Below are 72,089 nucleotides of genomic sequence, written 5' to 3'. Positions count from 1 at the left end.
AACATGCTGAGGTTCCCTCAAATATACTTGTTAAATGACAAAAATCAGCAAAAGAATTTATGACTGCCACACAATTACAAATATGTACACATGAGGAAACACACATGCACAGAGAGACACACACACAAGATCCAATTCAGTCAACCAGTCTAAATATATTGAATTTGAATCTTACAATGGGATCATCCCATTAAAAGGCTTTCTCTCTCTCTCTCTCTCTCTCTGTCACACACACACACACACACACACACACACACACACACACACACACACACACACACACACACAGGGAGAGAGAAGTAAGTTTCTAGGTCAGCCTGGGAGCTGGTGAATTTGAATCCACCAATCAGAGAGGCTGTGCACTTTTCCCCACCAAAACAGGTGCATCTGTTTACACACGCAGCAGCACAGAGAGACACAGGATTTTTGCAGTCTATTTCTCATAGTGACGACTCCCCTCAAACAAATGACCATAATTTCCTAACCGTAGGGGCTAGAACGGTCATTCTTACACCGTTTTGTTCAGAAGAGATGGGGGAATCTTCAAGTGTTGACAATTTAATATTAAAATATGAATTTTTAGAGATATATGACATGGATGACTTGTTGACTTAGAAGCCACGAATTCCCCAATATGCAAATTTGAATGCCTGAGACCACATATGTGATTGGCTGGCTGGGAAGCCGTGCAGGCCCTGATTTGTGGATTTGAATTCCTCAGCCCTCAGATATGATTGGCTGGCTTAGAAGCCACGAAGGCCCCAATATGCAAATTTGAATGCCTCAGGACACTTATTTGATTGGCTGGGAAACTGTGCAGGCCCTGATTTGAAAATTTGAATGTCTCAGTCCTCACAGAGGATTGGCTGCCTGGGGACCTGGCAGAAATATATAGAAATACTATTATTAAGCATAAATACTACATTTAGTAGAAATACTATGTTTTAGCACAAATACTATAAAAAGAAGAAAAACTATAATTTAGCAGAAATACTATATTAAGCACAAATCCTATAAAAAGCAGAAATACTATAATTTAGAACAAATAGTATAAAAAGCAGAAATACTATAATTTAGCAGAAATACTATGTTAGGCACAAATCCTATAAAAAGCAGAAATACTATAATTTAGCAGAAATACTATGTTAGGCACAAATCCTATAAAAAGCAGAAATACTATAATTTAGCAGAAATACTATGTTAGGCACAAATCCTATAAAAAGCAGAAATACTATAATTTAGCAGAAATACTATGTTAGGCACAAATCCTATAAAAAGCAGAAATACTATAATTTAGCAGAAATACTATATTAGGCATAAATCCTATGAAAAGCAGAAATACTGTATTTAGCACAAGTACCGAAAAGTACCAGAAATACTATGATTTAGCAGAAATACTGCATTCAGCACAAGTACCGAAAAGTACCAGAAATACTATGATTTAGCAGAATAGTAATAACTTATTGAAACACAAATGCACATAGGGACACACAAACACAGGCTCTAATCCAGTCAACCAGTCTAACTATGTTCAATTTAAATCCTACAATGACATGCTGTCAAATAAGGGCAGGGTCCTCTCTCTCCCACTAAACACACACACACACACACACACACACACACACACACACACACACACACACACACACACACACACAGGGAGAGAGAAGTAAGTTTCTAGGTCAGCCTGGGAGCTGGTGAATTTGAATCCACCAATCAGAGAGGCTGTGCACTCTTCCCCACCAAAACAGGTGCATCTGTTTACACACGCAGCAGCACAGAGAGACACAGGATTTTTGCAGTCTATTTCTCATAGTGACGACTCCCCTCAAACAAATGACCATAATTTCCTAACCGTAGGGGCTAGAACGGTCATTCTTACACAGTTTTCTTCAGAAGAGATGGGGGAATCTTCAAGTGTTGACAATTTAATATTAAAATATGAATTTTTAGAGATATATGACATGGATGACTTGTTGACTTAGAAGCCACGAATTCCCCAATATGCAAATTTGAATGCCTGAGACCACATATGTGATTGGCTGGCTGGGAAGCCGTGCAGGCCCTGATTTGTGGATTTGAATTCCTCAGCCCTCAGATATGATTGGCTGGCTTAGAAGCCATGAAGGCCCCAATATGCAAATTTGAATGCCTCAGGACACTTATTTGATTGGCTGGGAAACTGTGCAGGCCCTGATTTGAAAATTTGAATGTCTCAGTCCTCACAGAGGATTGGCTGCCTGGGGACCTGGCAGAAATATATAGAAATACTATTATTAAGCATAAATACTACATTTAGTAGAAATACTATGTTTTAGCACAAATATTATAAAAAGAAGAAAAACTATAATTTAGCAGAAATACTATATTAAGCACAAATCCTATAAAAAGCAGAAATACTATAATTTAGAACAAATAGTATAAAAAGCAGAAATACTATAATTTAGCAGAAATACTATGTTAAGCACAAATCCTATAAAAAGCAGAAATACTATAATTTAGCAGAAATACTATGTTAGGCACAAATCCTATAAAAAGCAGAAATACTATAATTTAGCAGAAATACTGTATTTAGCACAAGTACCGAAAAGTACCAGAAATACTATGATTTAGCAGAATAGTAATAACTTATTGAAACACAAATGCACAGAGGGACACACAAACACAGGCTCTAATCCAGTCAACCAGTCTAACTATATTCAATTTAAATCCTACAATGACATGCTGCAAAATAAGGGCAGGGTCCTCTCTCTCCCACTAAACACACACACACACACACACACACACACACACACACACACACACACACACACACACACACACACACAGAGGGAGAGAGCTGCCAAATTTAAATCCACCAATCAGAGTGGCTGTTTACGTTTTCCCGCCAAAACAGGTGCATCTTTTTACACACGCAGCAGCACAGAGAGGCACAGGATTATTGCAGCCTATTTCTCATAGTGAGGACTCCCCTCAAACAAATGACCATAATTTCCTAACCGTAGGGGCTAGAGCGGTCATTCTTACACTGTTTTGTTCAGAAGAGATGGGGGAATCTTCCAGTGTTTACAGTTTATCATTAAAATGTGAATTTTTAGAGATATATGACATGGATGACTTGTTGACTTAGAAGCCACGAATTCCCCAATATGCAAATATGAATGCCTGAGACCACATATATGATTGGCTGGCTGGGAAGCCGTGCAGGCCCTGATTTGTGGATTTGAATTCCTCAGCCCTCAGATATGATTGGCTGGCTTAGAAGCCATGAAGGCCCCAATATGCAAATTTGAATGCCTCAGGACACATATATGATTGGCTGGGAAGCCGTGCAGGCCTTGATTTGAAAATTTGAATTTCTCAGTCCTCACAGAGGATTGGCTGCCTGGGGACCTGGCAGAAATATATAGAAATACTATGATTAAGCATAAATACTACATTTAGTAGAAATACTATGTTTTAGCACAAATACTATAAAAAGCAGAAATACTATAATTTAGCAGAAATACTATATTAAGCACAAATCCTATAAAAAGCAGAAATAGGATGATTAAGCATAAACACTACATTTAGTAGAAATACTATGTTTGAGCAAAAGTACTATAAAAAGCAGAAATACTATATTAGGCACAAATCCCATAAAAAGCAGAAATAGTATGATTAAGCATAAATACTACATTTAGTAGAAATACTATGTTTTAGCACAAATAGTATAAAAAGCAGAAATATTGTAATTTAGCAGAAATACTATATTAGGCACAAATCTTATAAAATAGCAGAAATAGTATTATTTAGCACAATAGTAATAAGTTAAACAGAAAAATTGGAAAAGCAAAATGGACAGCTGAAAAAATGCTGAACATGCTGAGGGTCCCTCAAATATACTTGTTAAATGAAAAAATCAGCAAAAAAATGCACAGGGAGAGAGAAGTAAGTTTCTAGGTCAGCCTGGGAGCTGCTGAATTTGAATCCACCAATCAGAGAGCCTGTGTACTTTTTCCCGCCAAAACATGTGCCTCTTTTTACACACGCAGCACAGAGAGGCACAGGATTATTGCAGCCTATTTCTCATAGTGAGGACTCCCCTCAAACAAATGACCATAATTTCCAAACCGTAGGGGCTAGAGCGGTCATTCTTACACCGTTTTGTTCAGAAGAGATGGGGGAATCTTCCAGTGTTTACAATTTATCATTAAAATATGAATTATTAAAGATATTTGACTTGTAATGCACCATAACTGAGTAGAGCGAAGCAAAAACTGCCTTGACTTGCCCTCAAACAACGCTTTCTAACTCGAAATCTATTTGGAGTATCGATATCATTCTTTCACCGTAAGAGACAGCAGGCTTTGGTGAACAATCATGGAAATTTTCAGGTCTCTGTGGAAATCCAACAAAAAGTTATGACGAGAGAAAAAAGTGGTTCATTTCCACAGTTTGAAATCTGAAGAAATCTGAGCGAAGGACGAATTTCCTACCCTCAAACAAGTCCAACTCATTTCAGAACGGTAATAGGTGAGAAAGAAATTCTTGAATTGTGAGCGTCAGGGGTGTCTGAAGATATTCGGGGACAAGCCTCATGTCTTAACTTTGCTTCGTTAAGGAGATATGACGATTCGAATATGCCTCTCATTACAGAAATCCAGCGGTGATTTTGAACAAGCTCTCCATTCACTTTATATGGAGAGTTTTCTGACCTTGTGTTAGTCTGAGGAGATTTGCAAAAATTCTATAAATCCCACAACAATGATGGTGACATTTTCTGAAAGCCAGCAAAAATACCTACGTTTTGATGTATAATTTGTGGAAGTTGAGTGAAAATTGAGCAAGTAGCAGGAAGTTGTTCGGACATGAAGTGAAAATTGCAAAACCTTCAGTGGCACACTGGAAGCCAAGAGCATAGCAACCATAACAACACATGTATTTTGTGAAAAATCACAATTTTGCAACTCAAAACTTTAAGAGGCATAAAAGTAAAACAGTAGAAGATTTGAAAAAGCTGAATCATACCTGAATAGCCCAATAATTTGTGAACATTTTAAAATTTGAATGGTTGTTCTAGGTGAAAATATGAGGAAGTAGTTAAGTTTCAAAAACAAGCAAATTTTAGCAGAATTGCTGAAGTTTCCCATTCATTTCAATGGGACAAATTAAAGGAAAAAAGCTTAATATTTTAAAAAGTATAATAGTTAAAAATACCAAAAGTCATAGCGCACATTAGCAGAAGAAGCAGAATAGTTTAAAATTTGAACGGTGAAAATCGGCTGAAAATTGTGGAAGTAGTTAAGTGCCAAAAAGTGTACGGAAGCAACTAGAACTAGAAAAATTTGCATTTCCTGCGAAAATGCAGTGTGGATGCTTAAAGCTGAAGCTGTATGCAAAAAGTAGCTGAAAAAGCTGAAAAGTTGCAGAAATTGTAAAAACTTTGCAGAAGCAAAAGAAGTTTGCTAAAATGGAATAACTTAGCAGAACTGCAATATCTTAGAGGAAACATAATACTTGGCAGAAATACAATAGCATAGCAGAATTTAGCAGAAATATTGTAACTTACCAGAAACATGATAACTTCTCAAAAATACAAGAATTTAGGAGAAATAGTATAAGATAACAGAAAGAATATATTTAGCCAACAATACTTAAATATTACAGAAACACTATGATTTAGAAAAATAGTACAACAGAGCAGAAATATTGTGATTTACCAGAGACACTGTGATGAACTATGAATATTGTAATTTTAAATTGAGACTATGTTTTAGCACAAATATTATAATTTGGCAGAAATACTATAATTTAGCAGAAATACTATATTAAGCACAAATACTATAAAAAGCAGAAATGGTATGATTAAGCACAAATACTACATTTAGTAGAAATACTTTGTTTTAGCACAAATCCCATAAAAAGCAGAAATACTGTACTATGATTTAGTAGAAAAACTATAATTAATCAGAAATACTAAATTTAGCAGAAATACTATATTAAGCACAAATACTATGAAAAGCAGAAATAGTATGATTAAGCATAAATACTACATTTAGCAGAAATGCTATATTAAGCACAAATACTATGAAAAGCAGAAATAGTATGATTAAGCATAAATACTACATTTAGCAGAAATGCTATATTAAGCACAAATACTATGAAAAGCAGAAATAGTATGATTAAGCATAAATACTACATTTAGCAGAAATAATATATTAAGCACAAATCTTATAAAATAGCAGAAATAGTATGATTTAGCACAATAGTAATAAGTTAAACAGAAAAATTGGAAAAGCAAAATGGACAGCTGAAAAAATGATGAACATGCTGAGGGTCCCTCAAATATACTTGTTAAATGACAAAAATCTGCAAAAAAATGTATTACAGCCACACAATCACAAATATGTACACATGAGGAAACACACATGCACAGAGAGACCCACACACAAGATCCAATTCAGTCAACCAGTCTAAATATATTGAATTTAAATCTTAGAATGGGATCATCCCATTAAAAGCCTTTCTCTCTCTCTCTCTCTCTCTCTGTCACACACACACACACACACACACACACACACACACACACACACACACACACACACACAGGGAGAGAGAAGTAAGTTTCTAGGTCAGCCTGGGAGCTGGTGAATTTGAATCCACCAATCAGAGAGGCTGTGTACTTTTCCCCACCAAAACAGGTGCATCTGTTTACACACGCAGCAGCACAGAGAGACACAGGATTTTTGCAGTCTATTTCTCATAGTGACGACTCCCCTCAAACAAATGACCGTAATTTCCTAACCGTAGGGGCTAGAACGGTCATTCTTACACCGTTTTGTTCAGAAGAGATGGGGGAATCTTCAAGTGTTGACAATTTAATATTAAAATATGAATTTTTAGAGATATATGACATGGATGACTTGTTGACTTAGAAGCCACGAATTCCCCAATATGCAAATTTGAATGCCTGAGACCACATATGTGATTGGCTGGCTGGGAAGCCGTGCAGGCCCTGATTTGTGGATTTGAATTCCTCAGCCCTCAGATATGATTGGCTGGCTTAGAAGCCACGAAGGCCCCAATATGCAAATTTGAATGCCTCAGGACACTTATTTGATTGGCTGGGAAACTGTGCAGGCCCTGATTTGAAAATTTGAATGTCTCAGTCCTCACAGAGGATTGGCTGCCTGGGGACCTGGCAGAAATATATAGAAATACTATTATTAAGCATAAATACTACATTTAGTAGAAATACTATGTTTTAGCACAAATATTATAAAAAGCAGAAAAACTATAATTTAGCAGAAATACTATAATTTAGAACAAATAGTATAAAAAGCAGAAATACTATAATTTAGAACAAATAGTATAAAAAGCAGAAATACTATAATTTAGCAGAAATACTATGTTAGGCACAAATCCTATAAAAAGCAGAAATACTATAATTTAGCAGAAATACTATGTTAGGCACAAATCCTATAAAAAGCAGAAATACTATAATTTAGCAGAAATACTATATTAGGCATAAATCCTATGAAAAGCAGAAATAGTATGATTTAGCAGAAATACTGTATTTAGCACAAGTACCGAAAAGTACCAGAAATACTATGATTTAGCAGAATAGTCATAACTTATTGAAACACAAATGCACAGAGGGACACACAAACACAGGCTCTAATCCAGTCAACCAGTCTAACTATGTTCAATTTAAATCCTACAATGACATGCTGTCAAATAAGGGCAGGGTCCTCTCTCTCCCACTAAACACACACACACACACACACACACACACACACACACACACACACACACACACACACACACACACACACACACACAGGGAGAGAGGACTAAGTTTCTAGGTCAGCCTGGGAGCTGCTGAATTTGAATCCACCAATCAGAGAGGCTGTTTACGTTTTCCCGCCAAAACAGGTGCATCTTTTTACACACGCAGCACAGAGACATAGACCTGCTTCTTTCAGTTTATTTCACATAGTGAGGATTCCCCTCAAACAAATGACCATAATTTCCTAACCATAGGGGCTAGAGCGGTCATTCTTACACCGTTTTGTTCAGAAGAGATGGGGGAATCTTCAAGTGTTGACAATTTATCATTAAAATATGAATTTTTAGAGATATATGACATGGATGACTTGTTGACTTAGAAGCCACGAATTCCCCAATATGCAAATTTGAATACCTGGAGCCCACATACATGATTGGCTGGCTGGGAAGCTGTGCAGGCCCTGATTTGTGGATTTGAATTCCTCAGCCCTCAGATATGATTGGCTGGCTTAGAAGCCATGAAGTCCCCAATATGCAAATTTGAATGCCTCAGGACACATATATGATTGGCTGGGAAGCCGTGCAGGCCCTGATTTGAAAATTTGAATTTCTCAGTCCTCACAGAGGATTGGCTGCCTGGGGACCTGGCAGAAATATATAGAAATACTATGATTAAGCATAAATACTACATTTAGTAGAAATACTATGTTTTAGCACAAATACTATAAAAAGCAGAAATACTATAATTTAGCAGAAATACTATATTAAGCACAAATCCTATAAAAAGCAGAAATAGGATGATTAAGCATAAACACTACATTTAGTAGAAATACTATGTTTGAGCAAAAATCCTATAAAAAGCAGAAATACTATATTAGGCACAAATCCCATAAAAAGCAGAAATAGTATGATTAAGCATAAATACTACATTTAGTAGAAATACTATGTTTTAGCACAACTAGTATAAAAAGCAGAAATATTGTAATTTAGCAGAAATACTATATTAGGCACAAATCTTATAAAATAGCAGAAATAGTATTATTTAGCACAATAGTAATAAGTTAAACAGAAAAATTGGAAAAGCAAAATGGACAGCTGAAAAAATGCTGAACATGCTGAGGGTCCCTCAAATATACTTGTTAAATGAAAAAATCAGCAAAGAAATGCACAGGGAGAGAGAAGTAAGTTTCTAGGTCAGCCTGGGAGCTGTTGAATTTGAATCCACCAATCAGAGAGCCTGTGTACTTTTTCCCGCCAAAACATGTGCCTCTTTTTACACACGCAGCACAGAGAGGCACAGGATTATTGCAGCCTATTTCTCATAGTGAGGACTCCCCTCAAACAAATGACCATAATTTCCAAACCGTAGGGGCTAGAGCGGTCATTCTTACACCGTTTTGTTCAGAAGAGATGGGGGAATCTTCCAGTGTTTACAATTTATCATTAAAATATGAATTATTAAAGATATTTGACTTGTAATGCACCATAACTGAGTAGAGCGAAGCAAAAACTGCCTTGACTTGCCCTCAAACAACGCTTTCTAACTCGAAATCTATTTGGAGTATCGATATCATTCTTTCACCGTAAGAGACAGCAGGCTTTGGTGAACAATCATGGAAATTTTCAGGTCTCTGTGGAAATCCAACAAAAAGTTATGACGAGAGAAAAAAGTGGTTCATTTCCACAGTTTGAAATCTGAAGAAATCTGAGCGAAGGACGAATTTCCTACCCTCAAACAAGTCCAACTCATTTCAGAACGGTAATAGGTGAGAAAGAAATTCTTGAATTGTGAGCGTCAGGGGTGTCTGAAGATATTCGGGGACAAGCCTCATGTCTTAACTTTGCTTCGTTAAGGAGATATGACGATTCGAATATGCCTCTCATTACAGAAATCCAGCGGTGATTTTGAACAAGCTCTCCATTCACTTTATATGGAGAGTTTTCTGACCTTGTGTTAGTCTGAGGAGATTTGCAAAAATTCTATAAATCCCACAACAATGATGGTGACATTTTCTGAAAGCCAGCAAAAATACCTACGTTTTGATGTATAATTTGTGGAAGTTGAGTGAAAATTGAGCAAGTAGCAGGAAGTTGTTCGGACATGAAGTGAAAATTGCAAAACCTTCAGTGGCACACTGGAAGCCAAGAGCATAGCAACCATAACAACACATGTATTTTGTGAAAAATCAAAAAAATGAAACTCAAAACTTTAAGAGGCATAAAAGTAAAACGGTATAAGATTTGAAAAAGCTGAATCATACCTGAATAGCCCAATAATTTGTGAACATTTTAAAATTTGAATGGTTGTTCTAGGTGAAAGTATGAGGAAGTAGTTAAGTTTCAAAAACAAGCAAATTTTAGCAGAATTGCTGAAGTTTCCCATTCATTTCAATGGGACAAATTAAAGGAAAAAAGTGGAATATTTTAAAAAGTATAATAGTTAAAAATAGCAAAAGTCATAGCCGGAAAGAGCAAAAATAGCTGAATAGTTTAAAATTTGAACGGTGAAAATCGGCTGAAAATTGTGGAAGTAGTTCTACGGCGAAAAGTGTACGGAAGTCCTAAGAATAATAATAATAAAGAATAAAGAGAAACAGGAACTCAATAGTGTGGATGCTTAAAGCATCCACACAATAATAATAATAAAGAACTAGAAAAATTTGCATTTCCTGCGAAAATGCAGTGTGGATGCTTAAAGCTGAGGCTGTCTGCAAAAACTAGCTGAAAAAGCTGAAAAGTTGCAGAAATTGTAAAAACTTTGCAGAAGCAAAAGAAGTTTGCTAAAATGGAATAACTTAGCAGAACTGCAATATCTTAGAGGAAACATAATACTTGGCAGAGATACAATAGCATAGCAGAATTTAGCAGAAATATTGTAACTTACCAGAAACATGATAACTTCTCAAAAATACAAGAATTTAGGAGAAATAGTATAAGATAACAGAAAGAATATATTTAGCCAAAAATACTTAAACATTACAGAAACACTATGATTTAGAAAAATAGTACAACAGAGCAGAAATATTGTGATTTACCAGAGACACTGTGATGAACTATGAATATTGTAATTTTAAATTAAGACTATGTTTTAGCACAAATATTATAATTTGGCAGAAATACTATAATTTAGCACAAATACTATAAAAAGCAGAAATACTATAATTTAGCAGAAATACTATATTAAGCACAAACCCTATAAAAAGCAGAAATACTGTACTATGATTTGGTAGAAAAAACTATAATTAATCAGAAATACTATATTTGGCAGAAATACGGTATTTGGCACAAATCTTATAAAATAGCAGAAATAGTATGATTTAGCACAATAGTAATAACTTAAACAGAAAAATTGGAAAAGCAAAAATGGACAGCTGAAAAAATGATGAACATGCTGAAGGTCCCTCAACTATACTTGTTAAATGAAAAAAATCAGCAAAAAAATCTATAACAGCCACACAATCACAAATATGTACACATAAGAAAACACACATGCACAGAGAGACACACACACAAGATCCAATTCAGTCAACCAGTCTAAATATATTGAATTTGAATCTGAGAATGAGATCATCCCATTAAAAGCCTTTCTCTCTCTCTCTCTCTCTCTCTCTCTCTGTCACACACACACACACACACACACACACACACACACACACACACACACACACAGGGAGAGAAAAGTGAGTTTCTAGGTCAGCCTGGGAGCTGCTGAATTTGAATCCACCAATCAGAGAGCCTGTGCACTCTTTCCCTCCAAAACAGGTGCATCCTTTTTACACACGCAGCACAGAGAGACACAGGATCATTGCAGTCTATTTCTCATAATGACGACTCCCCTCAAACAAATGACCATAATTTCCTAACCGTAGGAGCTAGAACGGTCATTCTTACACCGTTTTGTTCAGAAGAGATGGGGGAATCTTCAAGTGTTGACAATTTATCATTAAAATATGAATTTTTAGAGATATATGACACGGATGACTTGTTGACTTAGAAGCCACGAATTCCCCAATATGCAAATTTGAATACCTGGAGCCCACATACATGATTGGCTGGCTGGGAAGCTGTGCAGGCCCTGATTTGTGGATTTGAATTCCTCAGCCCTCAGATATGATTGGCTGGCTTAGAAGCCATGAAGTCCCCAATATGCAAATTTGAATGCCTCAGGACACATATATGATTGGCTGGGAAACCGTGCAGGACCTGATTTGAAAATTTGAATGTTTAAGTCCTCACAGAGGATTGGCTGCCTGGGGACCAGGCAGAAATATATAGAAATACTATGATTAAGCATAAATACTACATTTAGTAGAAATACTATGTTTTAGCACAAATCCTATAAAAAGCAGAAATACTATAATTTAGCAGAAATACTATATTAAGCACAAATCATATAAAAAGCAGAAATAGTATGATTAAGCATAAATACTACATTTAGTAGAAATACTATGTTTTAGCACAAATCCTATAAAAAGCAGAAATACTATAATTTAGCAGAAATACCATATTAAGCACAAATCATATAAAAAGCAGAAATACTATATTAAGCACAAATTCTATAAAAAGCAGAAATACTATATTAAGCACAAATCCTATTAAAAGCAGAAATACTATATTAAGCACAAATCTTATGAAATAGCAGAAACAGTATGATTTAGCACAATAGTAATAAGTTAAACAGAAAAATTGGAAAAGCTGAAAAAATGCTGAACATGCTGAGGGTCCCTCAAATATACTTGTTAAATGAAAAAAATCAGCATAAAAATGCACAGGGAGAGAGAAGTAAGTTTCTAGGTCAGCCTGGGAGCTGCTGAATTTGAATCCACCAATCAGAGAGCCTGTGTACTTTTTCCCGCCAAAACAGGTGCATCTTTTTACACACGCAGCAGAGAGAGGCACAGGATTATTGCAGCCTATTTCTCATAGTGAGGACTCCCCTCAAACAAATGACCATAATTTCCTAACCGTAGGGGCTAGAGCGGTCATTCTTACACCGTTTTGTTCAGAAGAGATGGGGGAATCTTCCAGTGTTAACAATTTATCATTAAAATGTGAATTTTTAGAGATATACGACATGGATGACTTGTTGACTTAGAAGCCACGAATTCCCCCAATATGCAAATTTGAATGCCTGAGGCCACATATATGATTGGCTGCCTGGGAAGCCGTGCAGGCCCTGATTTGTGGATTTGAATTCCTCAGCCCTCAGATATGATTGGCTGGCTTAGAAGCCATGAAGGCCCCAATATGCAAATTTGAATGCCTCAGGACACATATATGATTGGCTGGGAAACCGTGCAGGCCCTGATTTGAAAATTTGAATATCTAAGTCCTCACAGAGGATTGGCTGCCTGGGGACCTGGCAGAAATATATAGAAATACTATGATTAAGCATAAATACTACATTTAGTAGAAATACTATGTTTTAGCACAAATACTATAAAAAGCAGAAATACTATAATTTAGCAGAAATACTATATTAAGCACAAATCCTATAAAAAGCAGAAATACTATATTAAGCACAAATTCTATAAAAAGCAGAAATACTATATTAAGCACAAATCCTATAAAAAGCAGAAATACTATATTAAGCACAAATTCTATAAAAAGCAGAAATACTATATTAAGCACAAATCCTATTAAAAGCAGAAATACTATATTAAGCACAAATCTTATAAAATAGCAGAAACAGTATGATTTAGCACAATAGTAATAAGTTAAACAGAAAAATTGGAAAAGCAAAATGGACAGCTGAAAAAATGCTGAACATGCTGAGGGTCCCTCAAATATACTTGTTAAATGAAAAAAATCAGCAAAAAAATGCACAGGGAGAGAGAAGTAAGTTTCTAGGTCAGCCTGGGAGCTGCTGAATTTGAATCCACCAATCAGAGAGCCTGTGTACTTTTTCCCGCCAAAACATGTGCCTCTTTTTACACACGCAGCACAGAGAGGCACAGGATTATTGCAGCCTATTTCTCATAGTGAGGACTCCCCTCAAACAAATGACCATAATTTCCAAACCGTAGGGGCTAGAGCGGTCATTCTTACACCGTTTTGTTCAGAAGAGATGGGGGAATCTTCCAGTGTTTACAATTTATCATTAAAATATGAATTATTAAAGATATTTGACTTCTAATGCACCATAACTGAGTAGAGCGAAGCAAAAACTGCCTTGACTTGCCCTCAAACAACACTTTGTGACTTGAAATCTATTTGGAGTATCGATATCATTCTTTCACCGTAAGAGACAGCAGGCTTTGGTGAACAATCATGGAAATTTTCAGGTCTCTGTGGAAATCCAACAAAAAGTTATGACGAGAGAAAAAAGTGGTTCATTTCCACAGTTTGAAATCTGAAGAAATCTGAGCGAAGGACGAATTTCCTACCCTCAAACAAGTCCAACTCATTTCAGAACGGTAATAGGTGAGAAAGAAATTCTTGAATTGTGAGCGTCAGGGGTGTCTGAAGATATACCGGGACAAGCCTCATGTCTTAACTTTGCTTCGTTAAGGAGATATGACGATTCGAATATGCCTCTCATTACAGAAATCCAGCGGTGATTTTGAACAAGCTCTCCATTCACTTTATATGGAGAGTTTTCTGACATTGTGTTGGTCTGAGGAGATTTGCGAAAATTCTATAAATCCCACAACAATGATAGTGACATTTCCTGAAAGCCAGCAAAAATACCTACGTTTTGATGTATAATTTGTGGAAGTTGAGTGAAAATTGAGCAAGTAGCAAACAGTTGTTCGGACATGAAGAGAAGACTGCAAAACCTTCAGTGACACACTGGAAGCCAAGAGCATAGCAACCATAACAACGCATGTATTTTGTGAAAAATCACAATTTTGCAACTCAAAACTTTAAGAGGCATAAAAGTAAAACAGTAAAACATTTGAAAAAGCTGAATCATACCAGAATAGCCCAATAATTTGTGAACATTTTAAAATTTGAATGGTTGTTCTAGGTGAAAGTATGAGGAAGTAGTTAAGTTTCAAAAACAAGCAAAATTTAGCAGAATTGCAGAAGTTTCCCATTCATTTCAATGGGACAAATTAAAGGAAAAAAGCTTAATATTTTAAAAAGTATAATAGCAAAAAATACCAAAAGTCATAGCGCACATTAGCAGAAATAGCAGAATAGTTTAAAATTTGAACGGTGAAAATCGGCTGAAAATTGTGGAAGTAGTTAAGTGCCAAAAAGTGTACGGAAGCAACTAGAATAATAACTAGAAAAATTTGCATTTCCTGCGAAAATGCTGTGTGGATGCCTTAACGCTGAAGATGTCTGCAGAAAAAAGCTGAAAAAGTTGAAAAAAAAAGGTTGACCTGAGCAGGATTCAAACCTGGCCCTCCTGGTCTAAGGGCAGCTATTTAGCTCACTGAGCCAAAGTCATTCTCACAAAGAAGAGGTGGAGAGATTGACAATTGTGCTGAAATGAGCAGAAGCTGCTGAGAATTGTGCTGATAAGAGGTGGAAAGGCTGAAAATGTTTCAGAAGAGGTGAATAAGCAGAATTTGGGCAGAAAAGAGGTGAAAACTCTGAAAATTTTGCTGAAAAGAGTTCAATCAGCAGAATTTCTTCTGAAAAGAGTTCAATCAGAAGAATTTTGCTGAAAAGAGTTTTTTTCTGAAAACAGCAGAAAAAACTGAAAATCTTGCTGAAAAGAGTTGAATGAGCAGAATTTGTGCTGAAAAGAGGTTTTTGCTGAAAACAGCTGAAAAAGCTGGTATTTGTGCTGAAAAGTGGTGAAAAAAACGAAAATTGTGTTGAAAAGGGGTGAAAAAGCTTAAATTTGTGTTGAAAAGAGTTAACAAAGTTTAACTGTTGACTGAAAGAAATGTTGCCATAAGCGGGATTTGAACCCAGGCCTCCCAGTCTGAGAACGGACGCTTATCTCACTGAGCTAAAACACAACTCAGTCCAGCATGCAAAATCAGTGAGGCCATTGATAATGTGTTCCATTCATTTCAATGGTCAAAAGTCATAACAAACATCAGCAGAAATAGCAGAATATTTTAAAGTTTAAACATAGTATTTCTGCTAAAACTTAGTATTTAAACTAAATAATATTTTTTTTCCTGCCAAATCATAGCATTTGTGCTGGAACACAGAATATTCTGCCAAATCCTACAATTTGTGCTAAAACATTATTTATGATTTAGTAGAAACACTGGGACTTGGTAGAAATACTATGATTTACATGAAATACTTTGACTTAGCAGAAGTACTACAATCTAGGAAAAAAGTACTACAGCATAGCAGAAATTCTATCATTGAGCAGAATTACTAGGATTTAGAAGAAATACTAAGATTTGGCACAAACACTGATGTGGCTCAAGAACCTTTATTGTGCAGTTATACTATGATTTGGAAGAAATACTATGTTTTAGCACAAATACTATGATTTGGCTCAAATACTATGATTTGGAAGAAATACTATGTTTTAGCACAAATACTATGATTTGGCTCAAATACTATGATTTACCAGTAATACTATGTTTTGGAACAAATACTACACTTTGTCACAAATACTATAATTGAGTACAAGTACTATAAGTTTACAGAAATACTATGATTTAGCAGAAATGCAGTGTTTTTGCAGAAACACTGTAATTTCGCTTAAATAGTATGAAATAGCAGTAATACTATGATTTGGCAGAAATACTACTTTTTAGCACAAATACTATTGTACAGAATGGTGTACGTCAGTTTAATGCTGGGTGGTGCTGCAATAGTAACTATCCTCGGTCAGAAGGAGAGGCTGACATCCAGGGATTAGATTACCACAGGTGGAGTTTATTGCGGTCAGATGGATGGTACAGGGAGGTATGGCATACAGTAGGAGGATGTGGAGAGGTGATATGGTGTGGTTTCTATGATTAAGAACAGGGTATGCATTACAACATGCATACAGATTAAAGATTAAGAAAACTGGCAACAAATTCCTCCACTACAAATCAGTCTGATACCACTTTTTACAGGGTTCCCGTTTACTAAGGCACTACCCAAAAGGCGCCACAAGAGGGCAGTCCAACACAAGAGATGACCTATTTACACTGATGCACTTAGTAAACAGCCCCTACTTAGCCACTACATAATACAGTGATAATGCAGTATTCAAATTCAAACAAATACTATGATTTGGCAGAAATACTATGACTGAGTAGTAATACTATAACATAACAGATTTCCTAAAAAAACTATGAAATTGCAGTAATTCTATGACTTGGCAGAGATACTACGTTTTAGCACAAATACTATAACAACGCAGAAATACTATGACTTAGTAGTAATACTATAACATAACAGTTCAATGTTCTTGCACAAATACCACAATATGGCAGAAATACTATGTTTTAGCACAAATACTGTGATTTGGTATAAATACTATGATTTGGCACACATACTATATTCCGCAGATACACTATAACATAACAGATATTCTAAAACTTAGTAGTAATACTATAAAATAACAGAATTATTATTTGGGCACAAATACCACGATTTGGCAAAAATGCCATGATTCAGCACAAATATGATGACATGGCAAAAATACTATGATTGGGTACAAATACTATGATTTGGCACAAGTACTATGATTTAGTACAAATACTATGATTTGGCAGAAATACTCTGATTTAGCAGACGTACTATCTTTTGGTAGAAATTCCTGCTAAAAGGTAGTATTTCTGCGTTTTAGCAGAAATACTGTAATTTGGCATAAATACTATGATTTGGCATAAATACTATGCCTTAGTAGTAATACTATAACATAAGAGATATACTATGGTTTTGCAGACATACTATGTTTTTGCACAAATACCATGATTTGGCACAAATGCTGTGATTTAGCAGAAATACTATGATTGGGTTCAAATACTATGATTTGGCAATAATACTGCGTTTTAACAACAACTACTGAGATTTGATTGAAATACTATGATTTAGAAGAAATACTATGACTCCATACAAATACGATGCTTTGGCACAAATACTATGATTTGGCAGAAATACTATGACTTAGTAGTAATACTATAACATAACAGATTTCCTAAAAAAAACTATGAAATTGCAGTAATTCTATGACTTGGCAGAGATACTACGTTTTAGCACAAATACTATAACAACACAGAAATACTATGACTTAGTAGTAATACTATAACATAACAGAATTATTAATTGGGCACAAATACCACGATTTGGCAAAAATATTATGATTGGGTACAAATACTATGATTTGGCAATAATACTGCATTTTAACACAACTACTGAGATTTGATTGAAATACTATGATTTAGAAGAAATACTATTACTCCATACAAATACGATGCTTTGGGACAAATACTATGTTTTGGTTCCAATACTATGATGTGCAACAAATACTATGATTTGGCACAAGTACTATGATTTAGTACAAATACTATGATTTGGCAGAAATACTATGCCTTAGTAGTAATACTATAACATAAGAGATATACTATGGTTTTGCAGACATACTATGTTTTTGCACAAATACCATGATTTGGAACAAATGCTATGATTTAGCAGAAATACTAAGATTGGGTACAAATACTATGATTTGGCAATAATACTGCGTTTTAACAACAACTACTGAGATTTGATTGAAATACTATGACTCCATACAAATACGATGCTTTGGCACAAATACTATGATTTGGCACAAATACTATGACTTAATAGTAATACTATAACATAACAGATTTCCTAAAAAAAACTATGAAATTGCAGTAATTCTATGACTTGGCAGAGATACTACGTTTTAGCACAAATACTATAACAACGCAGAAATACTATGACTTAGTAGTAATACTATAACATAACAGTTCAATGTTCTTGCACAAATACCACAATATGGCAGAAATACTATGTTTTAGCACAGATACTGTAATTTGGTATAAATACTATGATTTGGCACACATACTATATTTCGCAGATACACTATAACATAACAGATATTCTACGACTTAGTAGTAATACTATAACATAACAGAATTATTAATTGGGCACAAATACCACGATTTGGCAAAAATACTATGATTGGGTACAAATACTATGATTTGGCAATAATACTGCATTTTAACAAAACTACTGAGATTTAATTGAAATACTATGATTTAGAAGGAATACTATGACTCCATACAAATACAATGCTTTGGAACAAATGCTATGATTTGGCACAAGTACTATCATTCAGTACAAATACTATGATTGGGCAGAAGTACTATGTTTCAGTACAAATACTATGATTTAGAAGAAATACTATGTTTTAACATAAATACTGTCTTTTGGCAGAAATTCCTGCTAAAAAGGACTATTTCTGCTTTTTAGCAGAAATACTGTAATTTGGCATAAATACTATAATTTGGGATAAATACTATGATTTGGCACATATAATATATTCAGCACATATATTATAAAATAACAGAAATATTATGATTTGGCCTCAAAACCATGATTTTGCACAAATACCATGATTCTGCAAAAATACTATGATTTAGCAAAAATACTATGATTTAGCAGAAGTACTGAGATGTAGCAGAAGTACTTTGTTTTAGCAGAAATACTATGATTGAGGAGTAATACTTAAACATAGGAGAAATATTGATACACAGACACACATACACAGACAGTAAAGGGAACAGGAGCTGTGGAGAGTCTGGGCTTGGTATATGTAGGTCAGTTAAATTAGCTGCACCTGCTGTAGTCAGCCCTTACACACACAGACACAGACACAGAGAGAGGTGTGAGTTTTCTTCAGTGTATTTCTGACTTTCAGGATTCCACTCGAACAAATGGCCATAATTTCCTAACCGTAGAGGCTAGAACGGTCATTCAGGCATCGTTTTATTCAGAAGAGATGGGGGAATCTTCAGGTCTTCATAATTCAGAGATAAAACATAAATTATTAAAGATATATGACTTGTAATACACTGTAACTGAGTAGAGGCGAAGCAAAAACTGCCTTGACTTGCGCTCAAACAACCTTTGGTAACTCTAAATCTATATGGAGCATCAAAATCATTCTTTCACCGTAAGAAACAGCAGGCTTTGGTGAACAGTTATGGAAATTTTCAGGGCTCTGTGGAAATCCATCAAAAAGATATGACGAGAGAAAAAAGTGCCTCATTTCCAGTGTTTGAAATCTGATGAAATCTGAGCGAGGGACAAATTTCCTACCCTCAAACAAGTCCAACTCATTTCAGAACGGTAATAGGTGAGAAAGAAATTCTTGAATTGTGAGCGTCAGGAGTGTCTGAACATATACGGGGACAAGCCTCATGTCTTAACTTTGCTTCGTTAAGGAGATATGACAATTTGAAAATGCCTCTCATTAGAGAAATCCAGCGGTGATTTTGAACAAACTCTCCATTGAGTTTATATGGAGAGTTTTCTGACTTTGTGTTACTCTGAGGAGATTTGCAAAATATCTATGAGTCCCACAACAATGATAAGGACATTTTCTGAAAGCCAGCAAAAATACCTACGTTTTGATGTATAATTTGTGGGGCTTGAGTGGAAATTGAGCGAGTAGCAAGAAGTTGTTTGGACATGAAGAGAAAATTCAAACAGTTTCACTGTCCCCTCTGAGTTAATTGCATAGCAACCATAGCAACGCATGTATTTTCTGAAAAATCAAAATTTTGCAACTGAAAACTCAAAGAGGGATAAGATTAAAACGGTAGAAGATCTGAAAAAGCTGAATCATACAGGAATAGCCAAATCATTTGAGAACATTTTAAAGTTTGAATGGAGTTTCTAGGTGAAAGTATGAGGCAGTAGTTAAGTTTCAAAGACAAGAAAGTTTTAGCAGAATTGTGGAAGTTTCCCATTCATTTCAATGGGACAAATTAAAGGAAAAAAGTGTAATATTTTAAAAAGTATAATAGTAATAAACACCAAAAGTCATAGCCGGCATTAGCAGAAAGAGCAGAACAGTTTAGAGTTTGAACGGTGAAAATAGCACAAAAATTGTGGAAGTAGATCCACGGCGAAAAGTGTACGGAAACACCCGGAATAATAAAGAATAAAGAGAAACAGGAACTCAATAGTGTGGATGCCCATTGAGGGCATCCACACAATAATAAAGAACTAGAAAGCGAAAATTTCTGAAGAAATTTTAAGTGTGCCTATGCCGCCGCTAATCAGTATAGTTTGCCATTCAAACGGCTACAGAGAGCAAAACTCACCGGAGCAGCCATTCTCCACCATGAACTATGGTAAAACCAAACACCGCTCGCGCCTCACAGATGACAGCTTACAGTTTTGTGTAAAGATGAGGTGACTTCGTACAGCCCCAATTTGTAGACGCTGTGCGCAGAGGTTCATAAGCAGACCCGACAATGTTTGCATGAACACACTTTGAAGCATTACGTTATGGACCACTTTTCACACATAGTTGCTGTACCCACACAGCCGGCTGTAGCTTTTCATCTCATAGCCCGACACATACACAAAAAAAAAAAAAAAAAAAAAAAAGCAGAGAGAGCACAGACTTTACACCTGAGAGGCGTGATTGCAGATGCCGCTGAGGTGGGTCCACCTCCCCTGCAGCGGCACTGCAGACCACCCCCTGCCACACACATCAAACACGTAAAATAAATATTTATGCACTTTTCATTCACTTTTTGTTTTTTGTTATTTTTACACAGTGTTCTGAATGATTAACAATGGTCTACAGCCAATCTTGTGTATTATTATACAAACTTTGGTTGTAAGATTCAGATAACTATTTAATAAAAGCTAAATATTTTATATGAGAGTAAGAAAGAAAAGTATATCTTTGTCTCATACTCTCATCAGACAATACATGAACCTCTCAATAAACAAAATATTTGCTCGGCTTAAATGACAAACCGCTATTTTACACAGTGGAACACTTATTTTTAAACAAAACCAATGCAGTTCGCCACTGACAGTGCTTACCTTTGCACATCACAGTAAACACTGAACCAAGATGGCGCCCACGCGAACGAGAAATCTGAACTACGGTGTCCTGCAGAGGACAAATGGTCAAAATTGCTAAAATTTACAACATATATGCAGCTCAACAGCGACACCTTGTGACTTATTCCAGTCACTACCTTACATATACATAACGTCTTACCTGACATTCAGTTCACCGGACACTCATACTGAATCACCAGCCCATATAAATGAAAAATAAGTCCAGCAGCCAACCAAGAGTCATCACGAAAGACTAGGGGTGACACGACAGCGTGAGCGGGCCTGGGTGTCAGCCAGCCCGACCTGGGTGGCAGCCAAGCCGCGCTAGCCAGCTAGCCGCCATGCGGCGGTGAAACGAGAGCGTGAGCCGGCCTGGGTATCAGTCAGCCCGGCCTAGGTGTCAGCCAAGCCGCGCTAGCAGTAACATCGTGAGAGATATGGGACTTCTTGATAAAATATGGGACTTCTTGATAAAACGAGCAGATATTTGAAGTTTACACCCCTACATTCTCGCCTGAAAATAGGGGAGGCTGTCATAAAGTTCAAAATCAGTAACTTAGCGCGCACAGCTGTATAGAAACTCCGTCGTGCTAGCTAGCACGCAGTACAGTTATTGTAACTGTCAGCACAACGAAAATAAACTACACCTAAACTCTGTTTATATCTGACCCAAATAGAGTGCAGTTAATAACGTCTTACCTGAAATTCAGTTCACCAGCCGCCTGCTTCTCCTGCATTGGGTTTCCCTTATCCACGATTGAGCTCCGCGTTAGCCACCACCGGTCGATCGGTGTTTCTTTCCCCGCATACGAGGGGAAGAGACATATACCGGTGGCTAACGCGGAGCTAGCTAGCCACCGGTATATGAACAACTCAGTTATTTTTTCCACATCGACCAGCATCATCGGCCCATATAAACGAAAAATAAGTCCAGCTAAGACAAAGACTGTTTGCGGAGCGATCGGGGGTGAAAGGAGTTAGAGACGCCTCACTGAAAGCCAAGCCTGGGTGCTTTTGAGCGAAGCGGCGCTAGCTAGCCGAGCTAGCTAGCCGGCTAGCCGGCCGGCCAAACTAGCTAGCCGGCTAGCAGCAACATCGTGAGAAATCTGTTGCTAATATGGGATGTTTTGACAAAACGAGCAGATATTTGACGTTTACACACCTACATTCTCACCTGAAAACCGGTCGATCGGCGGCCGCCTCACATGTTTCTTTCCCCACATATGAGGGGAAAGAGACACATACCGGTGGCTAGCTAGCTCCGCGTTAGCCACCACCAAACAACTCAGTTAGTTTTTCCTCATCGACCAGCATCATCGGCCCATATAAACGAAAAATAAGTCCAGTGTGAAACAGTCGCTTGGCGAGCGATCGGGTGGTTTAGCGAGTGTCAGCCTCTTAAGTTTAAGACAAGCCCGGCTGCTTTTTAAGCGACGCGGCGCTAGCTACCCAGCTAGCGTCAGTACACAGGAACTACTTCCGGTAGTTATACAAAATAAAAGCGTCCACAGGGACACAGCGGCCGCCTCGCATTACTCCCGACATACCACTAGAGTGAGCCAGCACACCACAAATGAAGTTTTCTTGTTCTCCATTCATTTCAATGGGAAAAAACTTGCATTAAAATATTCATATTTAAAAAACTATAGAAGTAATAAACACCAAAAGTCATAGCAACTCATTCCAGCTCCAGCCGCACACAATGATATATCATATGTGAACCTTGTCTCAAAACTGTGGGGCGAGTTAAGGTCCAAAATTTCAGGCGGAAAAAGAATAATAATAATAATAATAATAAATCCGAGCAATAGTAATAAGTGTGCCTTCGCATAGGCACACTTAATAAAGAGAAACAGGAACTCAATAGTGTGGATGCTTAAAGCATCCACACAATAAAGAGAAACAGGAACTCAATAGTGTGGATGCTTAAAGCATCCACACAATAATAAAGAATAAAGAGAAACAGGAACTCAATAGTGTGGATGCTTAAAGCATCCACACAACTAGAAAGATTTGCATTTCCTGCGAAAATGCAGTGTGGATGCTTTAAAGCTGAAGCTGTATGCAAAAACTAGCTGAAAAAGCTGAAAAGTTGCAGAAATTGTAAAAACTTTGCAGAAGCAAAGGAACTTTGCTAAAATGGAATAACTTAGCAGAACTGCAATATCTTAGAGGAAACATAATACTTGGCAGAAATACAATAGCATAGCAGAACTTAGCAGAAATATTGTAACTTACCAGAAACATGATAACTTCTCAAAAATACAAGAATTTAGGAGAAATAGTATAAGATAACAGAAAGAATATATTTAGCCAAAAATACTTAAGCATTACAGAAACACTATGATTTAGAAAAATAGTACAACAGAGCAGAAATACTGTGATTTACCAGAGACACTGTGATGAACTATGAATATTGTAATTTTAAATCAATACTATGTTTTAGCACAAATACTATAATTTGACAGAAATACTATATTTAGCACAAATCTTATAAAATAGCAGAAATAGTATGATTTAGCACAATAGTAATAACTTAAACAGAAAAATTGGAAAAGCAAAATGGACAGCTGAAGAAATGCTGAACATGCTGAGGGTCCCTCAAATATACTTGTTAAATGAAAAAAATTGGCAAAAAAAAATATAACAGCCACACAATCACAAATATGGACACATATGGAAACACACATGCACAGAGAGAGACACACACAAGATCCAATTCAGTCAACCAGTCTAAATATATTGAATTTGAATCTTACAATGAGATCATCCCATAAAAAGGCTTCCTCTCTCTCTCTCTCTCTCTCTCTCTCTCTCTCTCTCTCTCTCTCTCTCTCACTCACACACACACACACACACACACACACAAACACACACACAGAGAAGTAAGTTTCTAGCTCAGTCAAGCAGCCTTGGAGCTGCTGAATTTGAATCCACCAATCAGAGAGCCTGTGCACTTTTTCCCGCCAAAACAGGTGCATGCAGCACAGAGAGACCCAGGATTTTTGCAGTCTATTTCTCATAATGACGACTCCCCTCAAACAAATGACCATAATTTCCTAACCGTAGGGGCTAGAACGGTCATTCTTACACCGTTTTGTTCAGAAGAGATGGGGGAATCTTAAAGTGTTGACAATTTATCATTAAAATATGAAATATTAAAGATAATTGACTTCTAATGCACCATAACTGAGTAGAGCAAAGCAAAAACTGCCTTGACTTGCCCTCAAACAACGCTTTCTAACTCTAAATCTATTTGGAGTATCAATATCATTCTTTCACCGTAAGAGACAGCAGGCTTTTGTGAACAATCATGGAAATTTTCAGGTCTCTGTGGAAATCCATTAAAAAGATATGACGAGAGAAAAAAGTGGTTCATTTCCAGAGTTTGAAATCTGAAGAAATCTGAGCGAAGGACGAATTTCCTACCCTCAAACAAGTCTAACTCATTTCAGAACGGTAATAGGTGAGAAAATAATTCTTGAATTGTGAGCGTCAGGAGTATCTGAAGATATACTGGGACAAGCCTTATGTCTTAACTTTGCTTCGTTAAGGAGATATGACGATTCGAATATGCCTCTCATTACAGAAATCAAGCGGTGATTTTGAACAAGCTCTCCATTGACTTTCTATGGAGAGTTTTGCGACTTTGTGTTGGTCTGAGGAGATTTGCCAAAATTCTATAAATCCCACAACAATGATAGTGACATTTTCGGAAACCCAGCAAAAATACCTACGTTTTGATGTATAATTTGTGGAAGTTGAGTGAAGATTGAGCAAGTAGCAAGAAGTTGTTCGGACATGAAGAGAAGACTGCAAAACCTTCAGTGGCAGACTGGAAGCCAAGTGCATAGCAACCATAACAACGCATGTATTTTGTGAAAAATCACAATTTTGCAACTGAAAACTTTAAGAGGCATAAAGGTAAAACGGTAAAAGATTTGAAAAAGCTGAATCATACCTGAATAGCCCAATAATTTGAGAACATTTTAAAGTTTGAATGGTTGTTCTACGTGAAAATATGAGGAAGTAGTTAAGTTTCAGAAACAAGCAAATTTTAGCAGAATTGCAGAAGTTTCCCATTCATTTCAATGGGACAAATTAAGCTTAATATTTTAAAAAGTATAATAGTGAAAAATACCAAAAGACATAGCAGGAATTAGCAGAAATAGCAGAATATTTTAAAATTTGAACGGTGAAAATCGGCTGAAAATTGCAGAAGTAGTTAAGTGCCAAAAAGTGTACGGAAGTCCCAAGAGGAACTCAATAGTGTGGATGCTTAAAGCATCCACACAATAATAATAAAGAATAAAGAGAAACAGGAACTCAATAGTGTGGATGCTTAATGCATCCACACAATTAATGCTTAAATAGCTAGCAAGTAACCATGTAGATCGTAGAGCAGGGTCATGTCAGCAGTCCATTATAATTTGCCCCTACCAAGGTCTTCAAGGTCAACTTAATGATTTAGTGTTGGAAAATTGACAAAAAATATGCATAACTTAGAAACTGTGATACTTAAAAGTGTGGTTTCTATTGTCAACATATAGAAATTACCATATAAGGATTTAAAATATCACGTTACATTTTACCTTTGACCTATCTTTCTAGATCAATAGATTGATCAGAAGGTCAAAGGGATAATGCCTATATAGAGTTTTTTACTGCCATTTTTTAAATAGACAACATATAGGTGAATAGGAAATATATATATATATATATATATATATTGTCATTACTTTTTTATACACATTACAGTAACATGTCTTGATGCATGCCGTATCATCCAGGTAAGCAAATCCCAAAAAGTTGATTCTGTCCATCTGGATGTAACATTTTCAGTGGAAGAAACATTTCATGAATCATCCAAATGACTTCCTCAGTCTCAGCTGATTGCAGGTTTCCCCAACCTTAAAAACATTAATTATATTTAATAACATTAACCAGCTCTGGTTACTGTCTCCACAGCAGCTCACATCCCAAAGAAATAGTTTGAGCTAGCACAAGTCCACTGTTGTGACATTGGCTTCAGAGCTTGACCCATCTTATCATGTTACTCTACTTCTGACACTGTTGGGAGCTAACATTCATTCAGATTTTTTTTTAAAGAAAAAAAAAACTAAACAGACACAAAAAACATTATAGAGCTCTCATAGATAAGAGGCATGGAGGGCACGTGGGTTAATTTGAAAGACTATGGAGGGCATGACTAATCAAAGGAGTATTCGCTTACTGGTCATACTTGGTCTTTGGTCCTTACAATTTTTCTCACAGTGCTCATTTTTCTACCATCTTTACAGATTTCCCTTCCTCTACCAAAGGTTGGTTGCTGTTTTATGATAGCAAAGTTATTTGTGAGGATGAAGATTTATGCTTTAATATGCTTGTCCCATTTCTTTCTGCTCCCTGGGTTCCCATAAATCAGTACTTATATGGAGCCCAGCATTGCTTCTCATGGGACATGCAAGGGCTAAAAACAAGGGGGCATGAAAGATAAATCAAAGAATTCCTGAATATTATCACCATCCTATTATTTCCTGAACATTTAGTTCATAGTTCAGTGTGAAGTGTCTGTATAATATCAGTTCTTTTGTCCTCTTCTCTTAAAAAAAATTTAATGAAGAAGCAATTGTAAACGATTTATTGTCTACCTCTGATTTACTGGCGAAGCTGTCGGTGAAGTTTTTGCAGTAAGATTTGGTGAAATAAAATGAGCCCCATTAATGCCACCCAGACCATTATGACTGAGCTGTCTGAGCACTTCTGTCAGAGGTCTGTTCACCGAGGCCAGATGGCAGAAAGAGCGAAGGAGGAGAAAGAGACAGATGACAGAAAAGAGTGAGGTAAGAGAAGGACAAGATGAAAAACTGGGTGGTTTGGGCTTTCCCTAGCATTCCACATTAAGCTCTGAACCCAAACCACACATACAGGCACAAATACAGTATATCCACACATAAACACTGGAGTATTCACTCCAGACTCTGAACCCAACCAGTGGCTCTGATCCAACATTAACATGGTACCGTCCATAGCCACGTGTGGCACCATGGAGCAAGACTGGATTGTTCTGCCAATTTCTCTGTGGCAAAGCTGGTGTATGGAACCAAACGATGAAGCCAACAACATCCCATTGTCACTGCCAAACCCCTTCTTTCTTTTTCTGTGGTGGTAAGACTGGTCTCTTGTAGTGACAAGGGCAACCTGAGATACGTGGAGTGCCCCTCATTTGACTGTATTGTCTCATCTCGGGCCTTTTATTAAGAACTCAGCAGGCTTATTATTTTTATTATGAACTGCCTGTGTTTTTGTCCTCAGGATGCCAGGCTTCAGTGCACACAGCTGTTTCTCCTCAACTCCCATGTTTTCTTAACTTAAGAGGTGCTTTTGCAAAATGCCGTTCAGATATTTTTCTTCAGCATCCCCCCAGACTATGCCTATCTATTCACTAGTCTGGCTTCTCTTTTTTTCTCCCTTTCCCCTATCCAGGATTAAGCCAAGCTGAACTGCCATGTCTTGAGGCTGAAGTGACAGACTAGCCATATTATGTCGAGTACAACAAGCCAGATAATCATTAAAGCATGAAATAATAAATCCAAATTTGCCTGGTTTGTCTCAAGCAGGGCACTCCAGTGTGTTTGAACATTCAAGGTGACAATAAGAAAACAAAAATGATCTCAGGAATGTAAACCCTATGTAGACTTTGAAATTATAATAATAAAAAAGCACCACAGGAAAGAATTAGCGGTAATGAACAATATTCAAAATAGACATACTTCCTCTATATCCAGCTGATGAAATTCTACTGGGAAGATTTATGGGATATATTTTTATCTATCATTAATCACACCCCCACTTCTTTTAAGAGAGGGTCATAAACTGAATGTGGAGACATCAGGCTTCTAGCTAACAACATGGAAGTCTGATCAATAGCACAGATCAGGTTTCCCAGCTACATCGCAGAGAGAAAGTAAAGCAGCAGCTGTTTAGAGTTTCAATTTGGATATTAGGTGCCAAGCTTAGAAAGAGCAGAGAGGCATTCCTTAGTGCAGTTCAACATATGGACAGTTCGTCTGTGTAAAAGATGGCTCAAAGGACAGCTTTCTATTTTTGGTGTTTAGACTTAAATTGGACACAGGGACAAGTTCAACTTGGGTTGCAAACAGACTCTTCATTGCAGTTCATGTTTGGGGTTTTTTGTTTTTTTTAATTTATGGAACTTCTTTTGAAATATGTTCTCCAATGTCTTGGCAATCAGAAGGTAAAAGATAATCAATCAAGATAATCTTGTTTATCCTTTTCTTTCCAAAAGTCCTTTTAATATTCTCTAAAACATGATTGGGGTTACACACACTGAAACAGAACTTGTTAATGTACCAAAAGCTGTCATTCTTTCTACATACACCATTTGTTTTGGTTTTGCTTAAAGAATTTAAATAATTGATTATGCATTTCACCTGGTGATCACATGCTGGTGTCACTACTATAATGAAATCGTATTTGTTTGTCGCAGATACAAAGGCTAAAGACTAAACCAAAATAGTTCTATTCGATTGCCAGCTGTCACAAAATCAATAAAAACAATGTATGATACAATGTTTGTCTGTAAAATCTAAAGACTATGATGAAGAAAAAGACAAGCAAAAAAAAAATTCTCACAAATTTAACACATACAGAGGACCTCAAGCTGCGCCCAGAAGCAGAAAACATGATTCACGCTTTGAGACATGCAGAAACTCCTGCAGCCGTCAGTTTTTATGGATCCCCAAAGTCCTATTATCACAACCCTCTAGCATGAAACAAGCACATATTCGCCAATGCTTTGTAAGTGGGCCCAGCAAGTCATTGTTAATGTCAGCTGATTCACTGCGCTTACATTGCTCTAAAAACTGTTCAGACTTGACATAATCTCTATGCAATTTCACCAGAATCTCAGTCTAGAATGATGTAGCGATTAGTATTCACTGTGACCAGCGGTATATCAAAATAGTGAAAACAGAGGAGGAAACTCTGCTCTGGATAAGAGAAACAACAAAGGTTAACTTGAAGCAGCACGACTCAGTGACAGTTTTGATGCAAAGTGAGTTTGCTTATGTGTTTGAGATTTATTATAAAGTAAAGTTCAGCAGTCAGCTAACAAAAATGAAACGTATACCGCTTAATTTAGATTTAAAAAAACAACAAGTTACAAACCCTTTCCCAAAACTGTGAGTATTTGTCTTTTTATGGCAAGGATGTGTTGCTGTTAAACCTTACTACTGAGTCATGCTTTTCTTCTCCATCACCACAGTCTAATGGCAGTAAGACTAGACTTGGTAAAGCCAGAAAAGGGGGATGGTAGAATGGATGATCTGTCACCATGTTAAGAAAAACACTCAGCATCCATCAATTATACTCCCAGGACAGTTGACTTTCTTTCTGTCCTGGTGGTTTATCAATAAAGTGATTACCGTAATAGAGAGAAATCTGTCCTTTAAAAGCCTCATTAGTTGGGATATACCGTAATTAAACCAGCAGCGAATTCGTTAAGATGGTCAGATGTGTGAATTATTGATAAGTTAGTTGAGATTTTAGAGGATCTCTGGGGATGATTAATAATTGATACCTTCCATTTAGATTAGTACATGATCATGAAAACAGTCATTGTGTTAACATAAGAGAATTTGAACTGTTCATACATGTATCCATCATGCTGATTCCTTCATGTTCTTGGGCCTCAACTAGTCCAGCAGCAGCAATGAGAAGCAAAGTCCAGCAATCATGTGTGTAAATACTTGCCTGCCTTGGTGGCTGCTTGAAAATTTCCCTCAATTGTCTGCAGAGTTATTAAAATCAGGCCCTGTGTCCTTCTGTACCCAGTCTGAGTAATAACAGGGTAATGTCAAACAGTCTTGTTCTAATTAGGTGTGGTTGTGTGCAGCGTTCCAGTGCCTGTCGACTGCTCACAGACACGACCATAAACACGTTGGCCTCAGGAGTCATTGGATTCACAGCATAGACTATAGGGCATAGATGGATCCAATAAAGCGTTTTCTGTCAATGATCAATGAGAAAAAGAATAATAATCACATGGGAATGCTGTTAAAAAGTAAAAATAGCTGAAGGCAATGGAAAGGGGAGAGAAGCAGTAGGTTGCAGCAGTTTGACATCCACTGGGGAATGTTTGCTGATTTGTTTTGTGCGAGAATTTCCTAGAATAAAATTATTCAAACAATTTTACCAAAAAACAAAAAACCAAACAAAGCAAAATGAAAAAAAAAAAAACTATAGAAGAAAATTCCTCAATTTTCCTAACCTCATAGTGGATAGACATTCAAGAAAATACAAAGACTTTTTGCAACTGAAGCTAAATTATGGCTGGTGTCCTTGTACGCTGAATTATCTTACCAAGTAGTGCGGTTTTGTTTTTCATGTGGTTGCAAAATGACAAAATGACACAGTGGACTAGAGCTTTGAAGTGACATGATGACAAACTGCCGCTTTACCAGTGTTTGGTTCATAGCTATAAAACATTTGTTACATCCTCATATTTAAGTGTTTACAGAATGTATCGGGTTTTATAAAACAAAGACATCTCAGTTATGTCTATTGTCATCACAACCATGAGAGCAATTTATAAATTAATAGTCAAAAAGCAAATGTTTATTAGACCAAATGATTTAGGGGTTAAATTGTTTAATGTGAACCTGAAGATCACTCATCAAACAGACCATGAATAACATCTGCACAGACTTTGGACTGGAAAGGAGGTTGTTAATGTCATGTGGTCCACGTGAAGATACAAGATGGCAGATTAAATGCTGAGCAGTAGTTAAGACCAGCTGTAAAGTTAATTGTTAATAAATTGTCAAATTAATGGTTGAATTACATGTTCTATTCATATTTAATGTGTTTACGCAATTTAATTAAAAGAAGTTCACTGAATCACTAAATAATAAAAATAGATTGCAGGAGACAGGCATATACAAACAACACACACACATCCATGCTGCATATACATATACTATCATGATATTCAGAGTATACACAGATAAAAATATACAATTCATTTGAGTATAGCCATGAGCATATCTTTAAAAAGTTGCTTTTAAGTGATTAAAATATTTACAAAGCAAGTCTTCACTGTATCAGTTCAGCTGGTTTTGAAACATTGACCATATTAATTTTTGTTAGAATGTGTTTTATCCTGGAATTCCTCTCTTCTTTTACGTTTTCTGTATATGGATCTTTATAAAAGCTCTTTTTTTAAATCTTTCATAAACTAATCACACAGTTCTTTCCTATTATGCATGATGACTTATCCCTCTACAACCTGAAGTAACTGGATAGCAGTTGGTCCTTGTATGTTCTTTACTTATTTATTGGTCGCCGAGCAGGATTTTGTTTGCCTTACAGTGTGTTAACTTAGACTTCCTTGCTCTCTTTCCCTCGGCCTTCAGCTCGTTGTGGGCGGAGTTTTCACACACTTTGCAGTGACAAGACAATGTGCAACAAGGTGAGGTGAAAATCCACTGCCTGGAGCCACCAAGCAGAGACGAAAGGAAATGAAAACATCACTCCTTTTTTCACACCTTTACCTTTCCCCCAGCCGATCCCCACCTCTCTTCTCCTTCACTCCCTCTCCTTCTTTCTCTCTCATTCACCCCAGGCATTGAGTTGATAATCCAAAAAGGTCACCTGTGGCCTCCTTCTCTCACCCCTCCTTTCTATTTCTCTTCTACAAAGAGACGAGGGAAGAAAAAAAAAAACGAGCCTGAGGGAGTTTCAATCCTGAAGTAAAACAAGTATCTCTTCTTCTCATTGCAATTTTCTCCCACATAATTTCTTCGTTCAGTGAGAACCCTTCATTTATTCATGAGGGTGAAAAGGTCAAACAGGTATAAAATGCAAGTCACTTCAGGGTTGAAGAGCCTGTTTCATCAAGATTTGGTAAGAAAACAATAATACATGTATGTAGAAATGCATGACACATAACATTGTAAATATGTGTTGGGTTTTTTGTTGATTTGATTGTTTTGCTTGAATGTTTGTTTTTAGGAACACGGATTAGTGCAAAATGTTATTCAAAATGAAAAAAAAAGATTGATTTTGTCCTGTAAACCAAAAAGAAAACTAGTGCAGCTTTAAACACACCAATAAGCTCTTAAAATCTCTGTATCTATCCATTAGCTGTGTGTCTAGCTATCACTTTTCAAATTATTGATTTGCAGTGATCAATTATATGGCTTTGTGTACATTTTTGGTGGAAGGAATGAAAGGTCAAAGGCCGCGGGTAGGTCCCCCTTCCCACATTCATTTGTAATAAATCAATATTTACACTTTTCAAGCAGACGGGTAAACTGGTGGAGCAATTTGTACCATTTCCATGTTATATCAATAATCACTTTAAAGACAGTGTTACTCATGAGTATCCCACCGCTTTGGGACAAATGAAATCAAGAGGTTATAAAAGTAAACCTCAATTCTGTACAATATCTCTCGTTTTTATATAGTTTTCAAACAGATATACTGTTATACTTATTAAGTCAAAGGAAGGTGAAAGCAAATTAATTTCACAGAATTTTAGAGGTGGGCAAGAAAATGTATCAACCTCCACCTCAAGAATTCGCTATAGTTATATGGGTGTTTTTAAAACATAAGTGTGGTGGTTTATAGGTGCCTAAAACCTTTCTGCTTTCGCCATGCATAACCCATGCATAGTAATGCTGTTCTATATCCACAGTCCTAATAATTTTCAACATGTTTACTTGGTATTCTCATGGTTTGTCATGGTTTTTAATCATGTTCTCTTTTTGTTTGCACCTCACTGTTGTGAATTTTTAATATATTTTATTTTTCTTTAGTTCTTTCTTGGAGGACGTAATATGTCTCAAAATTTATTGTCCATGTGGAGAAATGTCTTTATTCCAGCGTTCACTCCTTAACTCTTTATTTTGCACTTTGCCCCAACATCATTATTCTTTATCCCTCATAACCCACTTTGTTTTTGCTGACAGTGATAAAACATTTTGCTCACTGAAGCCGAAATCACGCAGACATGCGCACACAGGTCATGTAATGAAGACTTCCTTCCCTTAGCCTTCCAGCCATGGGAATTCAGCCCAACACTGACGCAATGACATCATTCAGTCCAATGCAGGTCATGTATAATCACTTATTGAATTAACATAACCAAACAAACAAAAATGTTTGTTTTAGTTCTGTGGACAATTGATCATGAACTTCAAAAAGACCACTTACTTTTAGGAGCAACAAAAATAAATGGAAGACATAATTCATACTTTTTAACGTCGGATGGTTATTTCTATTATAAGTAAATACCGATTCTCTGTTCATGTGTTGTTTGTCATGAGAGCTGTATTATTGGCTGACTGTTAAGCAGGGAAATCCCCTCTGCTGATTGCTTTGTTCTGTTGTGTTGCCACAACAGCAGTGAATGGAAAGCAGTGGGTACTGTTTGAAACAGTGGCCAAAGCATTTTTAAAGCAAATACTATGCAATTGTATTTGGCAATATTTTATCTTCGCTTACGATTTAATAATGAGCAAGATGAGCTCAGATTACAAAGTCATCCTGTGTTATGCTCAGATGCCACAGGGTAAACGTATTTAGACGCAATTTTGAGAAGAATAGAAAAGGAAACTGAATATGTGTGAGATCAATCTTTCAGGATATTAACATGCAAGGACTTTGCAGGATGCACTGAAATTCCTGAATATTTACTCACATAACAATGTCAGTGAAGTTTGTTTGTTTTTTACCTTATCCTTCCTCTGGATAACTGGTGCCAGAGTACCACATGCTTCAGTCTAGCTCTGATATGTGTCTTGAAATGCCCAAAGAATTAAACAATTTATACAATGTTCCAATGGTCCCTGTAGGGACAGTGAGTGAAATGTCCCCACAACCATTCTTGATTCTTTATATTTGGCTATGTTATGTTCCTATCAGAATTAACAATAATTGCTTCAGTGCTGTCCATTCAAAACTTTATTTGGATTTGTTCTTAGATATAAGCTCATCTACAAGTTAAGTTCCTGACCTGCATCTATAAGTTACATTTGTCTCATCTCTGAGGCTAGATAGATGTGGAGGCTATCCCAGCTGCCACGGGGCTAACAGAGAGACATATAGCCATTCTCATTCACATTCACACTTGTGGGCAGTTTAGAAGCACCAATTAAGCTAACCCCACTAACTTCATGTCTTTGGATTGCAGTAGGAAGCTGAGGAAGCTAGAGAGACTCCAGGAAGAGATGGGGGGGGGGGGGGGGGGGGGACTTGTCTCTAACGCTGAAATGAAAGCCCCATGTCAGCAAACAGAACAGGAGCTTCAAACAAATCGGGATTTTGCTCAGTGAGTCCAACGTGGATGGTAAGCACATTTGTAATGTCTCCACAAAGGTCAAGTCAGAGTCATGGAGGTGAATACTTTCCTTGTATCACTGTTGTTGATACCAAACATGGCTGTATAGTAACCTTTTGACTTCAGTGATGTCTGTATAGTTGAGACATGGTTCTTCCTTTTTCCTGCTTCAGAAAATGATTACCTGAAAGAAATCCATTCAGCTGCGAATCCCTATCACTCAGGAATGTGAGTTCTTTGTCATCACCAACTACTCAAAAAATCTGAAAAAGAAACTGTACATAACTGTTGATAAGACAATGGGTTGTGTTGTTGCGAAACTATTTCTTTCCTCAAGTCACCTGAACAGAAGAGAAATGCAATATTCTTAACACACCTAGTCCCTATCAAAGGAAGGAGAAAAGGAGAAGGAAAAAAATCGGTCCTGGATCTTAAAGACTGGTGTTTTTCAGAGTTGTGGGAACTTGTGACTCTATGTGAGAACATATCCGTTCTCAAATCTGTGCGTGTGCACAGGAAATGGAGAGGTTGAAAACTTTTTTTTTTTTTTATGTTTGGGGTGCAGGTAGAGGTCTCAGAAGTGTAGTGTTGAGGAATTCCTTTAGGATATCATCCATCATAGGAGAGTTGGACACTGGCTGAGGTTTTTCTTTATTTGCATCCATAGGGGAATTATAAATCACCAGAAGTGAGAACAAGCGTCAATTGTGTGAGGTGTTATTTGAACACCAGCTGTGTTTTAGGGACATTTGTAGTTTGGGTTTCTTGAGTTTCTTGTTTTAAGGCAGTTGCACTCTTTTTATTTAGGTGTTTTCTGTTAGTAAAGGCTATTAAGACGGAAGTCATGCCTTGTCACGCCCTGTGTTGACTCACAGGCTATGTAATACATAAAGCAAAAACGTAAGCCATTTTCACACAGATTGACACAGCAGCAGTTGTGTTCATACACATGGGAAAACATAGAGCAATCAAGAATTGAATACCTGCCCTGAGGTTGTTGAATTTGACATATCCGCTGAAGACATTCCTTTAAGTTTAATGCTGTGTACTACAGTACTTGGGTTTGGTGAGAAAAGCTTTAGCAAACCAAGCAGTTTTCCCACGGTTCAGTTGTTAAACTAAAAGTTGGCAGAGGATGAGTCTTAGTGTACCTGCTGTGTAAATCAACAGAAAATGTTAATGCTCTGAGGACTGAATAACAGTTAGTGTAGAAAGACTGATTCGTCTTTCCTGCTTCTGCAGCTGAAGATCAACTGCCAACAATGCAGAAATATAATAATTATAATCATCATCATCATAACCATAATAATAATTTAATTATTTTTAAAATGGCTCATTTTAAATCTATTAAAGAATTGATTATCATGCCAAAACTTGCACAATTCAAACTCAAAATAGGTATAAATTTAAAATAAACAATATTTTTGAGATTCCGTTAAAAAGAAAATTGTGATTTCTTCTCTGACTCTGAGTTTTAACCCTTTATTTCTCCCTTTGCCTTCATTCAGGAGATGAAACAAAGGATCTACATCTACAAAATCTACAAATTTACAACACAATATGATGAATTTTTTATTTAGTTTTTCCTTTTTGTAACACAAAGGTCATAAAAAGGTCACTATGTGGTATTTGTACAAGCTGAGACACAATGACACAAATACCTTGCAGTATACTATAATACAGTCAAACATTGCAATGTGTCAAGTACTGACACATGATTTGTAATCTCCCAGGCAGGAAGGTCGTATTTATTGCAGGGTTGTTTAAATGGAATGCATTGTTCCCATACATGCTATTTACGTTACAGTCAACTCCCTGCAACTTAATTAAAAATATAAAGTGTTCTCTCTTATGACACCTTAATACTTCTATATTTCTTTATCTAAATAAAAATACAGAGGAAACTTTTCTGAGCTATTAAAAAAGCTGAACTCTAAAGCTGTATTGCTCGCTCAGTGTTGTTACAAGTGCATTTCTAATGTTATTTCTCATGCTGTATAAACATTAGTCATTTAGTACAGTGTATCAGACGAGTGGGCAGCCCCTTTAGGCATGGGGTTTCATCCCGCTGTGGAACCAACTATGTCTGAGGCTTATAGCTCGAAACATCTGTTGTAATTTCTGTCAAATTGAACTTTTATTACCTGGTCATTAAAGCCCCAGCAATGGCAAAACCAGATGGGTTCTTGCTGACCTACAACTGCTTCTTTTTTATGGTGTTGGTGAAAATTGAACCAAAGGAAGCCGTGCGCTTTATAAAATTAAGGCAATCATTCCCACATTCCTGAGACATAGGGGGCATTGAAGAGGGCGAAGAGGGGCTCAGAACAACAAGGCTGTGAGTACGCGCGTGTGTGTGTGTATATGTGTGTGTACGTTGGCGGGAGCTCGAATGCATATATGGTAATGATATAAAGTAAATAATTAAATGTAATCCAGATCACTTTACATAAAACTGTAAAGTAGATCACTGACCTCAGGAGAAAACCACACTCCTCCAGTGCTTTTTCTATTTTTTAGCCAATACATTTAGATGATTAAATATTAACATTTTATTTTTCTCTCCAGTCAAAACCCAACAACAACATTCCTTTGCCCTGCACATGCGTGTGTTCCCAAGGGCCTGTGGTTAGAGGCCAGGGTCAGTTAAATAATACGCACATCACATAGCTAGCCTGGGTGAAACTTGTCTCATTGGGAGGGAGGACTGCTCCATCACTGGTCCCAGTGGGGAGGAATGGAGGGATACTGGGTCTGTTCATTAGAGACAGAGAGAAGAGAAAAATGCTTCCAAAAAAGTAGCGAGGAGGTTTTCAGTATTTTTACTCAGTTTTTTCGACCTTGTTTTTGTGATTGATTGGTCTACATTTACTATATTTTTGATTAAATGTGTGATATTTTTCTCAAATAGATAAGTGGAAGAAAAAGGATGGATTCCAATCATTTAATGAATATTATAACTTAACTGAAGAAAGTTAGAAACTGAGCGTTTTGGTGAATATGACAGGGTTAAGAATCATGTGTATAATTTTACACTACTTCTGATTAAGAGAAATATGGACAATGTATCAAACAGCACTTCCTTCATTTCCTACTAAAAAACTAAAGCAAAAATCGAGGCAATATCTTTTCAAAGAATTCTCCCTGTAAGCTTTCTAGACATGGCCCATCAGAGCTGCGTGCGAAAACACAAATGACTGACTCAGTCGTTACCCTCCCCACCCCTACTGCAAAATCTGTGCTCACCAACTGAGCTCATGTGAGAAAAGAATGGCAATTGTCTGATAAATTCACAGGGAGAAGTGGACGTCATGTGTCCCACCTCCTGCATGCCCTACCCAGGTAGCACCCGTACCGAAACCAAACGCTGTGTTTCCTGCAGAGAAAGCACGTCTGAAGTGGACTATTTCCTGCTGTGTGCTACATGTGAGAAGGTACAAATGCGGACAACCTCCTAACTCTTCTGAGATTGCCCGCAGTTTTGTGCGAAAACACCCAAAGAAAACAACTAGCTGACAAAGACAGTAAGGTGCAGGGTGATTTTATGTAATGTATTCAAGAACACTTGACGACGATTTGAGCAGGAAGTGGTATATCATTGTGAAGTTGAACGTAATCCGATGGGGTAGATGTCAGTTTTCAGTCTAGAGTTGACGCTTTGGTGGCTGTATGTGGGGCATTTAAACACAGATGTAGCGGTTATAGGGCTTTTCTTCCTTTCACATGGCATTAAGCCCTGCAAAGTATAAGGTTACATTCATTTTTCCTAATGTTTATATTCTCCCTCTTTCCCTTTTCTGAGTTTTCTCAGTGTCCCTCAGCATGGGAATGATAACGCTTATGTGACATTTGCATGAATATTTCACACAACAAAATGTTTAACTTCACATGAGACTCTTCTTTGACAGGCTCACATTTCAACGCAGGTTTTTTATTATTATTATTATTGCTCAATGATACAGCTTGGACTTCCAGAAAATTCATAAGAAGCCTTCCACTAACTTTGTGGCAGGAATGCCGATGACACACTGTGACAGTAAGTGTATGTCAGCAGATCGAAAGACAGCTGGCTGAGGAATCACAGGAAGACAGAGACAATGGCAGCTTTTATTTCTTCACCACACACTGGAGTTGAAGAAAGCAGTTGGCCTGCCTGCCTCTTGCTTGAACAATTGGCAGACTAGGTCGTCATGTCTGCATCACAGTACTTTCCAGAGCTATTGTCATTTTGTACCTCTGCTTTGTAATATCACAATGTAGATCTAGGTATTTTTCCTTGACTCCATGGCACTGAAATGATACCATCATAAAGGATTACAAGGAGAACAGTGTCAGCTTCAAGGTGTTTCTAGGGGCCATTAACACAGCACTTAAAACATAGATGTTCACGAGTATTGAAATTTAAAGCGACAAATTAAAAAGTTGCTAATAGTTAAAGATTTCTGTTTTTCTTTGTACAGATGTGATGTTTAAAATGAATTCTGGTACACATCAACATTTCAGAAATGTTTAATATTTTTTTATTTAATTCTGACAATAATTTTACCTAAATGTGTCAAAGCATATGATTTATCATTTCACACAGAAAGTAGAATGCTTTTGAGATCTACAAAGCTCTTTTAAATGTGCATATCCAAAGTTTGTGAAACAAACACTGTGCAGTAGACTGACGCTTTAACATATGGAATGTTTAGCTAACACAAGTGACTTCCTCCTACTAAATACATTCTTGTGCGACTCTAACACACTTTGGGGATAACACGTGTCGGTCCCAGACACGGAAACAAGGGAATAGCCTCCCTGACTTTCTGTACTGCTACATCTCAAATCTTGTTAGTACTGAACATTGTCATAAAATATAAATATTTCAAAAAACAAGATTTAAGTAGTTACTGTGACATTTTCTATAGTCTTTTACTAGCAAAAACCAAGCATTTCCCTATAGACTCATTACTGTCATCACTCATCAGACAAGGCGGAGATACCAGTTTCTCCAGTGACAGAAGCCTCAGTAGGCCAGTATGCGCTGTGAGTGCTTCAAGTCTTGCAGTATGTTTTGCAAAGTTCATAAATCATCTTCACAGCCAATATGTTTTCCTTTATTATTGCTTTCACTATCACTCCTATTCTATAACTGCCAAGTGCAACAGGTTCAGACTCATGCTTTATTTAACGACCCAGAAAAAAACAGCCTGACTGAGGAAATAAAGTACAGATAATATTAAAACAGAAAAACGACACAGTGAGGATGAAAATCCCCTTTTAATTTTGGAAAATAATACATTGGTCTTCAGTTTTTGGTTTTTTTTTTGTTCTCCATTATTTTACATTGTGTCAGAAAAAATATTTTAAACCAGGCCAGTTTTTTTAATGAAACGTGTATATATGTGGCAAGCTGAATGACCTTTGAGGTTTACATATAAAACTGCACGTTTCTATGAATGTGTTTGGTTAAGCAAAAAGTCAGGATAAAAAACGTGTCTCTGTTACTTTTGAACCACTTCTTCTAAATGTCTTCTGCTTTCTTGCCATTCTCTCCCCTCTATTTTAACAAAAAGTATTACCCTAAAGGTTGTTCCATTCTTTTATTTGGAAAGGTCAGTGATGTCAGTATTAGCCCAGATGTAAAGTAGCACAAATCTCCCCCCAGGAGTCCTTACGTATCCATGTCTGCGGGTTTGGAGATGGTGTCAGTGAGCGCATCCTGTTGTCCATGCTCAGGAGAACCTGTTTCCTCCTGAGTCATGGCTCCCAGCTCCGACCCAGAAGTCCTCATGTTACAGAATATACACAGAGACAATGGCTCACAAGGTGGACACACATAACGTGGGCACAAACACAAATATTCTCATCATATTAAACAAAAGACAAGCTGAGGATGAAACAACTGCACTGTGCTTCCTCAGATTCACGGGAACTCACTGGAAGTGAGGGCTGCAATCAGACCGACAAGACATGTTAGATTCATTTCATTCAGCAGGTGTTGTTAGAACTGCACATCCACATGACCTGTTTGGATAACCTTGAATGATCTTTGACTTTTCAGATACATGACTAGACCCAATACAGTGTGAGCAGTCTAAATGGCTGCATGCAAATGTTAGGGTTATGACTTTTCTTTTTCTTTGATTGTTTATTTTTAAGTGAATGATTGTTTGAGGTTTAAAAAACGGATAGATTACACACATAATAAATGTGTGACAAATGAAGGAGTTATTTGAAAGACATTTTTATTTTCTTGTATCATGTATGATATAATTCATTAATGGAAAGTACAGCTGGCGAAGGTCTGTACTTTTCTTAGGCATTTAGAGGTTGGGGAGAATTTATTCTAATACTGGTATTCTCCGAGTAATGCACATTAAAATTTTGGATTTCAAGTTTCTTTAATGATGTTTTATGTACTTTATCCAGTGTGCACATATAATGAATAATAAAAAGACCCCCGCTTATAAAAGCTGAGTAATATCAAATTAAACCAAAGTAAAAAATCATTTCATCTCAGCTCTATGTTATCTTTAAAGTAAGCTACACACACACACACACACACACACACACACACACACACACACACACACACACACACACACACACACACACACACTAAAGATAACTACTGCTTGATAAGTTTGTCAATGCCCAGGAGTTATTTACCACAAGCTAAGGAAACTCTTCATATCTGGAGTGCAGACGTTGAGTCCTCAGCATCAGCGTGTCTCCCTCAGTAGTTTCAGCGTCGTTGTGTAAACACAGGCGGTGAAGAGCCTTTGACTAAACAAAGATTTAAAGATAGGCGAGAAGTGAGGCACTTCTGCTGAGGGCATAAACGAGGAGTGGCTGAGACATGGGGGGCGCGCACGCACACACACAAACACACGCGTTCAGGCTGTGTGCAGCGCGCACGCACTTCTTCGGTAGTAGTAGGAGGAGGAGGAGGAGGAGGAGGAACCAGGAATCTTCGCTCATTTACTTAACACCGCTTCCCCACCGCCGGGAAAGCAAACACGCTCCTGAAGCTGCAGAGTGCGAGAAGAGAGATCGATGCGAGTCAGTGTCTACAGAAAGCTGTCACCTAGAGACCCTCGATTTAAAGCGTCCGCTTTTTCTTCCTCCTCATCTCAGGAGCGTGTTGTCACTGATTTCCTGGGACACTTGGGGGAAAGACCTGCGGGCTCTCTCCTGGGCATGGAGAGGCTCTGATCGGTAATCGGATTTTTCCTGCATATGCCTTATTCTGAATTATGGTAAGTTTGATATACCTTGTTTACTGTCTTTTATTTATCTATTTATTTATTTATACAATAAGGCATCATATCATTACATATATCACTTCATGGATTTACTGATTTAAACCAAACAATCCGCAGAGTTTGATGCTCATCTGTTTCGCTGCGAATTTTTATGTATTTCCTGATACTTCCAAGTCTGACTGAGAGCTTTTGAGATAAATATTACAGAAAGCATAATTTGTCCCGTTAAGAGAGTTTTTCTTCCCCCCCCCCCCCCCCCCCCCCCTTTTTTTTTCAAACCGTATCAGTGAAAAGTGTATACTAAAGTAAATTTACGGCATAATATTTCAGCTACACTATTATATTTTTTTTTTCCTCGTTTGGCTATTTTAAAATTATAATAATTATTATTATGATTACACAATTAGGGTAATATAATGACGGTATTATTGGTATTGTTAAAATGTTTGTTTTTATATATTGTTTTATAATTTGATTTTTAAAAATAAGACAGCCCAAATGTAATGTATAATTATAGGAATCTTCAAAGCCGTGATACAAACAGTACTTGGCACCATTCCTATTTGTGTAGGGACAAATGTTTTCTAAAGCGGAAAAATTCCGCGCCATATACAAGTAAAACTGGTTAGTTTTGTTTTTGTTTGTTTGTTTGTTTGTTTCAGGGTATTTTAAAAATCCTATGGGCTGAGAATAGTACATTCTGATTAAGCATTTAACTATAATTCTTAAAAATAATTCCCAGCAGTAGAAAATCACCATCAGCAAAACGGTTATTTTGTGTCTTGTCAAGCCATTAAAAAAACTGGGGCAGAAGTGTGTGAGGTGCCTTCTCTTTAGATTGAGCTCCTTTTGTTTTTCTTGGTGGGCTTTGAGTCCGTGGACTAATTTTTGCTCGGGCCTATAAGTACAGAAGATTACACCCAAATCACTGCCACCCGTGTAGCAGCCACGCAATGACCCTCAATGAGTAAATTAGGGGAGCCTCCCCGTTAGCGTTTTTCAAAGACTGGTATTCATATTTGTCAAGGACTCCTTCATTGCTCCAGACTAGAAAACTCGCTCTACTGTTTTGCCAGTCATTCAAATTACTTTTAAACATTTCTATCGGTTACAGGGTTGGAAGAGTAATGAGTAATGGGGTCCTCTGGTTTTAGCATTTACATAGTAAATGTATTGACGTGAAAAAATTCTGACATTGCATTGTCTTGGATTTCTAGTAGACTTTTGCCATGATATATAGATAAAACATATATATATATTAATTAGGAAATATTTTTAAAAATGTACATTTAAACTTTAATAAGTTAAACAATTACATGTTTGTTTGCAGAGATCTTTTTTTAATATAAGTGGGACATGAAAATATGTTCCTTATATACCAGCACTCTGAATTTTATAAAGCCCTAGTTGGCATATCTCTCGCCTGCCACTTACTCTCAGTTGTCTCTGTTCCAAAGCGGGAGTCTTACTTTAGATAGTTGGTGTGTGAAATTCAGATCCCCAACCGTCCATACGTTCGAATCTCCTGCTACCTCTATTTCAATCTCCATAAATATCCAGGGGTCTGATGGAGGCGACAGGGATGCTGGCTCAAACCACATTCACAACGTTTGTGCTCGAGCATGTTTGATTTAACACTGTGGTGTGTCTCCTAATAACATTAGGCCCCATTTCTGGATTTCTTCTCTATAGCTGACCCGAGCCCCTCACAGTCTTTCTCCCTCTGCCTCTTTCTCTTCTCCCTGTTTCCTCAGACTTCATGGTTCTTATTACTAGCTCTAATAAATTGTGAATAAGCAGGAACCCAAAAAGTCCCGAGTTGTAGAGAATTCCCCATCCTGAACTGAAGGCACCCCCTCTTAAGAAAACACAAATTAATTCCAAACCCCTCTGTAGCCAAACGTTTCTGGAATGATAAATATTTTCATAGGAAGCTCTGCTCTTCCTGACTTTATCGGCACCGATTTTATGATATTTCTTCACAGCTGTGCAGCTCTTGATGTCTTATGGCTTCTGTTTGTCCCTTTCTCCTCAGCCTCTCTCTTCTCTCTCTCACTCTCACTGGGAGTCAAGCAGCTTTAATGACATGAATTTAAGGCTACAGCAGTGTTAGAACCAGACTTCTCTGTGTCATTGCAAAGCTTTCTAATTTGCTGCCCTAAAATGAGTGCGTTTGTATTTGGCGCAGAACCAAATATTTTTTTTAGCCGTTTAGTCAGCTTATTATCAAACTCTTAGACACACAACTTGACATCTTCTCGTTGTGCTTCATTAAGTGTGGCGTACAGACCAAATTTGTCCACATAGTGGCATGTTGTCTTTGTCTAAATTCTCTAATATTGCACTTGGTGTTTGTCAAGGTCACAAGTATTTCCTAGGCAGTAGTTTATCCTGTCTTTTTAACAGTCACAGGGACACAATAGTCAAGTGATACAGCCAGTTTAATCCTGACTTACAAACAAGCACACAAGGTCAAAGTCATAACGGCTGCATTTATGTGACCAGTGTACGTCAGTGTGATTGCTTGTTTTTGCTCTGTCTTTTTATTTTAAATATACTGGTTTTTTTGTTTTTTTAAATGTAGTTTATATTCTTTGCTCATAACCCGAGAAGCCTGCAACCAATCAGGTAAAATGTTAAGGAAATAAGGAAAAGTTTAAATGTCCCAAAACAACTCAACAGCAAGTTTTTTGTTGTTGTTTTTTTGGGGGGAGGGGGATTAATGTTTAGATTTTATATTAGATTTTTTTTACTAGACTTCTTTATTTATAGTCTCACAACATAAAAGCTGACAGTCGAACATCATTTAGATAATAATTTTAAATTATTAAAAACTGCACATTACTGTCAATGTGTTTGGTTTAGCAAAAAGTCAGGGCAGAAAACGTGTTTCTGTTACTTCTTGAACCACTCCAAAGTTATGAGGCCTCCTTCTTAATGCCTCCTGCTTTCCTGCCATTCTCTCCCCCATATTTAATTCCCTTAAGGCCCAGAAAGCTCCCGGCGAGTCCTTGTGGTGATGTGTGTGTAGGTCTGGGTATGTGTAATAAACTCTGGGCTGTCAGCAGACAACAGCTGTCTTTCTGGCTATCTCCTTATCTCATCTTGAATAGTGAAGCCACACACATTGCAACAAAACCTACTGTGACCATTTTTTTCTTGGGGCGGGGGGTTAATGTGTGAGCACTTTCCAAAAGAGAATTTAATATTTCTTGGTTTTCAGTAGAATATTTTTTTTTAGGTGTAGGAATTTCTTTTTTTTTCAGCATTACTTTTTCCTCATATAATATAATGTTTTGGGGGTTTGCTTGTTTTTTTTGTTTGTTTGGGGGGTTTTTTTACAATTTTTCCATCTGTTAGTCTAAGTCACCCATCCATCCACCTATTTTCTTCCACTTATTCAATTCAGGCTCGCAAGGGACTGGAGCCTATCCCAGCTGCCACAGTATGAGGTTGCCAGTCTGTCACTGAGTTTGAATTCATATTTGATAATGTCTTATTTTTTCTGGCATTCTTATCTCCATTTTTGTTTCTTGCTTTCTTCGTCTCTCTCAGACACACACTTGCACAGTAAATTTACCAGTAAAGAAGTAATTGGACCTCGGTCTGTCCGTAGCACCTTTGAGATTCAGCTACTGCTGAGTTCTGTCTGGCCAGCTGTTAGCGGCTAAGGCAGCCACTTGCCATCATGTGCTAAGGAGACGATCGAGGGTAAACCTAATGACTAATAAAGCAGCAAGTCTGAGAGTGTGTGTACTTTAGTGTGTGTCTATGAGTTCATTAGAGAAGGCAGGAGCACTCATGCAGTCAGGCGTGTGTCACTTTTAAATTCATGAGCGCATGCACAGCCGCCCTCCCATCACCAGACCAGATGTTTTTTTACCTGGGAGCCAGACCACCATCTGACTGGGGTCAGCCCAGTTCTCCAACCCACACCCACTCCTCTAGGCTGCTGGGAGGTCTGCCAGCTGTCCCCCTCTCTGACCCCTGTCCCGGGGCACTTGTTTTGGCGTAGGTGGTCCTTCTTGGGTTTGGCAATATTACAGGGGGAAATTTTAAGGGATATTATAAGTGTTGTCCCTTGAACACAGGGAGGGAATCGAGTTTGCAAAGAAACAAATGCAAGCTGAAATGAGCAGAAATGTAGAACGGAGGAAAGAGCGCGTGTTTGAGAAATCGGGATAAAGGTGGCAGTAGTGTCGAATAAAAAAGCTTTGATTACCAAGAGACGGAGTGGGCTGCTGACATTCAAGCAGTGCTGTTGTTGGAGTTAGTCAAGTGAAAAAGACAGAACACCAAGTCTTGAAGGTAAAGTTACAGAGTGTACACAGAGTTGACAACAGGTTCACTGCTGCCAGAGGTTAATTGAAGCCGCTTGCAGAATCACTTCTGTTTCCTTCAAAGGAGTTCCCTGTCTATATCAGTTTTAAATGAACATACTTGAATAGCGTCACCATTCAGTTGTATTCGTTTGTGTCTGTTTTGTTATCTCAAGAAAAAAAGGAGACAGAAAAAAGCTGAGCTAATCAATAGAGTCTTTATTTTAATCATTTGTGTTTGTAAGATGAGATAAAACTTTATGTCTTAAAGTGGTTACGGAAGTTAAGGTTTTTTTGTTGATATTGTAAATATTGTAGATAAGTTGGGGTAAGAAGGGAGGGATTGGGGAGTGACAGGACCATTTCTACTGCAACACGTGGAACTATCTTGCGCACGTGTCTTTGTTTTTTGTAGTGTTAGCAAATATCAAACTTTGTATGGAGTCAACAAAAACATTTCTGTATGGTTTTTCCAAGTGTTACAATTAAACCGTTGCTGATGGAGTGTTTTTTGTGAGTAGCCATTGCTTTAATCATGTAGTTATAGCAATAACAGTCAGCGGTAGCAAATCACATATAGAAAATGAGCATAAAAATGGGGTGCTAAAGTAATTTACTAATATTTTAATATCCATGTTTTCTTCCAATGAAACAATAACACTATGTTACAGCTTATCTCTTTTGAAAATTGGAAACTTGGACAAAAAAAACATATGTAAATGTAAATTATGAGACAAAGCAAGCAATTCAAAGATGTGCATATTTTAGAACATTTAGTGCACATGTTTACTTAGGAAAATAATCAGCGGACATAATTGATAAAGAAAATAAGTGCCAGACCAGGCTCAGTCCCTGGATGGAAAGTTGCAGATTTGCATGAAGTTTGCGCTCTGTTTACTGAAAGATTTTCCAGCATTACTGGACTTTTTGCAGGCTCTGAAAGGGCTTTTTATCATCATAATACCAAAAGAAAAAAAACATCATGAAAATGTCAGGAAAAACAACAGTGTTTTCCCACATGTGTACTAAATCATCTTGTGTTCATTTAGATTTGGAACTGTTGGCTTTGTTTTTACTTGTGGATGGATGTAGGGTTTTTTTTAAATTATTAAATATACAAAAAAAGTTCTGAACATAAATATCCATATATTTTCCTGTTTTCTGTAGTCTGTTGAACTCTGAGTTGTGTGCCGAAAATGTTTAAACGGGGCAGTGGTTGGCAGATGGCATCAAGTTCCTCCCCAAAACATTGACATAAATCCAAATAGTGGGACCTTGTTCAATGTCTTTTATCAGCAGCTGAGAGAGAGGTTTGTGTGCAACAGCGAAACAGCCCCCCAAATTCCCCCAGGCACTTATGTGGACTGTACAAATTGAGGGCTCCAGGTGGGGTTCCATATGGCATGACCAGAGACCACCAAATTACCTTTTCAAACTTATGATTGAAAACCAATAATAAAGGTCAGACCATCCGTGGGTCACCTCAGGCTGTAACCAGACTCTTACTATAAAGTCATATCAAGACTCAGAGAGCCAGACATATGCAAACATATTTACACTGTCAACACCAGGCAGACACTGGTTACCTAAATGTCTGACAAATGTAAATAAGATAGGGAACACACCCTGCATTGGAAATTGCCACCAGCTACAGCATCTGGTGAGGTCACCTAGTTAAAATACCAAACTTTACTAGTAGGTTTTTTTTTTTGCTTGTTTGTTTTTTGTTGATTTTTGTCCAGATGTGATAACATGTCATAGAAACCAGTTTCTTGAACATGACAACACCTTAATAACCGAACCTAGTTTATTATGTACAGGTATAAGTTGGCTTAGTGTGAGTCAAATCTGTGGCTTTACTTAATAAAAGGTAAATCTGCATAAACAGATGTTTTCCTTTTATTTTCCCAAATGACATTCCAACCTAAAGCACAATACACTCCACAAAGGCTAGAATTTGATACCCGTGAAATAAGCCGAGGTCTAGCAGAACTCTGAGACCCAGGTGAAGCTGGTGAGACAGACCTTGTGGCCTCGCAGCCCCCTGTAGCATTGCTGGGTTTGTTTTAGCTTCGGTTTCAGTTCTTGGCCTTCCACATCTCTGTTGAGCGCCGCTCATCTTCCCTCCGGTGTCCTGTAGTTCCCATGGCCTTGGCCGCCCTCATCCCAGGCCTCAACCTGAACCAGGAAGTGCCTTGGCTTTCATACAGTTTTTGTGTTTGCGTGTACATGCATGTGTGTGTCTGTGTGGGTGTATGTATACAGGACTGTTACAACTAAAGTCAAGAGGACTCTGAACAGACGTTGCTTTTTGTTTTACTCCCTGGAAAATACTAGGAAATGCAAAGCACAACAGAACTTCCCTTATTTTTCTTCTGCACTGCAGTATCAGTGTCATCATACTGAGCTTCACAGTCTGCCTGTGATAAGGGTCAGATTAGGCTGCAAGGACTTAAACAAAGGTTACTGATTACATCTAAACTGCAAAGCCTGATTTTTAGATTTCAAATTGAGATGAAAATAATTCAGATACAATTTTATGCTTTTAAGCTGTGGTTGTAACATATTTACTTGGAAAAAAAAAAGTTTGTAATAGAAGGAAAAGAAATAACCTGCATTCGCATGTATGTATGTTTAAGGTAAGGTCAATACTATAGACCTACAAATGGATCTAGTAAGTCCTTGTGGCTGAGAGTGCGCTATTTGTAAGTAATGCATTTTGCCTGTGATTTTGTGAAGCCACTAACGGTAAATCTTTAACTTCTGCCACTTCAGTCTTCTTTCTCGGTCATATCTCTGCTGCTCTGAAACCTAGTTTCTCTTATAATTCATCACTGTCATCTGTCTCTGTCAATGTGTTGTCAGTGAGGTTGGAGGTCAGGCAGTTAGCTACAGCTTTGCCAGATTGCAATGGCCTAAGGCAAAAAGAGAGAGGGGGAGACAAAAAGAGCATATAATATTAATAAAATGTTCAGGTTATTGCAAATGTAGTCATATATTTACAAAGGAACAAGATTGTGCGGAACAAAGACAGGCAACCATAGCATTTAGTCACGCTTTTCTTCACTGCTCTGACATCTACTTGGCTACTGGGACAATACGCACACATACATCAACATTTTAGCAGAGTTCATTCTTCAGAAATTGTTTTCAGCAACATTTGGGAACATGGCTGCAGGATTTTTTTCCTGTTTGTCCTGATGTCAGGCGATAAGACTTGGCAGGCAGTTTGTGTTTTACTTCTTTACAAAGAAGTAGGATGCACTGTAACTCTACTTCCACAGCAAACTTGTAAAGACATTTCTTAGTGCATCCTCTCAAAACTATTACCACAGAATCAGTATCATTGCACGCTCCAAAATCAAGATTTCCCTTCATTTTGATCTGATATGTGTAACACAGATAGCATTTTGACATTTTCCCAGCATTGTAGTAGGAGTTCTGTTGGGCAGACTGACCTCATTCAACTTCCTCCTTTGACTTATTTATATGTGCAGATTTTGTCTAACCATCAGCCCACTTTACAGAATCCTTTTTTCTTATTTTTATTGCTTTTGTCAATTAGGTAGGACCTATCAATTGTACATCTTCTAATCAACTCTCATATCACATTACTCTGATATATCCAATTATCTGTAAATTGACAGGAAAATCAAAAAGGCCATATCGATCTGGTTGTGGTTAATTGAGTGATTTCAGAATGATTTCACTATCCAATAAAGCAATATGTTATCGTATTTCTCATATTAATTTGCAGCATTCAATTCAGTTTTATTTATACAGCTCCAAATCACAACAACAATCGCCTCAAGGTGCTTTATATTGTGAGGTAGACCCTAAAAAAACCTTCAATTTACTCAAGAGAAGCAAGTAAATTAAAGAGCTACTGTAGCTCAAGGGAAAAATATCTTGCAAAATTTTTCCTCTCCTCATGTCATTATTTTGTCATGCCATCGTGTTTACTCACATCAGCTCTATTGTCCCACCATGTCAGCCAACAGACATGAGAAATTCTGTTTAACAGCTTTCTGTTGAAAACCCTATCCACCCCCACTGGTTTGTGAACTATTCCCTATGTAGCAACACACAATTTGCATGGCACAGGTGTCAGGCAGGAGAGTAAGTCTGAAAGGTTAAAGCAAGCTACTTTGCAAAAAAACCACAACCTTAGAAACAGTTGTACCTGGTTTCTGTAACTCCTCATTTGATTTTCAGATCCCTTATTTGACTGTCTGAAGTCACTGTGACAATGGCTTCACATCAATGCTACATTTAGCTTAATCTCTCTCCCTGAGTCTTTGTTTTCTTTAAACCTGTTCACCTTTTCAACTGTTTGCATGAATAAAATATTTTTTTCTGCTTGTTTTGCTTCAACAGGGCTTGAAGCATGTCAGTAACCTGCATGACTATGTCCTGATGGTATGTATTCACTATTGTTTCCACAGGATAGTTGACGACTGAAAGAAACCTGACAAACACTAGTGTGAGAGGATAAAGAGGTTTAAGCTCTCTCTCTACAGGAGCAGGTAAGAGAGCCAGACTACAAAGGCATGCAGTCTGCCTGAGAAATTACTGAGAGGTTTGTTACATAGTGAATAAACATCTTATGATAACTATTTATATGTTTATAACCATTTCTTTGAGTGACATTGTCTTTTTCTTGGTTGATCTCATGTTTTTTTTTTTCTAACTTTTTTCTAAATTGTGTCCACTCTTGCTTCATTTCACAGGGCTTCTTATTATCTAATCCAAGGACATTACACATCCTCAGGTATTCTTTTAATGACATTTGCCACTAAAATTAAAAGTGAACTAAGATTAGAACTTTTTGATAAAGCTTGTAGTTAGGACTGGATCAGGTGACTCTGAACTTTCCCATAGTTATGTTGCATAGGAGTATTTCTCCTTCTCTCCTCTTTTCATTCTACTTGTTTATTCACCACTTTGTAAATAATCATTAGTTATTATTAAACTCTCTTTGAGCCTGGTTCTGGCTGAAGTTTTGTCCTGATAGAATGGAGTTTTTCCTTCACACTGTTACCAAGTGCTTGCTCATGAAGGATCATCCGATTGTTGTGGTTTTCTCTTTCTATTTTTGTGATGTCTTTACCTTATTATATAAAGCGTGCGTATGATCAAATGAACTGTAGACATGGGTTTCAGACTCTTCAAAATACCAGTTCACACAGCTCCGGCTGTGAGCACAGAAGATCAAGCCATCTTATGTTTGCAAGAGGCAGCCAATCAAAAGAAAGCTTGTTTAAAGGGGCCTACACTAAAAGGAAATCGGAGCAAAAATAGCTTGTTTTAGCCCCGTGGATAAACTGAGGATCTGAACTGTTTAAGACAAATAAGGATTATTTTTGTCTATGGGTTAAGCTAAGCTATGCTGGTAAAGTACAAAAATTTAAATTTGCGATTCCGGAAATTGCTATAGCTCACCTTTCCTTTCATTTAACTTTTTTATTTTGATTTGTTTAAGTTTTTAAGCTTTTAATAACAGACGAAGCAAAGAGACCAAAACAAAAAAAACAATGCGTATCTTTCAATTTTATCAAAGATTCCTGGCATCCACCCATTCTTCCCCTTTCTAACATGACAAAAACAGAGAAGTCAAACTCTCTAACAAAAGCTTCCTCTTTCCAGGATCATTGTCATGGCAGCATATGGACAGACTCAGTACAGCCCTGCGCTCCAACCTGCAGGACCATACGCATCGTACACGCACCACACACAGGGCTACAGCATGCCATCTTACAGTAAGTACAAACAAACATGGTTTTATGAATATACAAGGCAATGACATTCTAAAACAGTGACTTGAGGTGGACACTAGGGGAACAAACATTTTGTAATGTACACAACAAACCAGGGCATTGTGCTACGAAGATAAATTGCCATTTTACTTACACCAATAAGCCACAGCATTAAAACAATATTTTGTGGGTCTTTCTCATTCAAGTCAAAACAGCTGCGATTAGTCAGGGCATATACACTAGCTCTCTGGCTGCGTCTTGTGATGTTTGGGGCTGAGTGGAACAGTTTGTTCTAGGCATCCCGCAGATTGGTTGATTTGACTAGGATTTGGAAGGATCAGGGGCCAAATGATTACTTTTGGGTCTTTGATTCGTCCGTAGAGCTGTTTCTGTGGAGTTTTTTGCAGGTCGTGAGGTGCATTGTTCTAGCCTGCTGCCTTTGAAGGGGTGAACATGTGTCGAAGTGGGTGGCATGTAGCAAACTAACATCCAGGAAGGCCAGAACCACAGGCTTACCAGCAGAACACTGCGTTATAACAAGCTGATCACGTCACTTGTCACTTGTTTTAGCATTATGGTTAATCTAGGCTCTGTTCAGGAAAATGGATTTCAAGAGATGGACCAATCTAGACACTCAAATGTCAAACCTTGATAGTCAACCTCATTGTGTTCTGTAGGTTTAATTATCTCAACTGATTACCATGAATTAGACCAAACCGTTTTCTGATTTCAACATCGAAACTCTAGTAATAGCGTGTTTGGTATAATTGATAATGAAAATAACTTCCAGCATTGTTGGTTAGTCTTGCCCTGAATGCAACATTAATTTTCTGTTTTTTAATGTTATTTTAGATATTAAAACTGAGGATGGCCTAAGTCACTCACCAGGACAGACAGGACTACTGGGCTACTCCAACTTCAGCAGTACTCCATCAAGTCAAAGTCTCTACAGCTACTCTCATACACATGGTTAGTCTGAAACACTGTATGTACTGAAACTAAGGACACGCTACCGCACACAACAAAGCACAGACCTTTTATAAGGCATCTCTGATATTGCGTTACTGGATGGAGCATCCATACTCGCCGTCATCCCTAGCTCCTCTCCTCTCTCTGCCACACCTGTTCTCCATTAGCTGCGGTCTGGACTCCTGGCGTCAAAAGTCTCCCCACCCCTCCTCTTTTTCATGGGGTCAGGCCCCTTTTCTCCACTCAGACCAACAACACAGCATGCAAACGCTTGTGTCAGTTTCTCTGGAGAGGGAGTCAAAAAAAACATGTAGATGATAGGAAGAGAAAATGAGAGGATAGAGGAAAAATATGAATTGTAGAGATAACAAAAACTAGGCAGAGGGTCTTGTTGGCAGTCAAATGATTTGACTAAGATGTAGAACTCGTGAGTCTGTTCAGCGCTATGCCCGTGCAGGTCTGTGTGTGTTTGTGATTGAGTGTGTGTGTCTGTGCTGTACACATTCCTCAGTCGTCCGGCGCCCAAAGCATGACTTGCTCAGTGCGACTTTATGGCTTTGAAACCAGCGTGAAATTGACCTTGTGTGTGAGAGGGGAGAGGTTAAGGGGCATTTTACGGAGGGTTGAATGGGTTTAATATTGCAGACAGAGCATGAGCTTTTTCCACTGAATGAAAGAGACAAGGAGAAGATGAAACAATTTCGGGCAATAAACCGATGAGTGGACGTGCTTTTAAAATGCTGTTATTTTGCATTGAATATTTTTCAGAATAACAACCCAGTACTTTCTGAATCTTACTGCCTTTCTTCTTCTTGTGTCTATAAGGTTGGATACCAAATGACTACTCACTAGCAAGGATAATTACCTTGTGTTATTCTCACTTCAACAAAATCAGACACCACACAGACTTTGTACAAGGTTAAAAGCCATCTAATGTTGGGAACTTGCATTGTCACAAGCATTTCTAAGTTCATGGCTGCAGTTAAAATGAGCACTAAACTGTCATGTTGTGAATAAGCAGAGTTCATTGTTTGTGAATAACTATAGTTTACTCTATTGCCAAAATAGTCATGGTGATAGATCCTTTTCCTTTCAGTTAGTTAACGGACTAACTCAGCGGTCCCCAACCCCCGGGCCTCGGACCGGTACCGGTCCGTGAGTCGTTTGGTATCGGGCCGCGAGAGTTGAGGCTCAGGTGTGAAATGTATGGTTTTCAGGGTTTTTATCGGTTTTCAGCGTTATTTTGTTATTGTTTTTATCGTTAACTCGGTTTTCCTGGGTCTTTTCACGTGTGTTATGAATAAATCTTCTTTTTTTTCGGTACCGGTACTAGTTTTATTTTGTTGTATTTATCCGCGACACCTTAAAGGCCGGTCCGTGAAAATATTGTCGGGCATAAACCGGTCCGTGGCGCAAAAAAGGTTGGGGACCGCTGGACTAACTGACTGATGACTGAGTAGTTGTTTCCACAGCTTTTTAATTTACCCTAATCTTCCTCTTCGAAGAAGAATCGCTAGTCTTTTACACGGTTAAGTTTGTGCTCTGCTTAAAATCCAATGTTATCCAATATGAATGTCATGCTTTATCTTTCTCCACTCACCCACTGACTCCAGATCAATTGCTTGTCAGCTCTTTACAGACAAGTTAAATCTTTTTTTCCATATAACTTTCTTTTAGGAGAATATTCAGATGTGAGGCATTACACAGGAATGTAAATATTCTTGTAAACACACTTTTGATGAAGCCTCTCAGAAACTGCAAAGCCTTTAGTGACTGTGCTTTGTTAGATCACCCTTGAACCAACAAACAGTTTTTAACATAGTGTACTTAAAGCTTGAAGGACACTGTTTCCAAACAAAATACAGTTGTTTGAATATTTGTATGCATAAATCATTAACTGAAAACTTCAAACGGTAATAAACTGCCACAACAACCAAATGTTTGTAGGATTTCAGAATGTTTCCATGCCATCCATTATACTGCACACAATACGCAAGCTACACACACACACACACACACACACACACACACACACACACACACACACACACACACACACACACACACACACACACACACACACACACACACACACACACACACACACACCACAAAGAGCCTTCAGAAAAACTTACTGTACACTGTGTGTACAACTCAAACCAAATGGGGGCTATGGGAGCTTTTTGTGTTTACTCCAGAGACGTCCTATATTTTTCCTTTAGTCACTCTAAAGGCTGTTGTGTTATTTGAGACCATTTCATTGTGATTCTTCCACTGAGTCATTATTCTACTGTTTGTCATGCACTGTGTCATGGTGAAGAAGGAGCAATGATCTTATGAAACAATGAAGGGTAAACATAAGGTAATTACATATAGGAAGCTAGGAAGCGAGCAGTGTCTGTTAATTAACTTCCAAACTATCCCATGGAATTACTTATTGCTTAAAACCACCCATTCAATAAACAGTACAGGTGGAAATAAAACAAATAGTAGGCATGTCATTTGATCTGTTTTTCATATGAATGCAGATGGCAATAGACACAATCATCTATAACAAGCTGCATAACAAGAAACGGCTTTTAGTTTCTCTAAAACGGGAACATTAAAAGGTCGAACTGCTTTTAAAAATGTTCTTTCTTTTACTTTACAGTTACTACAACTGTCCTGTAACTCAGCTGGTTTAGCAAAGACTGCAAAATTTGTCAACTGTCATCTTCTTCGGTTCATAACATGCATAACTGTCTGTTTGTAAATTCTGAAAATGTAACTGTTTTACATGAAGTTGTTAGGAAATAGTATCCCCATTTTAAGGAACCACACACAACATACTTTTTTTTTCACAGTTAGTAGAAGTTCATTTGATCCTCTTTGGCTAATAGCCAGCATTATTGCATTTTTTTATTTATTTATTTTTTTTGGGGGGGGGGGTTAATTTAATTTGCTTTTTTTTAAAGCTACATCAAGATAATGGTTAAACTAAAGGGATGGAATGAAAATTAGAAATATATCCAGTTCTGTGGGTGAAGGTGATAGAATTACAGGAGAAGTAGTTAATCAGACAAACAAACAGTATGCACATACCTGACAGGAAGATGCGAGGTGAGACGGCATTAATGTGGGGCAAAATCGCTCGGAGGGAGACATTCTTGCCTTGGCTTGATTAGATTCGAAGATTCCCAGAGCAGCAGGAGCAGCAGACTTTCCCACCTGTATTGTCATGTCCATAATAAATCACACTCTAACCTTCTACAGCACTTAGCTGTCAAAGAGGAGTCAAAGTTTACTGCTCAGTACTTCCTCTACTCAGATCACAAATCAGATTGGATCTTGCGAAATTATATATGAAGCGGATTCAACAATACTAGATGGAGCAAAGTCAAATATCCCTCCAGTTTGAAATTGTATCTTTTTTTTTTTTTTTAATCCTTTATGAGTGATTTATACCTTAAAGCTAACCCTTGTCTGTGCATCATTCCTTAGGTAGTGGAATCTCCTCTGGAATTTTTCAAGGCACCCATGCAATATCAAGTTCAACCCCTTTCAACCCTGCACAACAAGTGAGTATCTAAGTTCTTACTAGCAACACGTGAACAAAATGTTTCTTTGTATATAGTTATTTGCAGAAATAAAAGGGGAACTCTAAAAGTCCTGTAATCGGTTATCAACTGATGTTTGACGTCACTGACTAATATTCTTGTCTGTGTTGGCAGGAGTTTTCAGCGTATTCAAGCTACAGTCAGAGTCAATACTCGCCGTATTATAACTCACATCACTACAACAGCCCCTACCTAACCAGTAGCAACATTAGCCCTGCTGCGATCACTGCTCCATTAGCCTATCAGCACCCAGAACACCCAATTATGTTGCCCAATCACAGCCCAGAGTCACATACAGGTAAAAACTGTATTTTGTTTTATTTCTAAGCTTTTTTTAAGAATATATGAGTCATTTAATCACTTTAATTATACTATGTGTCATTTTTTTAAATCATTGTGACATTAAGAAAAAGAATACAAAAACTGAAATCTTTAAAATTTTACTTGCCTGATGATTCTGAAAACCATGTAGTTTCCCCTTTGAACATACAAATTGTTGTTTGTGACCAGTTTAAAAAAAAAAAAAAAAAAAAAGTAAGAAAAAAATATTTCTGTCTTTTAGGAGAGTACCACCCACCACCCAGCCCCCCCACACCAGGTAAAGAGGAGGGGGTCCCAACACGAAGGGGTTCAGATGGCAAGTTAAGAGGAAGAAAAAGAGCCAGTGACCCCGCTCCACCTTTGGACTCTGATATTGAGGTAAACCCATGGTCACACATTGTTGGAAATTATCAGCATTTCTCTCCAATATTTATCTTTCTCTCTCACACACACTCACAAACTGTCATGTGGTTAACATTACATATCTGTTATTTCACTGCAGCGAGTGTTTATCTGGGATCTGGATGAAACCATCATTATTTTCCATTCGCTCCTCACGGGAACTTTCTCGACACGATTTGGCAAGGTATGGCGATATGACCATTCTTGTTGTCATTTACCGTAAGGAGTATGTACTGAAGCTATATTCACACCCAATTCCAGCGATAAGGCTGGTGGACACATGATCCTAACAACAAACGCGTAACCCTGTTTTCTCTCAGCAATCAAGTGCTTATTTAACTTAGTGGTCAACAGTTTGGCTGCCTGAGACAAGTGACCTTTGGGTCTCATCCCTGAGCATTTTCACACGCTGGCTGTTTTTCCTTTCTGCCCTCCTGTTTCTTTTCATAATGCAGCAGGGCTGTTTAGCTACCCCGACAACCTGCCGCGTGATTGACAGCCAGCGGGACCTTTACATAACAGACAGGCAGCTGACGAGGGGCGGACAGTGGTGCATTTCTTGTTTTTGGCCGGGGATCTGTGTTTTGAATTCTCACGGTCCCCCTGTGGGTTGACACAAGGCTGATGGGAGTTTGAGAGCAGCGTTTCTGATGGGCCAGGGATCTGTTGTTTCTTTTTCTTTCTCTTCTGCCACGGTGAGGGGGTGAAGAGAGAAAGAGCAGAAGGGCCAAGAAAAGAGAAGGAGCAAGTTAGACTGTGTGGATGTGTTGAAATGTGACTCATGTGCCAGAAATTCCTGATTCCTCCCACCACCCAAACACCCCACTGTTGGATCTAGGGAAACTCGGGACAGATTCTGACATCAAAACTAAGACAAGCAGTAAAGGAACTGAATGAATGACAGTGGAAAAACAAATGAATAGACTAATATTGAGATGGCTCAGAAGCTAGAAATATTTTGTTGTTGTTGTTCCTACTATGGGAGAAATAATATAATCATTTCTGGAGTTAATTAACTCTGTTTGCATCCTGCTTCTCACCATAAGCCTCTTCCAACTGGATCAATGTAATTTGCTCTTATTATTAACAAATGCTTGGGCATTTATAAAGTAAAGGTAAGTCTGGGCCCACTCTGAGGAAGACTAATGGGTCTGTTGAAAGAAACCTGTTTTCACTAGCTTGGTGAGCCAGAGGTGAATAGATGTCCACATGAGGAGCTGACCCTTACTCCCAAAACCTTGCTTCCATTATCTCATTTATCATGCAGCACCTCACTCTATTCTCCAGAGTGTGAATTCTCTTCCCAAACCCTGTCTTTTATATCACAAACAAAAGTCCCCTGCAAAGGTGCAAATTTGGGAACCAATTTTTCTTGCATGTTCTTTCCTTTTCTACCAGTTTTCATCTTCATTCCTCTGCTTTGGGGTTAAAAGAAAGAGGCTTTTATTAGATTTTCTGTGTAGTAGTAACCACAGTCTTCAGAGAAGGGTGATTACAGACAATTATTTCAATTATTGGACAAACAAACCTTTCTCAAGCCTTTAACTCCACCCACTTCACCCTTTCTATTCACCTCTTCCTTAGTCCTCGCCCACTGCATTTTCTCCCAGTCACCTGTGTCCTCCCCGTCGCTCCTATTGAACTTATTTTGGCCTTTGTCCTTAATCACCTTTTTTTTAAGCCCTTTTGTGGAGGGAGGTATTTTGTAATTGCTGTGATTTACCCTACTTGTGTCATCAAGTCCATTTTACCAACCTGAGTGAGAACACAGCCCTGCTTGTCATTTCAAATGAACTAATTAAATGATCACCTTTGGCTGACTTTTCCTGGCTTTGCGTGTCTTGCTGCCAAAGAGGAGTTATCAAAACAATGCACCACTCATATGTACACACCTTTTCTTTTTTTCTTTTTTAAAAAAAAAAAAGTTGAACAACATGGATGATTTGTCAGCCAGACTGCTGGCACATTATGATTTATATTTTCTGAATGTGGTAATTCAGAAAATGCTTATTAAAAACTGAATTGAAGTTATTGTAATGCAAAACCTGGTTTTTACTTTGCTTTCTATATGATTGAAAATAACAGAAAATAAAAGGTTTGAGGGAAAAGGTGAAAGACTGACTACATTTCAGCTATTATATCCATTGCATTTAAGGTGCCAGTAGTTAAACGAGTCTACATGTATATGACTGAAAATAAGGGTTTTAATAGTTGCTGACTTCGATTAGTTTGCATTTCTGACCAAAAGCAGCAGCAGAGAACAGTTGGGGAAGCTTGTTGACTGAATTTATGAACGCCAAAACAAATAGCTCAGAATGAAGATGGCAGAGATAACGATAAGCAATAAAGTTTGATTGACAGATAAATATTCACGCCTACCTTCTTCTGGAACCTGTTTATGTCAATCCTTTTACTTAGAGCAGAACAAAGCTTCTATTATGTGTGCATTGACATAATGAAAAGAGCAGTAATGTTAAATAGCTTTAAATGAACAATTTATTCTCTAAATACCAAAGCTTCTAGTCTGAACATAAGCCCAGAATTTTATTTCTATGAACATGCTAACAAAGAGCATAGCCTTTGTTCACATTCACATTCTATTCATGGTGCCAAATCTGTTTATAGTTTTAGTTAAGGATGCCAAAAAGAAAAAATTCTGTTACTGTCCACACTAACTTTTAACAGTTTTCTTCTCTCCATCTTGTGCGAGAATGGCATATACAACATGTGTCAATTTTTCCTGCCTCTGTGTGTATCAGGACTCTTCAAAGGCAGTGTCTCTGGGTTTGTGGATGGAGGAAATGATCTTCAACTTGGCTGACTCAAGGCTTTTCTTCAATGACCTGGAGGTGAGGTTTGAAATTTGTGTGATGAACCGTAACTGTTGAAAAAAGAAACACAATGAAAATTCCAAGACTCAGTGTTGATTAATTAGCGGTGTGCTTTGCTGCACAAAGAAAATTGTGCCAGTGTACTATTTTCATATTTGGCTTACAGTGCACTGGATCTCAATATATTCTAATAATTGTGTGACTTTTTCCAGTAAGCTGGAAAACTGTAGCACTGAAAATTATCCAGCAATGTAAGCTGGCATACAGTTAACCAGAAAACCTTGCCTGCAAGAGCTTAGCGAGCGGTTTGACATTTTGCTGCTTTTTCTTCTTACATAAAGCACGGTGGCACTCATTGAAGAAATCCCTTCACACAATATCTATCTCGTATTTATTCTTTCTGCTGCATTTACAGCATTACCCAAACAATTTACTTTCATGGGGAATTGACAGGACATCAAAAAAAAACTCCCAAAGTTAATACACAACGTCTTAAAATGATGACTCCTTAAAAAAAGAAATAAAAGCCTCTGTTGGTCATTAAAATGCATTTTAGTACCTGCTAGTGACTGAACAACGCATGTGTTTTTCATCCTAAATTCCTTAACCTTGTTCTGACAAAGATGAAAACCTGAAGAGCTGCATAGAAAAAGAGAACAAGTACACTTTGTGCTATAATTATAGGTCTGTGTCTGAGTATCCAAGGGGGAAATTAGTCAAATGGGAGGAGGAACAGTCAAGAAGAGGGAAAGGAGCCAACAAAGCCATTTGCAAACCCAGTTTTTATCCCTCCTTTTGTTGTCAGGACTCAGTAAAGCTCTAAAGCAGTGCCCCATATCAGGCTGACAAAGCCTGTTAAGTCTTAAGGTGCAATTATCTTGTCCTTATCATGTCTGTGGCAACACCAGTGGCTACAACTGCTGCTGTCATGACTCACGTATTGTAAATAGTCGGTGTTACTGTCTGACTAATCAAGTCCATCATTGCCAGTTGAAATTTTAATGGTTTAAAAAAAAAAAAAGATTTCAGTGTGTTCTAGTTTTCTTTATCTCAATTTAACGATACAACTATTGCAGTCTAATCAAAATCAGACTAACTCAGACTTTTGCTTTTTGAGACTTTTAGCATATGTGCAATTTTTTGTATTTTATTCTGCACTTACATTGACATTTTAGGACTTGCAGAGCTGACAGATGAAGGATCCAGTTTGCTTTTGTCCGTATTAAATAATCAAATTTTTGAAATTAAATTATACAAAGGTAATCCGCATTGTACAGTCAGCAGTTACATTTCAGCATGGGTGGATGTCACCTGAGTGGGAGTGGGTTGCAGCCCCTGGGAATATAGTTATGCAGCAATGTAAGGGAGATGAGGTAGCGTCTCCGTCTGGGAAAGGTGATAGGAGAGCCGGTCTGTACTGGGCCGTTGCGTTACAGTTTGGAGTCATACTAGGACTCCATTTTTAAGCATGTGCGTGCTTAAAAACAGAGTATATCACTGAGTGTGCAGAAACCAGAGTGCAAGTTTTTGCTTGATACCTTTGCATGGTGTGTTTTCACTTAGTCTGTGATGACTGACTTGTCCTACTTTTTTTTTTTTTTTTTTTTTTTTTTTTTTAATTTAACATATCAAATCATAATAGCTGTTTTCAAATTTCTTGTTTTACTGCATATTGCTGAAGGTGTTTTGGCTGCAGACACTTGGTTAAGCTACAGTGTGGTTTTGTTCCCTGCAGTCTGGTTGGCTGCATTAACGTCCAACAGAGACAAATATGCAAACCATTGTGCTTGTCGGACAATGAGTGATTCTTAAGAGAATTTCTTTTTTTTTTTAACCAGTGGTTAAATTGTTAGGTGTATTTAAAAAAAAAGTGCAGATTTACTTTACTTCACTATGTGGTTGCGCTAGAATTGCACCACTATGTTGACGACTTTTTTTCCGTGGCGCCTTACTGGCCCATTTCCTGACACCTTATTTCCTCCTTCCTTGTATTTTATTTTAACCCTTTTTTTTTCATATCCATTGTGCTATCATTTCTATAGAGCAGAGACCTGCCTGTAAATGGCTTTACTCTGAAAAGGATCTCGTCATATATCTGCTCTCCTTTTCATTTCCCAGGAATGTGACCAAGTCCATATTGATGACGTGGCATCAGATGACAATGGACAGGACCTGAGGTAAAGTTTCTGCTGTGTTACTGTACTCAAAGCTTAGCTGGGAAACTGACAGTTCTGCTATGGCTTGTGAACCAGACTTGCCCTCTGGGTTTTAGTGGGCAGGAAGAGAAAAGCATGAAGATGAGATGGGGGCTGTGTGCATCTGTGTGTGCTCATGCATGCAAGCATGTGCATGTCTTTTATTTTCCCTACTTCCACAGTCATATAATATGTCAGAGGATTATCCAGTGCTTTCATTTCTCATCAAACTATCTCTTTCATTCCCTCTGTCTCCCTCAGTGCTGGCGTTTTATTGCATAAACTTGTTGAAACACTTTAAGATGCTTTTAGGAATGATTTGAGCGAACCAGTCTGTATTAAAGTACATTTTTGACATATTTATTTTATTGAACTTGGACCTTTTCATTTGAGTATGTTTTTATATTTATTCTAGTCACACTACATGTATATAATATTTTTAGTGACAAATGCTCATTCAATTTTACAGGATTTCTTGGCCCGGACAGTTTCATTTGCACTGGCACATTTCCCTACATTTGATGAAAAGCTCGAGCAATGCTTTCTTTTTCAATGGTTGAATTGCTTTAATAAATTCCTGCAACCCTAAAATATATTAGTGAATATAGCCACTGATTCTTGGAGTACCAATGTCAACAATGATGAACTATTACAATAAGATCTTCAGAAGAATTCAGCTCACGCCTTTATGATTTATATCCTGGCTGTTTTCTTTATTGTGACTCTGCAGCACTTATAACTTTGGGTCGGATGGCTTCCAGAGCCCAGCAGGAGCAGGATCTCTGTGCCTGGGGTCAGGGGTCCACGGAGGGGTGGACTGGATGAGGAAACTAGCTTTCCGATACCGCAGAGTCAAGGAGATCTACAACACATACAAAAATAATGTCGGGGGTAAGTTCTAGTCTCATTTTATACAACATTGCTGTCTATGTGTGACGTGAAAGTTTAGAAATTCTTCCTTCCTTCTTTTATGTGGGGTTTTCGTGCACTTATTAAACACCTAACACTTACAGGAAGTTAGATGATGAGATTATTCTACACAAATGCAAATATTTATCAACTGTAGGACTTTCACCAGTGCCCTTAAAGGCAAAAGAGAAACTAACTGTAAGTGTTACACCTAGTCAGGCTTCAGTGGGTAAAGAGTTAAAGAACTAAATCTTAACATCTAAGAATCAAAAGATGATTGATTTGAAGTCATAAAGTAGGACCTTTTCATTTGAGTTCATTCAAATTCAAATTTTATTTGTCACACACACAACCATACACAGTATGACATGGGGGTGAAATGCTTGTAGCTGTACAATGCCCGACTATTAAATGACAGAAAAAAAGTTTTACAATATTTACAATTTACAGGTTACTACAAAATTTACAAATTAACTTAGGAATTTACAGTAAAGAACGTGCAAATAGCAGAAGAGATTATAAAGATTATGAATATTATTATATTATTATAAATCCTATAATTTATAATTATAGGATTATAGGAAATGTGTGGTGGTGCGTGTGATGATGTGATGTGTTTCATTAGGTTCCTATTTTCTTTCTAGGCATAAACATGCAGTTTGGATATGAAGAAGAGTAAAATACTTGTTTCCAAGATTATCTGTCAAGCTTTTGTTCTTCTTGATGGTCAGGTTTACTGGGCAGCCCCAAGAGAGAAGAGTGGTTACAGTTAAGGAGAGAGATGGAAGTCCTCACTGACCTGTGGCTGACTCAAGCACTCAAAGCTCTGGCTCTCATCAACTCAAGGTCAGTTTATGCTTCCATAGTTTTATTACCACTTAGAGGTGAATTAAATGTTAGCTTTGTTTAATTTGACATTTTCATTTTTTTTCTCAGTTTGTGACAAAATATATTTGTTTGTCATATTTACTGACTTTAGTGCCTGTCTTGCCCTCTTTCAGGCCTAATTGCGTGAATGTGTTGGTGACCACTACTCAGCTCATTCCAGCCCTGTCCAAGGTGTTACTCTATGGTTTAGGTTCAGCCTTCCCCATAGAGAACATATACAGTGCCACCAAGACAGGTGAGAAAACTTCAAGGGAAAGTAGGCAAGGAGATAATATCACAGTTAAGCAAGTGAAAAGGCTGTAATAATAATTTAAACTGTGATTTTTCTCCTTTTCAAAGGCAAAGAAAGTTGTTTTGAGCGTGTCTCTCAGAGGTTTGGTCGGAGAGCAGTCTATGTGGTGATAGGAGATGGAGCTGAAGAGGAGACTGTAGCCAAGAAGGTAAAACTGTCTGGTTTTATTATTACTTTAACGGCTGAAAAATGGGCCACAGCAAATCAGTTAACCTTACACTATGCTTGATTTCTGCAGCTTCTGTGGTATGGGTTTGTTTTTTCATGAAATTGCTGTTTTGAGATTTTCCTAGATTTTTTTTTCTAATGCTTTTCTATAATGTTATCCAGATGTATCTGTGTACTATAGCACCCCTCCAAATGGGACAATACTTCACATATGCTCTTCTTCTGCAGAAACACTGAAAACTTCTGAAAAGATACTATCTTAAGTTTCAATGTTATACTCTATACACGCGTTTGATATGACATTATTTTTGTTTTATCAGAAGAACATGCCATTCTGGAGAGTGTCCTGTAGGGCTGATCTCGAGGCTTTGAGCCACGCACTGGAGCTGGACTACCTCTAGAGGGCGCCATCCATCACATTCTGCTCTTATGCTTGTGTTATGAGAAACTCTGGAGCTTCTGAGTGCACCTTGCAGGTGAAGATTCCCCTGGAGACTGATTAAAAGTCTGTACTGCTATATTGAGCAAGCACTCTGACAGACAATTTTATACCCAAGCCAATGGATTTTGTGGGGATTCTGAAGCAAGGCTGCAGTGTCTGTGATACATAAATATGAAAAAAAGGGCTGGAAACAAAATAAAAGGCCAAAGTGAAATAAGGGACCAAAGCCTCATCGCTAACTCCAGGGAATTATGGTTAATACCGATAATATTAATCATATAAAACAACAAACTTACTTTTTTTTTTTTTTAATTCATCTTGAGTTTATAAATTGTTCCGTTTTCAGGATATTTACATCCTGTTTAGCGATCACAGTGAGTAAAGTTCAGATTGTTGATGACTTTTTCTGCTGTGTCTTTATATTTCTTTTGAGACTTAACACGTTTTTTTACTGGCCATTAATGTTGTAAAGACAAAATTAGAAGCAAGAATTCTGATATTGTGATTTTTAGTAATAAATGTTAAATACCATTCTCTTAAAGGTAGGGGCTATTAAATAGTCTGCATTTCAGCTTTACAGTCTGAGCTATTTACTGGTTCAGTTTTACAATACAGTACGGTAATAGTTTGGGAGCTCTGCATAAAACAATAATCACAGTTAAAGACCAAAAATCTGCTCAAAAAGTTTTGATGAGTTGGCTTGAAGATGCTGTATTATAGGCTGGTGCTTGAATGAATCTTTACCTTTAATTATGGGTTGTATATTGTTTTCTTTACTGTCATTAAGTTCCTAATAACCTGTTTGTAATATAGTTGGACTGGTATGATTGTGCATGTGCCGATTACACTGCCTGTCAGCTTAGCAATGATCTGTATATAATGCTTTGTTGCCAACTTGTTGTGACAGACAGTTGAAGTAGATGAATAAAGATAAATTAATTACACTGAGGGCAAAGGTGAGTTCAGTTTCATCTCATTTTGCACTGTTGCTCAATCTATAGACGCATTCTAATCAATCTACATGACATAAACCTAAAAAGGAATTTTAAAGTTTTCCATGCACAAAATCACTCGAGGGACTTTTCTTTCTTTATGGGGAAAGATCACCATCTTCAGGCCAAGAAAAGTAGTAACATAAAGACACTGATAGACTCATACACTGTGTGGCTTTTAGAAGAAATGAGACAGAATTGAACATTTTAGGATTTTATTTCTCAAATAAAGGTAAAAGTACAACAATAAATTAAAAAATATATATCTTTGGGTATCAATGTTAATTTTTATGGCACATATACACATAAATAAAAACAATAAATAGCTAAATAAATAATATTTACATTCATCATTTACAGCATAGGAAACATGGCTGCAGGTGCTAAACACTGTTGACAGAGACCATCTTAAAGCCTCTGATGGTGACATTCATATTTGTGAGCCACAGGCTCGCTTGCAGCATCTTTTCTCCCACCATGTTGGGCATGAACGGGATTGGCTGATCCGCTCTTCCTCCTGGAGGCAGTGGGGGAATCCTGCAGGAAAATGTAGAAAGCTTATTTTAAAAAAATGTTTGCAAAACGTAGAAATTTATTCCAGTAACTTAGAGTGGCTGACTACAATAAACGTCCTGTCACTTTGCATCACGCCTCTAATTATTGCCCATGAGACAAAAAAAATCATTCTTACCTGAACTGAACTTTGCCTTGGAGCAGCCCAGCCCCAGCTACAGTCAGTACTCCACTGACTGGGTGAGAATATGGGTTGATGAAGGTCACTAGGGCAGTCTGTTCGCTGTGTTGCTTGATGGACTTTTCATCTGCAACCTGAAGGACAAACACATTAGTAAACCCAGAACATTTCCTCAAGTTCTCCATTATATAACTTTAAGCTAATAAATATGACATAACATCTGCTGTCTGCAACTCATACTTGTAACTATATGATTACATTTTTATTCAAAAAGGAGAAATATTATAGAAATTTTCAAAACCACCGATGCATTTTTTTCACAGCTGGTGCATCATCAAATCAGATATGAAAATCCTGAATGCCCTTTAAATACTTTCTTATAATATTACATAGCAACCTGTACTTGGTATCAAAGCATTGGAATTTGTGCTCAAAGACATAAAGTTTAATTAATTAATTTGTTTAAAGAAGTTTAAGTTGATGGATGCAATAAGTCTGTATGTGAGAAACTTTAAGGAGGAAATATTGAGAATTTTTGTAAAGTACCTGTATGATGAGCTGTGGACTGGTGATGTTGAACTCCTCTGAGCTCAGGACTCTCTCCTGACTGGCAGTATCCTCCACAACAACTGCAAGGTTGATCAGGTTATCCCCCACCACGTCTTCATACTGTGCTAGGGGGATCTTCTGCCTCACTACCTTGACTGGATAGAGGAAGTGACACAGAAATTAGGTTGTGTTAAATAAATAGTCAAATCCAAATAGATTAAGATCTGAAAACAACAACAGTCCTTCAAAGGTGAATATTTTAGTTGTAGATGAGAAAAGTAAATGTACCTTCCATAGGTGCAAGTTGTAAGACACCGTGGTTTTCCCAGAAGGTGTCCGAGGGGCTGTGGTTGTATTCTTTTGCCTGGGCATTGAGGTGAATCTTCAACATCTTGGCTACATTCTGCTTGTTCATGATTTTCACGCTGAAGCTGACAGGCTCCCCAACAATGGGGGATTTGTCCAGGGTCAGGAAGACTAGCACTCCCTGGGATGAACCTGCTGAATAAACATGAAAAAGTCCTCATGAAGAGATATGTTTATAAAGAAATCGGTATAAACTCTGATGAATACATTCAAAACTACAAATTACCTCTTCTTAGTGTTGAGTCACCTGAACTTGAAGAGCTTCTTGATGAAAGTGTTGAAGTTGGGCCTGTGTTATAAAGACAGAAAGACAAATGTGAGTATGTGAGAGTGCTATTATTTCACTTTATCACTTTAGTTCAATATATCACTTCATTAAATTGCATAATGTGCAAATCAATGAGCAGAATTCTAGTTTTATGGTCATACTTTTGATGTATTTGTAATCTCCTGTGATCTTTTGCAATCTGGGGAACCCAACAGCCTTAGTGCAGATGAGGGAGCCAACTCTCTCAGTGTCTTTGCTGAACCCGAGCACCTGACCCTGGCCCAAGATGATTGTATGGATATCAGCATTCACACTGGCGTAGACAAATGGGACATCATAGAACAGGTCCACACGCTTGTTCTTTATTGCTTTGACTGGTGCGGGGCCACAGCAGTACACTCCTGTGATGATGGCAGAAACAAGACCGTTTTGAAGAAGTTCACAAAGAATTAAAGAGTGGAAGAAAAAGTTTAAGAACTTTTTTTAGCACACACCTCCACTTCTCTGCTGAGGAGTCGGGTCAAGAACTTGCCAGCCATCCATTCCAGATTCAAGATCCCGACGAGTCATCCAGCACTCCACCCAGACATGGAAGTTCCTGTTAAAGTCCAACAAAAGATAAAGTTAAGCATTAAAATGTCATTAAAGTCTTTAAAGTAGTTAAATAATACAGTTTATAAGCAAAATATAAAACTGACCAGATGCTGTCTTTGGTGCGGTTTAACTTCTGCCCTGTTGCGCTGTAGTATTCCTCAATCACCAGGTTGCCATCAGTGTCATGGGCAGAGTTGAAGTTTGTGATCACACGGCAAGGAATGCCAAGAACTCTCATAACTGAAGCACAATTGATTTAAAAAAAACACTGTTAAAATATTTGAACACTGTCATGGAAAAAATGACTCGGTGTTTAAAAAAAAAGGAATGAAAACACTTTATTATGATAGCATCATTTAGAACAACTGATTATCAAAGACCAGAATTACATGATCTAAGTTACTTGCTTTTATAAGGTTTTAAAAGATGAAGATATAAGCACCTGTGCACATGACAGCTGCAAAAACCCAGCACTGTCCATACTTGACTGGGCTGTTACCAGACTGGTTCCACTTTCTCAAAATGTCCCCACTCCCAGTCCACATGGAGGGACTGACACCTTGTTTGAAGTCGCCTGTCCAGTTCCCCTTCAGCACCCCACGGTCATCCTCACTGTTGATCTAAACACAAAGCACAACTTAAGTATAGTTTTTACTGTTTGCACAGCACGTGCCAAAGATGCCAAAACAGGTTTGGGCATCCCATAATTTTCCATGTTGCCTTGGCAGTTTTACAGTAATAATTACAGTGTTGCTGCATGTGACATTTAGTGTTCAGAACATTGAAGGCTGTGTCTCTTCATCGTGTCAATGTGCAGAACATAGTGTCCCAGGTTAAGCCCAAGCTTGTTTAACAAGTAGAAATGATGCTCATGTAATAGATTGTAAACAAGATCCAAAAACTAATGTGATTCATACAATTTGTAAAGCTAGTTAATGTTGAATTTGTGTTGCTAGACAGAATCTGTTGACACTCACCATGGCAGACACAACCCGGCTGAGGTACACGGGGTTGTTTCGGTTCAGGTAGTCCATCTTTCTGTTCTTTTTGTGCTGAGGGCTGACTTGGAGCAAATTCAAGCATGCCTCCAGAACACCAGACTCATACTTTACAAGCAGAAAAAAGAAAAGAGAAAATTTGAGTACATCCTGTTAAGCAGGTGGTTTGAAGTCAGATTTAAGGTCAAGATTTTACTATGTGCACACATACTTTAAGATGTTTTATCTCATTGATCCTCCAAAATTTGCACATTTATTCATTTTCAACTATTGTTTTGAAGAATTATTAAAGTGAACTGAAAGTGAACACTGGGAATCTTTCAAAACAGTGTTACAGAGAATACGATCTTTATGCACTTTGATAAAGCATAATACACTCATACATAATACCTCATTTAAAAGGCACATCTTCTGGTAATACTTTTTTTTTTTGAGTTGCTTAGTGTTCAGTTTGCGACTTTCTTACCTGATCAAAAGACCACGGTCTTTCAACAATGTTTGTCCCTGATCCCATAAACAGCAACCCAAAGTCACTCTGGATATATTCTTCTCTCTGATCCTCAAATGGGATGTATACTGTATCCTCTGCAAGAAATACATCCTGCATTTAGAACCACACAGTGTACTAACATTTTCAAGTCATGCTCAATTCAACATTTTCAAAGAGATTTACAGATCATCCAGTCCACGGACCTATATAGTACTGTAGCAGATACTTAAAAATAAGTAATTAATAATTTATTATGTATTCTACAATAATGTAATTTTCAATATGGTTTGTGTGTTAGGCCACACAAACCATATATGTATTCTGATACATATATGGTTGCTGCAACAAGCTACCAAAATAAATCTGATTCTCCAGCACTGATACTTTGCTTCACTTACCAGAACACCAGGGGTTGCAGAGCAGGATGAAATTGCCATATGCAGAGCTTTTCTTGCCATCCTGAGTAAGCACACACAGCTGAAATCTGTAGGAGCCGACTGAGGCAGAGGCAGGAGAGTAGATGTAGATAGAAGGTTTCAGAGGGTTCCACTCCTCAGGGTCAATATAGGCATTCCAGCTGGACTTGGAAGAGCTCTTGGAGAAGGTTACAGGCATTACTGCGTACAGGTTACCTGATGGGAAAATTGAGGAATGTTAGAAACACAAGCAAAAGCCTTAAATTGTGGGTTAGACCACTTGTATACAAAAGCATCCATGCAATATACTCAGGAAAGTACCTAGCATGATTTTCACCCTCAGAGTATTGATCTTAGGGTTGAAGGGTCGCCCTTCCAGCTGAACGCTGACTTTAAATGGGGCTCCTCTCCGCACCACCAGAGATTTGGTGTTCCTGAAGCCATTCGTCCTATGACTCTCAAGGTTTTCTGATTGTTCCAGGTCAACATATTTTATCCTCAAGTCTGCAAGTTGAGAAAAAGAAACATTAAAGACTGTCAACATCATACATTGTCTGTAACAGTAAAAGGCAATCACGCACAGCAGTAATCATGGTAATAATCAAATCATAATCAAAGTCTTTATCAAGAGTGAATTTGCTCTGTATAACAAATGAATAGTAATGAATAGTAAGGAACAGAAAAGAGTGAAAGAGTTTGCATTTCTGAAGATGAAATCTCACCTTCCATCTCTTAGTCTCTCTTTCTCACAGCAACGTTGTATGACTCCACTATCGCCCACTAAAGCTATATAAGCATTTTGCCCAACCCTTCTTAAGCATTTCAGAAGGCGGGGAGAACGCAGTGTGACTTTCTTGAATAGAATCTGCATTCAGACGTCATGTTATGACACAGGATTCAACTGAAGGATGATTCTATTACGTAAGTCCTAGATTTTGTTTTACATACAGGTCTGTTATCCAAATATTATTGTTTACATTGTGTTCTAAGTTTATTTGCAGAGAGGCTTTTTTCTGACGATTTTGAATGAATGACACTTGTTAACGGCTAGTTTGATGCACCCACTATTTGAATATGTGACTAATACTATATTACAAAGTTCTGCATATACAGTATGAGGTGGTACTAACTATTTATTTTGTTGACTATAAGGTTGAGTTGGATGTTCAAAAACTTGTGTGAAATTATTTCAGTTTTGTGACATGGCACGTTATCCTGCTGGAAGCAGCCAGCTGAAAATGGGCACAATATTGTCATAAAGATAAGGACATGGTTAGCAA

The 72,089-nt window shown here is 37.6% G+C and overlaps 2 protein-coding genes across 4 annotated transcripts; one reads left to right on the top strand and one right to left on the bottom strand.

Moving 5' to 3' along the window:
- Positions 1–42,054: 42,054 nt before the first annotated feature.
- On the top strand, positions 42,055–66,391 carry eya2 (EYA transcriptional coactivator and phosphatase 2). Of its 2 annotated transcripts, XM_004547632.5 has the most exons (16): positions 42,056–42,348; positions 51,119–51,199; positions 51,404–51,444; positions 52,320–52,432; positions 53,282–53,398; positions 56,879–56,955; positions 57,109–57,292; positions 57,557–57,693; positions 57,818–57,901; positions 60,477–60,566; positions 62,667–62,725; positions 63,474–63,634; positions 64,384–64,498; positions 64,654–64,775; positions 64,880–64,980; positions 65,321–66,391. In XM_004547632.5, the coding sequence occupies exons 4-16, from the start codon at positions 52,330–52,332 to the stop codon at positions 65,399–65,401; spliced, it is 1,431 nt and encodes a 476-aa protein (XP_004547689.1). In that variant the 5' UTR covers positions 42,056–42,348; positions 51,119–51,199; positions 51,404–51,444; positions 52,320–52,329; the 3' UTR covers positions 65,402–66,391. The 2 variants fall into 2 exon arrangements, with proteins under 2 accessions (XP_076740416.1, XP_004547689.1); XM_076884301.1 differs by lacking the exon at positions 53,282–53,398 and having other exon boundaries at positions 42,055–42,348.
- A 241-nt stretch (positions 66,392–66,632) lies between these two features.
- On the bottom strand, positions 66,633–71,625 carry LOC101475160 (protein-glutamine gamma-glutamyltransferase 5). Of its 2 annotated transcripts, none has more exons than XM_024802630.2 (14): positions 71,532–71,625; positions 71,131–71,313; positions 70,792–71,025; positions 70,370–70,488; positions 69,883–70,011; positions 69,348–69,525; positions 69,010–69,145; positions 68,806–68,909; positions 68,473–68,712; positions 68,270–68,332; positions 67,966–68,178; positions 67,675–67,832; positions 67,126–67,262; positions 66,633–66,971 (listed from the first exon to the last, which is right to left on the bottom strand). In XM_024802630.2, exons 1-14 carry the CDS (start codon positions 71,536–71,538, stop codon positions 66,818–66,820), a joined length of 2,055 nt encoding a protein of 684 aa, XP_024658398.2. In that variant the 5' UTR covers positions 71,539–71,625; the 3' UTR covers positions 66,633–66,817. The 2 variants fall into 2 exon arrangements, with proteins under 2 accessions (XP_024658398.2, XP_076740415.1); XM_076884300.1 differs by having other exon boundaries at positions 67,966–68,175.
- Positions 71,626–72,089: the final 464 nt, after the last annotated feature.

This window comes from Maylandia zebra, linkage group LG5 (assembly GCF_041146795.1).
Source record: "Maylandia zebra isolate NMK-2024a linkage group LG5, Mzebra_GT3a, whole genome shotgun sequence".
In the NCBI taxonomy this organism is placed as follows: Eukaryota; Metazoa; Chordata; class Actinopteri; order Cichliformes; family Cichlidae; genus Maylandia; species Maylandia zebra.
Note: the sequence above shows the minus strand (reverse complement) of the source record. Positions and strands in the feature narration are given on the sequence as shown.

Excerpts from the sequence above, each read along its gene's own strand:
- eya2 (XM_004547632.5), top strand. The coding sequence starts at position 52,330 with ATGGCAGCATATGGACAGACTCAGTACAGCCCTGCGCTCCAACCTGCA. Across the intron at positions 56,956-57,108 it reads CTTTCAACCCTGCACAACAA|GAGTTTTCAGCGTATTCAAG; the intron begins GTGAGTATCTAA and ends CTGTGTTGGCAG. Across the intron at positions 57,694-57,817 it reads CTTTGGACTCTGATATTGAG|CGAGTGTTTATCTGGGATCT; the intron begins GTAAACCCATGG and ends ATTTCACTGCAG.
- LOC101475160 (XM_024802630.2), bottom strand. Across the intron at positions 70,012-70,369 it reads GACCGTGGTCTTTTGATCAG|TATGAGTCTGGTGTTCTGGA; the intron begins GTAAGAAAGTCG and ends CTGCTTGTAAAG. Across the intron at positions 69,526-69,882 it reads GCCGGGTTGTGTCTGCCATG|ATCAACAGTGAGGATGACCG; the intron begins GTGAGTGTCAAC and ends CTTTGTGTTTAG.